This window comes from Diadema setosum, chromosome 22 (genome assembly GCF_964275005.1).
Source record: "Diadema setosum chromosome 22, eeDiaSeto1, whole genome shotgun sequence".
Taxonomy (NCBI): Eukaryota; Metazoa; Echinodermata; class Echinoidea; order Diadematoida; family Diadematidae; genus Diadema; species Diadema setosum.
Window position 1 is genome coordinate 17,247,229 of NC_092706.1, and position 56,772 is coordinate 17,304,000.

The window sequence follows — 56,772 nt, forward strand, 5'->3', positions numbered from 1 at the left end:
TTAACTTTTAATAAGTACATGCGCGCATTGTCGGCCTCCATTATGTTGTTCGCCAGGCTTGAGCCCCGGGGTCTAGGCCTTGAATATTCAATCATTTGGATTAAGTATGATAGGCCTAACTGGATAATTCGTATTTCTGTCTACAATACAATTATTTGATGCTAATCTTTTTCCCCTTGTCCCGTTCTTTGCACATTAAATGATTGCTGCGGTAAATAATGAAAGGGAAAGATGTGATTTAGAAATGAAGTAATCGATTCACACCTGCGATAGAGCGCATTATTTCTCCGAATACAGAACAAAGCACTTATACACGAATATTAGAGATGTTTTTCTATGGCTGATACATACGTCAAACCAAGGAGGTGCTGCATGAGCCGAGTACCTCTCAGGTAAAATGTTAATGATTGATTTTTAGGTCTGAAAATAATCCCTCTGAGATCATACTCCGCTGTAGTTAGAGTTTTATTTTTACAGAAAGATCCAGTTTGTCCAATATTGAACCCTAACTCCCTACCAAAAGTTTCTTGTTACGAGCCTGAAGCCATGCAGGAACAATGTTAACTGGTCTATTGGGGGGGGGGGGGGGGTGGGGGAACAAAACAAAAACGTGAACACTGCACCTTGCTCACTCCAGCTACCAGTAGTCACTAGTCATTTGAAATAAAAGATTTCAAACTTCACTTGGAAGAATTCCTTTTGTACCCCGCCCATTTATGTGATTTCATGTGTACACATGCCCAAACCAAAGAGGTTCAAAAGATGGAGTCACAATATTTTCTCAACCCATGCTTGATGCCGTCACTCAAAAATAGCAAGTCAGACTTAACGGCGTCTACACTGTTTCATCATGCCTTAAACAGCACGGATAACCGCGACGATCAGTGATGATATTTATGTGATGCGATTCGTTAAAGTGTGTATATAATAGGGGTTATAGTGAGCAGACCGACCTAGATCGCACGTCCGGCCGGAATGCAAAGGGTTGTTTATTGATGTTGTTGGACAGCAATCACGATTAAAAAAAGTTGGGGAATGGGGTCGAAAGTTGGTTACTGGGAATGTTAAAGGGACACTCCATACGATTATCTATAATTTCACATCATGTGATGCATACATCGATGTTTATCTTATTCCTCTTCCCAATCAACATAATTTTCTGAAACTCTGTACCCAGTATAATCAGTTTATAGACGTTCAAATGCTAAAGTCTGAAAATTATGCGGAAGTCATCTTTAATGTTTAAAACGTTTAAAACGTTAAATAATATTGGTAATGCCACTTTGCTTCCACGTGCAGTGGCAGGGTAATTCTTCTCTTACAGTCTGTTTATTATCCATGACAATATTTTTCATGACATTTTTTCTTGCATTGTTCAATTGAACAGCAGCTATTAGTCGAGAAAGCAGCTCAGGCTATATGTTGCTTGATAACTCTGAACGCTTATAACCTCGCAGTATCTGAGTCATTAACATTGCTTTCTTTGTTAACAGACTACATTGGTGAACGACAAATAACTTTACCAAGAGAAATCTAACTTTAATTTTGCTACCTGATTTTGCTCAGATAGATCTGTAGTAATAGTAAGAGTCAAAAATGCGAAACTTGTCTCAACCAAATTCCTCCATTCGGAAAGAGAACAGCAGCCAAGAAAAGCACCGTTTAGTTGTGCTTTACATCACTAACATCACGTACTTCGAGCTTTAGATCGAGTAAAAACTGAACATTAATTGGTATTGATGGCAGCATCATGCATAGATTGACTATGTGTATGTGTTGTGGTCAAATCTATATGAAAGCAAAAACGACATTCAGAAAGGCACTTTAATCATTATGTGTCCCTTACTTATCGCTAGTTTCGGGAATAACATTGCAAATATTACTAGTTGTATTCAAAAGATCTTGCAAAATTACTAAATCAGGCCGCTTCGCTACAGCTGCAACGCAGAAGACACGATGACGAATGCGAAAACTTTCAAGTGTGGATTTTAGCAGTCATCAAGCATGAATTGCCACATGCAGAGCTTGATGAAAATCTAAGATACGTTGTAGCACTCGGGCGTAAGGTTTGCCTACTACTGCACATAATAGTACAACAGAATTGCACATATACAACATAATACAGAGTCAAGTCACAAAAACACTAATAACGTACACTTCAACACCTTGTCTGAACTAATGCGATTTGGTAAACATAATATGTAATGATCTACTTTGTTTTCAATTCGGTGCACACTTGCTGCACAGTAAAAGAGTTTCACGTGATCTTGAATTAATAAGTCTATCCCCTCAAGCCATACAGTAAGACCATAATAAATGTAATGTAATAGTAATCAATAACTGTGCGCTTGTCAATCAACTTCTGTTTGAACGCAAACGGGTATTGTGGAATAATACACATTTTTTTTCGATAGTCGATTCTCTAGGTGGAATGGGGTGCAACCTGCTTGACATTGTAGTCTACCCTGTTAATGGCAGCTACAGAGGAAACGCAATAATCCAAACAAGCAATAACAGCTCAGTGGTAAGACCCGGGAGCATTGCTCAGGTGAGGTGCGACGGTTTCTCGGCGGGATCCATGAATGAGATATCATGCACGAACAACGGGTGGTCGCCAAGTACCGTGGTCTGTCTGGGTAAGTTGTTACGCATCAGTCTACCTTGCCCCAAAGTAATAACAGCTGTTTACTACTGTATTATGTGTTTTGTAGAAAGACTTGTTATAGTATGGCCTTCAGTTTAAGATGTGTATTAATATCTCCATCTCTTGTTGCTCTAGATGAATTCAAATTTCAACGTCCGTGTCTTCTTGTATTCTCCCTTCAGCCATATTCATTTTGTCACCCCACATTGCCGAGTATTATACTCACCTTTGTCAAGAGTGACATGCATGCATTAAGCACCTTGTCCAGGGTTAACTGTACAGGGCCGGCGCACTGTTTTCATAAGTGTGGGGGCCCACTTCCGGGTTTCATGAGGTAACAAGCAAAAAAAAAAAAAAAGGTCCTCAGCTCATCTCCCCCCGTCCACTTCCGGGTTTCTTCAGCTAACAAGCAAAAAAAAAAAAAAGGTCCTCAGCTCATTCTCTCCCCTCCCATTGCAGTGCCTCTTCCGTACTTCCGGGTTGAAAAAAGTGTGGGGGCCCAAAGTGATGACACCTTACGTATTCCTTTGTATGGTGCACAAAAAGTGTGGGCCCACGGCCCCCACGGCCCCCACGGCTGCGCCGCCCCTGCTGTAAGGCATGATCCGAACACACGGTTATCTGTTTATGAGTGATATCACGGGTAAAACAGCTTGCAGCATGCCAAAGAACGTACTTACCAATTCAGCATGGATCCTTACGTGTGGTATATAGAGAATATGAATGATATCTTCACATCTCAGTCTGACCGCAAGGTAATAAGTACACACCCGAGGAGGAACGCCATGGGAGAGTGAAGAATGTTATCATTATGACAACTTGTAGGCCTATCACAGCTATTGCTAGTATGAGTCATACTTGTAATCTGAAGAGTTATGTGAGTTTAGGATTGTTTGTCAAGATGAAATAAAAATTAAGAGGTGCAGAACGTAGGCAACTTCCTTTTTTTTAAAGGAATGGTATAGTATTGCTTGAAGTGAGAAATCAGCTTTTAACTTATTTTTTTTTTTGTGTGTGAAATACGTAGAAACAACTTTATGAAATGTTCCACTGCATACCATTCTAGAGGAATTCAGAGTTTATTTGACGAAAAATCGGTTTTGAAATGGCTGAGACATCCAGAAAAAGTAAAACAAAGCAATTCTAATAAAAGGTGTGTCCCACCTTTTATTGGGATCGCTTTGTTTTAGATATCTCAGCCATTTCAAAACCAATTTTCATCAAACATTGAATTCCTCTTAGAATCATATGCTTTTTCATATTTCATAAGAGGTTTCTCGCTATCTCAAAAAAAAAATCACCATTAAAAAACAACGTTGGAAACCTGAAACCCCATCCCTTTAACTTCTTTTCCATGATATACAATCATGTATGCCTATGTATTTTAAATTCTTTGGTGGAAAGTATAGTATGAATGCCAATTAAGATGACGTAATTTAGCCTTGAATATATTATATTATTCGTATTTTGCGTAGACACTGATTATTTCAGATGCCTTTCAAGGAAACATACTTATGCTCTATCCTCCAACTGCCAAAATAAAAAACAACAACATCAACTGCAGCTGAAAATGTCTTTTTGTGCCGTTTGCTTGAGAGCAAAACTCCAATACGCAATTAATTCATGTGCAACGCACGCCATTACAACAATTGCCTGAACTTGTCATTGTCGCTGAATTTATTTTCGCACAAACTAGCCTCTTCGGAATGTATGTTGCCCACCATCCCAATCAACGGCAGAATCGTTAGTCCCAAAGACGTGTACGACGTGTTTGAAAGCATCGAATTCACTTGTCACGAAAGGTTTACTCCAGTTGGCTCACCCATTGCTTACTGTCGCCCGAACGGAACATGGAGCCAAAATCAAATGCTTTGCCAAGGTATTGAACACAGTCTTACACCCACCAAATCTATTATCTCTCTCTATATAATATACAGTGTCCCCCCCCCCAAAAAAAAAATAAATAAATAATGAAATAAAAATAAATATATGATTATCGCAATGATAACTTCCATTGTGATTAAACTGTCTAAAATGCTACTTCATGGTCTTAGAATATAACATCTTAGCTATATTTTGCAGAAACCCCCATTCAATTTGGTTAAGTGGTTACAGAGAAATGTGGATAGTTGTAAAGCATGTCATGGGTCTAATTCTTCCAAGTTTAGCACTTGGATGCTCTTGGAACTGTATAATGTGTGAACAAAATGGACAGAACTTGGAGGGAAGGGATTCCTGACATGCTCTACAAAACTCCTCGTTTCTCTTTGACCACTAAAACAAATCGGATGGGGTTTTCTGTAAGATGTAGGTAATAAGTTATAGTTTCTTACCCTGAAATTGTATTTGGACTGATTCGCCATTTTTAAAGTTATCATTGCGGAGGGTCCCGTTGTATCATTTTTTATTCTTTTTTTTTGGGGGGGGGGGGCGGGGCATACGGTATATAGAACATGTTAACACAAACCATCTTACACTTCACTCTGAAAAAAAAAGAAAAAAAAAGAAGAAACTAGCACACACCTCATAACAATGCCCTGAAATTCTAACCAGTCCTTTCAGAAGGAAACCTCCAATGTTGCAATGGGCACCAACCAGTGTGATATTTTGTCGGTTGCACTAAGCTTTCTGTACATCTTCAGTCTAAAGAAACAATGTCACCAATCAATTGCACCTTTTCGTAACGTTGATAGTTTTTCCTTTACTGCATAGAGTATGCTGGCCTACAAACTGGATATAGATTTTCAGTTACGTACAATACATTTTAGTTTTGTTTCGTAATGCAATAAAGGCACTCCACAGCAACTAAAATCATGACATGGTTCTGAAGAAAGATCCAAAAGTGCCTAGCACATTAAGCATTGCAAATTTACCATGAACCAGAAATCGAAGAAACTGAATATGCACGGAATCCACACTGTTTTGTGTTTTTTTGTAGGTTCATTGTGCCATTTGATCTAGAGACACTCTCAAAATTTTCTGTATTGCGATTAAATCAGGGCGAAAGAAAATAACCAAGTGGACATTAGGAGGAAGAGATATGGGGATTAGTACTTGAGGTAATAAAATGAGAATTAGTAAGGTCTATACACATGCATGAACAAAATGAACCTAATATTTTTCCTTTTAATATATTGTAAGACCAGAGAAGAAGACGGGGACACTTCTAGAAAGAGATTCAAGATTTAAATGTCTGGAACAATGAATATCTTCCATTCACCATTCTTGATAATTATGTGAACAAAGTATAGCGTTTCAAATAGTTGCTACATTTTCAAGATAAATGTATGAAGGAAATGACTCCTGATTGAATTAATGGTGTACTATATAAGGAAAATAAAAAAGACTGTTTTTACCAACTGGACCCTTGTCATAAACGCCTATACCTTATGGCCCGAATTCACGAAGGTGGTACATAATGAAACCATGGTTTAAACCATGGACAAAAACCATGGAGCGCCAAGTGTCGCATGGCCTATTTCGTTACGAAATCAGTCATTTCGTCGATGAAATGATTATTTTGTAACGAAATGACAACATTTTGTCGACGAAATGACCAATTTCGTAACGAAATATTCCGTGCGACACTTGGCGCTCCATGGTTTTTGTCCATGGTTTAAACCATGGTTTCATTTGTACCACCTTCGTGAATTCGGGCCATAGTTTGCCTTTTTTCCCCTCTCTGAAAGGTCTTTGAAGAGCGAAGAAGTTGGAGAATTCATTTGAGTTTGTGACAAAATTAGATTCGTAATTGAATTGTTTTTTCTTTTCTTTTTCTCTTTGTATGTTGTGTGACAGTCCTAAATTTCCAAACGTGTCATGCTTAAGTCAGAAGAGTTCAGGATATTTCCATGTTTATGAATATTTGTATATTATATTTATATATATATACAAGGGCAGACTTGATCAAGAGGAACAAGCTGTAAACCCACTACATTCTCTCTTTTCTCGATTGAAATTTGAGATACCGGTATAATTATCGTTTCCGTGCATAGGAAAATTAATACTGCTTTCTTGACAGCCATTTTAATAAACAACATGAGCACTGGAGTGAGTTTCTCTTTTCACTTTTGATAGCTCATAATGTATACGTTATTCTGTCATGGTATCTAGGGAAGCATGTAGTCTCGGAAACCGATATAGTTGGAAAATCGCAAACAGAAGGAGAGATAATGGGATATTGAAGGCATGTCTCAAACATCCTAACATATTTTGTCATAATGTGTCATACTAATATGCTGTCGTGAGAATATATTCACCACAGCAACATTAACAAAGTGGTAGCATTGTTTCTCAGATACTACACCACGGAGATGCTCGGCTCCCGATGTCGCAAGCACAGTGATAGTAACGCCGTCCATGGCCGGTGATTATGACCACGGCGAAAGAGTAACCTATTCATGCAGAGGGAGTGGTCTGGGCATGTTGGGAGAACCAGAGTCTGTCTGCACGGATGGACAATGGGTGCCAGACCCCGCCGAGTGTTATGGTTTGTGAAGTTTTATTTGTTCAATCACGCTTAGTTTTACGGTGTACCAGGTTTATGGATACAGGGTGAAGAATGGATAGCTTCGTGTATGGCATAGGATATTAGGTGACTGGGAGCGTACTTGTTACTTATTGAACATTTATTTGAAAGAGGGTTACATTTTACCGCTACTTTATAACCTGAGGAAACTCGCAATTATTTCAGATGAAGAATACAAAAAAATGGTTCACATAAGAAAACAACAACAAACAAATAAGCCAACAAACAAACCGAGAAATGACTGGCGTTTCATGAACGAAAGACACAAAAATGTATCAGGACACGAAGCATTGGACTATTTCATCAGAAAATCCTTTTCGTCAATTTAGATTTAAGTAGTCCGTCTTGTAATGTTCACTTTTATTTGAAGAATTGTTTAATCCACTGCGAAATACATCTAGAGATATACCGACTTCTGTCAATTAACAACACATTAATTCTGAATGAGGTTTTAACAAGTCAATTCATATCTCCGTTAATCGTCTTTGTGTGGGATAATTATTGTTCTTGTATCATTTTTCACTAACACCCTGACCTATATTACCCTGAACTGTGATCAGCCTGATGATCAATCGACAAAAAACTTCAGTTACAAATAACTTTTCGAGTAGTTTCTTAAAAAGCATGCCAGAAATAGAGCCTATACCTCTCTATTCATCTACACGTGTACACAAGATGAATAACGGTGTGTTGTCTTATTCACCGTAGTGATTGCACTATGACTTCAAAGTAACAAAAAAAGAGAGGAAGAAACTAAATATCATTTTCTTCTTGATATTAAATTATGAAGCTAAACAACTATTTATTTATTTGTAATTGACATATCTGTTCATACACGGTTATGATATCTTTGAATTACAGCAGCGTCATTTCTTTTTTCCCCATTTCATGACAGCACTTGTTAACAGCGTAGTTCAAATTCCTCCCGGAAACTGCGTGAATCGGCGATTGACTGACGGACATATCCTTCAGACGCCTCAACAAACTTCCTTTCAACCCAACAGGGCAGTCTACTACAGTTGTGAGACTGGTTACACAATTCGTGGGCACAGGTATTCGTTGTGCAGGAATGGAAGGTGGTCTTCACCGGTGCCAGATTGCGTAGGTACGAACACTTTGATTGTTGCTAAACATAGAAACGCAAACTCCAACTATGTCATTCCGAATAGCTTTTCGCAATATAAAAAAAAAAACCAAGAAAGAAGTTATGCCCAAGTTTGTGGTCAAACCAAATTTACATGGCACGAAGTCGATTGAAGAAAGCATTGTGGAATAAAAATCATTGTGACTCCCGAGGGCTAGTGAAGGCGGCGAAATGCCCAGTCACACTCGAGCGTATCGAGCCAACGAATGTCCAATTAATTGGAAAATTTGAAGATATCTATAGTATCTAATAATAATTATTCATGTTTATAACAAATAACATGTTCGCACCATTGCTAATACTAGAATAGTTCGTAACGTGCTTGACGTATTTTATTTAATTTTGAATATGTCGGCAATACAATATTTGCTCCAGCTTTTCTCTGCGAATCACTACAATAGCTAGTTAATACAAAGAACGTCAAACACGTTACGAACTATTCTCGTACTAGCAACGGATGCGAACGTTTCTTCCCATTTTCGAATTCGTTGGGCGTTCGTTGGCTCAATACGCTCTAGTGAAGTTTAAACTTGGAATGTTTGAATTATACCTTGTTGATAATCGCGTTTCCACGCAAATAAGCAATCAGAAGAAAGGGTCGTATATAATATTTTCATTAGGTTGGACCTCTTTATATTTAATGTTCTGTGGTGGAGAATGTCCATAATGTAACAGTTACCAGACCATTTTGTTTGTTTGTTTGTTTTTGGTTTAAATCTTATCATTTCTACAAGGTACTAGAAAACACCAAGCGAGGATTAGCCTGCATATAGCAAATATGGTTTGGTAAGTTGACACAGCTTTCAAACAGGGGGATGTCATAAAGATCTGAAAAAGCTGAAAACAAAGGGCTTCAAAGGACAATTAAGCTAGGCTTACAACGTAGTATTATTCATACTACGTTGTAAAGTGGGAAAACTTATTACTATAATTGAAGAAATTAATAAATCACAGAAATGTGGGAAATTGTCTTCATAAAGCTGACAAGCAAAGCATGGTAAAAGTGCATGCGATCATCAAACCATTTCTGTGTCAGAAAGTAGGCCTATTGTATATGGTAACAGGACTATTATACTGACTATTATGCTGCCATTTCTGTGCTGAGCCTGTTAAGTGCAATGCGTTTCTCGGCAACCACGATTTGGACACAGATGGCATCAAACTTAAGTGCAGTTCTATGCACTTTTGACATCTGTTGATCACTCTTGTTTTGGGGATTTTTACGAAATGAATCTAATACAACCCCCTAAAAAAAAACAACCAAACAAACAAACAAACTGCATAATGCAATGAAACTCGTAAGCGTAAGTAAATCACGGAAAAAACATGTAATCATTCAACCATTTTGTATACTCAGTCATGTCAGTTGTAACAGAAAGTACGTACATGGTAACAACGTTAGATGATGCAGATAACTCTCATCAGTTGAGGAGATCGTACAATATGAGATTGCTAAAGGTTGGTAGAAGTCTGAATTTCCTTTTCTACATTATAGTATATATTGACGATGACGCTGACGTTTTTCCGTTGAGTGCAAAAATGTTGAATGGCCCCGCGATTCGGACGTAGATCACATCCGACTGACAGCACAATTTCATGATCTTTGGACAGCTGTTTGTTATTTTTTGTTTTATTTTGGGGAACGTATGGTATTTACAATGTTTTAGAGATTGAATACAGCATGAGTTGTTGGAATTACAGGTTTCGAATCGTGTGAAAACATGCAAATTGTCAGATAATTATGCCTGTGAGTAATATGAATGGAGCTAGGAGGCTCTAACCTTCATCTCATTTCATTTAGTCTTATCAAGGAGGTTCAAGAGAATGGAGTCACAACTGTCGTATTTCCTTTGAAGTCACGTTCGATGCCGCCACTCGAAAGTATTTGAAGCATGTGGCAAACTGGATCTGCTGCGCAGATAGGAAGACGATTGACTCATGTCTCATTGCATAATCATCGGCCACTTTCTAACGAAAATATGTCTTTGTGATGGTAAATACTTTTCGCCATCCCTACTTATAAAAGATAGGTGGTATATGATGGTAAAGACACGGGGATGCGCGAATAGAAATTGCGCAAAAAATGATGAAATGAAAATGAAAATTACTCGACTGGCCGTCTTAAACCTCCTTGGTCTTATTTGAGCCTTTCATATCGTTTTATTTGAACATTGAGCCTGGTATAATGAGAAAGACCAATATAATAATTCGCATAACTTGAAATTGATAAGATGAGTGAGTGATCAGGGTTAACGTGATGCAAGTTTAGACACATCAAGGGTATGCACTGGTATAATGTACAGTTACTTTTATAGGCTTGTACTTCGACAATACCATAATATATCAGGGGTGTTTGCGTTACCGCATTATACATCATTAAAGACTTTACCTTAATTACACATAATTACGAATGAAGGAAGACTAAGTCACATGAGTCATCGTACAATGATTATTCATCAATTCACAAGAAAAGCACCCACGTTCTGATTCTTGAATACCAACGAGAGGACTACAGATGTCACACAAAAGCCTTTCAAACTAGAGTTACCGCGGCAACGTCCGGGTAACATCAGGCATGTCAGGGTATTTTTTTTTTTTTTGAAATCCTGCCTGTTAAACGGTCCCCGCGCAATGTTGCTCGCATGTTAACTTTTGCCTAATTCTACCCTACCATTACCCTGACATTACCGCGACACTACCCTGACAACCCTTCTATCAATGCAACTGCGGTAACATTCTTTTGACACACTCAACCCGCACGCGCAACATTGCGGACAAAGAATGATAGACACGCCATGCGCCTATCGTGTATATGGATTGTAACCACTCAGTGGCGTAACTACGGGGGGCATGGGGGGGGGGGGGCACGTGCCCCCCCCATCCGCTGGTTAAAAAAAAAGAAAAAAGAAAGAAAGAAAAAAAAACCCTACCAAAATGGTAATTCAACGGTTAGTAAACTGCTTTTGAAATCGACATGAAAGGATGATCAAGAAAAAAGATATTTTTCTAAGATTTCTTTTAACCATGTAATTAAAGAGGTATTATAGTGAAACATTGTTCAAAAAGCCCGGAGAAGACAAAAGATTGTGATTCAGTGTGATTCCTGGTTGGCATTTTGAATACAAGCAGGATGTGCGCAGTGTACTCAGAACATCGGAATGGCAAAAAGAGTCGCTGCAATGTTGCGCAAGGTGATGTTTGATAGGTTGTACACATTTGCTATCAAAGATTGATCATTGATTTTGCAGTGTTGCTTTACATACTAGTCTATATTAAAATGCCTTGCATTGCCAATAATAAGACTTGACCTTGGCTATTTCCTTTTACGCGGTGTCTCAGCCGACCCCCCCCCCCTTCCCACTCCCCACCCCTCTCCCTACATTAGCACGCGCGCAGAATGAAAAACTGATGCATGGTTGCTTCAGCCAATGGGCGTCTCGTATTGAGTGCGCGAATGCTTGCTTAGTGCGCGAACCTTTGTTACAAGTGCGCGATAAACACGTTGCCCGGGGGGGGGGGGGGGGGGTGGGGAGAGCACGGGGAGAGCAGGGGGGGGGGGGGGGTCGGCTGAGACACCGCAATTTGAGCTCATGGCTGCGCCCAGTGCCATAAAATGTCTGCTGCCCTCAACGAACCCGAATCGGTCAATATGAAACACAAACACTCACAAACACAAACAAATTAGGGGATGCTCTATATAAAGGGCAGATTTTGGATATCCTTCTCCCGCTTGGTCACTTCGACGCCCCCTCGCTGGTCATACCTCCCCCAATCATGAACATAAACCGACACCCTACCACTGGCGGATCCAGGGGGCGCACCGGGCGCCCCCTCCCTCCAAAGCGAAAAAATATATATGTAGCTACAAACGACAGTTTTTGGACTGTAAAATGTCAAAATTTTCAAGCTCGCTCGCATTTAATCGTTATGCAATTCTCCTGATGCTGCTGTCAGTAATTGCCAGCAGTTGCGCCCGGCGCGTCCCCTCCACTTAATTTCCAAAGCGAAAAAATATTTGGGGACTGTATAAAATGTCAAAATTTTCAAGCTTGCTCGCTTCGCTCGCTCGCATTTAATCGTTATGCAATTCTCCTGATGTTGCTGTCAGTAATTGCCAGCAGTTGCGCCCGGTGCGCCCCCGTGATTCAGCGTGATTCCTGGTTGGCATTCTGAATATAAGCATGTATGTGCGCAGTGTACTCAGAACATCCCAACGGCAAAAAGAGTCGCTGCATTGTTGCGCAATGTGATGTAGAATGTACACCTTTGTACCTTACGCTTCATTATATCAAAGTTAGATCATTGATTTTGCAGTGTTGCTTTACATACTAGTCTATATTAAAATGTCTTGCATTGCCAATAATAAAACTTGACCTGGGCTATTTCCTAACTTTTCCATGTATATAAAACACACACACAAACAAACACAAGATTAGGGGATGCCCTAAAGTGCAGAGTTTGGACATCTTTCCCCCGCTTGGTCACTTTGACGTCCCCTCGCTGGTAATACCTCCCCCAATCATGAACATAAACCGACACCCTTGACTACCAGTGGCGGATCCAGGGGGGCGTCGCCCCCCCCCCTTAATTTCCAAAGCGGAAAAATATAGCTACAAACGGCAGTTTTGGGACTGTAAAATGTCAAAATTTTCAAGCTCGCTCGCTTCGCTCGCTCGCATTTAATCGCCATGCAATTCTCCAGATGTTGCTGTCGGTAATTGCCAGCAGTTGCGCCCGATGCGCCCCCTCCCCTTAATTTCCAAAGCGAAAAAATATAGCTACAAACGGCAGTTTTGGGAACATAAAATGTCAAAATTTTCAAGCTCGCTCGCTTCGCTCGCTCGCATTTAATCGCCATGCAATTCTCCAGATGTTGCTGTCGGTAATTGCCAGCAGTTGCGCCCGATGCGCCCCCTCCCCTTAATTTCCAAAGCGAAAAAATATAGCTACAAACGGCAGTTTTGGGAACATAAAATATCAAAATTTTCAAGCTCGCTCGCTTCGCTCGCTCGCATTCAACCGTTATATGCCATTCTCCTGATATTACTGCCAGTAATTGCCAGCAGTTGCACCCGGTGCGCCCCCCTGAATTTCCAAAGCGAGAAAAATATAGCTACAAACGGCAGTTTGGGGACTGTAAAATGTCAAAATTTTCAAGCTCGCTCGCTCCGCTCGCTCGCATTTAATTGTTACGTTATGCAATTCTGATGTTGCTGCTATGAGGTGCCCCCCCCCCCCAATGTCTTGACCCACAGTACGCCACTGGTAACCACTGATCTCTATGTTGTTGAGACCAGTGATTGTATGCGCAGAATGTAGAACAATAAGCCACTTCGCAATTAGCTCATGTACACACTGGTGCAAAACTGCCTGTTGGTACAAATGACCTTATTTTTGCTCATGTGCAAAGTGGAATTACGAACTGGTCTATAGGCGGCCCATTGGCCGGTAGGCGTGGTACACATGTAGTTCCATGAGTGGACACATCCCGTTCGTGGAAACGTACCCGGGTAAGGCTTTTGGTGTGTGCCTGTTAAAACGGCACCCCTTCTTAGATCTCCTGCGGTTTCATTGGAATTATGTTCTCCGGACATTTAAACGACGTTGTCGCGGTATATGGTGTTTGAAGAGGGCTTTACATTCCATATTCTCCAATGCAGAAATCCCATCTGGGTGCTCCACTCCCGACCTTCATCAACTCACTAGGGTCATCCCTGCTAAAGACGTGTATGAACACGAGGAACTGCTGGTCTTACAATGTCCATTTGGCAACGTGGCGACTACCGAATGCCAAGACGGACGCTGGTTATCCATACCAAATGTCTGTGAAGGTGTGTAGGGTTATTGTTTTCTCTAAACCAGAACCTCTTAATCCCTTCGAACCCATATGCCACAGGAGGAATAAGAATAAAACAAAGCATCTGGATATCGTATTTAACTAATCTATGATCTAAACCATGCAAATTTGTAAATATAGGTCTTGTCGCTGAATTTCATTAAATTTGCATTCGATTTAATGACGTGATCTTTCAAGTTCAAACGAATTTAAGTGATCATCGAGATCAGCATTCCAAAGGCTAGCTAGTTTATTTAATCTGACTCCATCAGCATTCACTTTCATAATTTTGTCAAACGAACGTGCACAAAGAGAGTCCAAGTTAAGATTGCATGAGAAATAAATTCAAATTCGCATCAGCACCGCCGTGATGAACGTTTAGGAATTGAAATTCGCTAAAAGGGACATTTAACATTTACAGCATTTGGGCAGTGTTTTTCGTTAATGCTTATGCTCTTTGTAGCAATTAACACATATGTTTGAACATACTAGAACTTTGAAATGGGACCTTTGACTTGCACTGAACTTTCTAATTCCTCGACAAACTGTCATCTGAAGCAACAACTTTCATACACATACATGCATGCATAACATTCACTTATGCACGACTTTGGCGGCTGCTCGAGGGTAGATTACTTAATATCATGAAGAGTATGGGCAGAACTGTAGTAGCTGAACCATTTGACAACGAGCAAGATTTTATATATCAATGTATATAAATGCCGACATATACTCCCTAAAAAATCTACGCCTGGATCGAGCAAAGTATGATAAAGATGAGGAAGGTTAAAAATCGACCAAGGGCTGGGGTCCAAAACGTACATAATGGATTACATCCATACTCTATGTAATGAATAAAGCAAAACTTGGAAAACGAGGAAGAAAGATTGGGCAGAAGAGAAATACGTAAAATATGACTGAAATTACTGTAGTAACTGATTAGATGCTTCAATATAAAGATGAAATTACGTAATCAAATAATTTTAACAGTGGAAATAGGAATTTGAAGTGCATAAATGCGGTATGGATCACATACAACAGAGCTTGTTTATGTTCATTGAATTTGAATGCTTAAAGTTCAAAGTTGTATTCCTATAAATGAAGTTGAAATTGGTACTTGGGACGAAATTGAACGTATATTCATCTGGCGCGAAATTGAATGCCACTTTGTGTCGTTAACTTGAATGAATTTCCATCTCAATTGAATGAAATAGAATGTATAGGAAATGACATGAACAGAATTTGAAAGATCAAAGAATTAAAATGAACCTTGAGAGCAGAGCGTTGATGAAATCGCATGATTTTGAATGCCTTCTCGTTAATTCGAATGTGATAAATCTGATGAAATCGGGGGGGGGGGGGAGGGGAAACCTATAATACATGATTAAAGCGATAAATTCGTTTCCCCATAACATGCGTGATGTAATGAGTCACATTACGTAAAAGGGATTCGGTACTTCGAACCAAATCCGAATGAATTATGACCATGATTTAATGAAAGTAGTTTTTGTCTCCTTGGTGACATATCCTTTACTTGGTATAACTCGATGTGCAACAGTTTAATTTGACCCATATTTTTTTGGTTGTGCTGACCCCTATTTTAATTTTTGATTGTTCTTTTCAAAAGGTGAGGTATTTGATTAGTTGATACTCTTGCCAGGTTTTGAATAGATAAACTTTCTACTTAAAGATATGCATCAAATTAAGAGTTTCTTCTAAATCGTCTTCGTATATAATTGTCATCTATGTCATTTCTTAATAATCTTGTTCTCGTCATTCTTATCAAGATCAAGAATTCCTGAAATAACTGTCTAACCGATTCACTGATCAATGACGGCATGTGATGGTCAATGATCTAAGTAATAAACATTTTTGTTGAAGATGGTTGTGGACATGGCATACCGGGCAGGTCTCTCCTTTACTAATTCTCATGTTTGAAAACCGCGAGTGAAATAACGAGTTCTGTTTACAATACATGATATTTTGTTTATTGAGAAAAAAAAAAGCATACAAAAATGGGGATTTGACGCAAATTTTGTCTTCTTTAAACTTAGAAATGTAAGTCTTTTCAGGAAGTGATGTTCCCATTGCTGTCAATTTCATAGCCCGATTGTCAGTGCATCAATCAAGAAGCAGTGTGACTTAACAAAATGATATCATTACCTTGTGCTGATACAAAATCTATCCTTTCTTAGATATAGCACCATGCCGACATCTTCCAATGCATTGAACTTACATTCAACGAGTATGTAACAACATGACATAAAAGCTGACAGTTTCCTTTGATTTCCCTCACAAGAGTCAATCACAAAAAAATAATAATAAGAAAACCATATTTCACCTTATATTCAACAATAGAAAATGGTGCGACGGCATCGACGACCTCGCCAAAGAATGACATCGACGATCGCCTTTCTTCATTCGCAAAGGTCAGCAGTGCCATGACGATGATTCTGTGAACGGTCAAAATAATTATGTTCGATACTTAATAATACATATAGCTGTCTTTCTTTGTATATACTTAAGTTTGTGATGTTTATATCGAACGTTCCTTACTAAAATATTGTAGAAACCTAGCATGTTCACATAATTCAAACGGCTCAATCTGCAGATACACTTTGTTTGCATGAAAGAGGGAGCGCCAACACTAAGACGGACACAAATCATTATGTTGCAACCCGGGCAATATGAGATTTATTTTTTGTGACGTTTTTCATATGACTGCAATACAATATATTCTATAGGGCCTATTCCAAAATCCATCCATACAGTGTGGGTGCATAATAATATTATGTTCACTACCCTATTCACCTAGAGAAGTACGGAAATCCACTTTTCCCAAACAGGGCAAAGGTTAATCTGTGTGCACATCACAGAAAACGAGAAAAGGTTTCTCCTTTCAAAACATCCTGGAATATTTTCCCGGAACGTTTCTGTCCTTCTCTAAACTAAAAGTCTTTCCGCTTAAAAACTTCTACATGGAGCTCTTCATTTCTAAACAGAGCTATTGTAAGTAATGTAACCGTATGGTAATTTAATACTGAAACAAGAAGTATACAATATAGCAGACATGATACCATTACGATGTACATGACAAATATTACCGAAGACGGAAATGCTGGTACCTTTGTATCACTGTTGATAACTTATACTAATGCGCACGTAAATCTGCATGGTCGCGAAGAAAAGGTATAATCCTCCTTGACAGTTTGCTAACAGGAGAGCGCCCTGGTTTTATTTTCGCTTATAAGAATGATAAATGTGATTTGATTGCAGTGTATGTTACGGCACATTTTGGTAAATTGCACATTATGGTAAATTACCAAAATGTGCAGTTACCAAAATATGCCGTATCTATGTTACGGCACATTTTGGTAACTGCACATTTTGGTAAATTTACCAAAATGTGCAGGACATTGACGGCATATTTTGGTAACTTTCTGCTCCTCCACAATCATCATAAAAACAAGGCAGTTGGTTTTTGTCCCCACCAAATGAGTTCGGCAGCCTAAAGGCCGTGTCACACCTTTCCGGGCAAGCTACGCGGGCTTGTTGCGAGTAAGGTTTTTCCAGCACGCAGGAAAATTATCTCGCCCGTAGTTGCCCGGAGCTGCGCACGCAAGTCCGATTTACACGCAGCCAAGTTTTGAGCAGCACCTCGCAGGCAACTCCCACGCAGGTACTTCACAGTCCCCGTATGCGGTCAGCACGGCCAAGATAATGACATTCTGTCATTTCTGTTGCTTCAGATGAATTTCTGAGTTGTCAGCCCCCACGCGTGGCACGCAGGTCACACAGAATAACCGCAAGAAGAACATAAGCAGCACGCATCCAGCAAGTAAGACACATGCATAACTCGCCCAAATCCTTGTCCGCACTCAGAAATTGTCCGGTATGCTGGAAAATCCTCACACGCAACAATCCCGCGTAGCTTGCCCGGAAAGACGTGACAAGGCCTTAACATGGTTAACGGGTAAAAAGGATTAGCGTGCTCACCTCCGGGCGACTACGGGTGAGATACGTGCTAGGTACTGTTACGTGCAGGTCATCTGCGGGGACCTCTGGGTAGTAAAAATTGTTCTTCACAATTCGCACGCAAGGCTTGCCCGGAAAGATGTGACACGTCCTGTAAGGCCGTGTCACACCTTTCCGGGCAAGCTACGCGGGCTTGTTGCGAGTAGGGATTTTTCAGCACGCAGGAAAATTTTCTGCGGGCGGACAGGAATGTTTACGAGTTTCGCACTTGTGTCTTATTTGCTAGACGCGTGCTACTTACCTTCTACTTTCGTGTATTCCGTTTGACCTGCGTGAGAACTTTGAAACCCATCCGTTTTCTGTTACGAGCGACTTACGGGTACTGGGAAGTACCTGCGTTGGAGTTGTCTGCAAGGTGCTGCCGGTAAGGGTCTCCTACTGGTGTTCTGCGTGTACCCCCGCAACTCACTCGGAACATATTTTGAACATGCTCAAGGCCTTGTACCGTACTAGTATCTGGGGAAGTTTGACTTGCGGGGAAGCAAATTTGCTACCCGAACCTCCCGGCAGTTGGTCCGCACCTGACAGTACCTAGCGCGTATCTCGCCTATATTTGCCCGGAGGTGCGCACGCAAGTCCGATTTACCCGCAGCTAAGTTTACAGCATGACCAAGTCTTTCTCCGGGTGAATCGTGGGAATTGCCCGCAGAGGTACACGCAGAACACCAGTAGGAGGCCCGCATGTATTTCGCAGTCCCCGTATGCGGCCAAATTAATGACATTCTGTGGTAGTTCTGCCATTCCTTCAGAGGAATTCCTTCACTGAGTTGTCAGCCCCACGCACCTGGCACGCAGGTCACACAGCATACCCGCACGAAAAGCAATCGCAATAGCTTACTCGAGCCTCCAGCTCGGGTGAGCTAAATAAGTGTCTTGCCTGTCTTTACTGCAGGACCATATCACCTTAACTCCTTAACCGTATTATAAATCTCAAGCCCATCCATGGGTTTTAGGTTCAGTTACCAAAATGTGCAGATTGTCCAAAATGTGCAGGCAAATCCACTTTTAACTGCACATTTTGGTAACAGATGATCCCGTCAGGTATAGGTGCACTATCGGCACATTTTGGTAAATTACCAAAATGTGCAGTTACCAAAATGTGCCGTGACATAGTGACGGCACATTTTGGTAACTTGCACATTTTGGTAATTTACCAAAATGTGCCGATTTACCAAAATGTGCCGTAACAGTGTAGACATTCAAAGTGAGCTCATTATCCAAAGAAAAGTATAAACGAAGTGATCTTCTTCAACCAGATATTGCGTCACATGGCAACTAATGCGATTTCACCTGCTTCAAAATTAGCTCCCAAGGATTGCATTATGGATATCAAACAAAATTCACATTAGCTCTTCTCCACATGTAAGTTCGAAGACCCCCCTCAAAAAACCCCAAAAGAACAAAAACAAACGAACAAACAAACAGCAAAATAAAAGAAAAAACCCGCAAAAACCCACCTTACAACAACAAAAGGTATACTTTATCTAAGATATTGATCTATACCGTTTGTAAAGCTCGTAAAGAGCTCTCTTGGGACGTCAATACTCTGCTTGCGTAGGCTTTGTTAATTACAAATGTATAAGGCAAGATATGTCAGATTTATTTCTTTAAGAGAAAGAGCACAACGGAGCTAGGAGAAGAGATAGGTGTGAAATGAATTCGAAGACCGTGAGAGAAGAAAAATCACTGAAAACAGGAAATAGAGAAGCCTTTACTTGTGCCCTTGGCTCATGTGACCTCAACTAAGCACACGCACACACACCAAAAAAGCAAAAGCAAAAACAAACAAACGAGCAAACAAAAGCCTTCAAAAACATTTATCTGTGTTGTGCACTTAAAGTTTGTTTTCATGTATCATTTACCAGATGATGGTCACTCGAATGAATGCTCAACAAACTTTGGATTCCGTGATTCAGCTCACCAGAACGAATGACCAAATAACAGTAAGCGGTGTCAACAGTAGCGTCATCGTTCTCGAAAAAGTGGCTGCTCTCAACTCAACGGACAGAGAGGTTTGATGCAAGAATGATACTAACCATCTCTAACAAAGCCATTGCGTGTGTGGTTGTGTACATGTGTTTGCATGTATTACTGTCTTGTATAATTTCTGTTCAGAAAAATGTTAAGAGATTTGGCAAATGAACAACGTTATCACAGAAGTTTGACACTTTCCCGCATGAAAATATATGTTTCCTATATCAATATATCAAAAACAGAAATGCCAGTCTTCCAATAAGCTTTTTTTTTTTAGTTGTGTAGGCGATGAAATAAGAATTCATACATTGTATGCATTAATCCATCTAACATCGCAACCACGTGCGACCTTAACAGCCGTCTACGTCACGTGACTCTCTTGCTTCGTAAACAAGAATGACCAAAATATGATTGATTGTGCATCAAATCTTATGAAGATTAATCATCACTAAGTTTGTGCAGTAAATACTTGTTTTGTCATTAGTAATTCTAAAGAAAGGTGTTCCCGCACGCTGATGATACGGGCTCTCAATAAAAAGAGCGTTATAGAGTGGGGTACTGTATTGTTTGTTTGTTTCTATGTTTGTGTGTGTACACCGTATGTGAGCCTAACTTGATGATGATGAACAGCAAAATTGGGGAACCATCCCGTTTTCAACAGAACCGAAGAGTGGCATAAAGCATGGCACTGTGTACTTGTATATGTTTTTATCAGGATGTGGAAATAAATGAAATGAAATGAAATGAAATTCTAACACCAACTGCATCAGCATACTAGAGTTCTTGACTAAGAGGTTCCTTTGTTTTGTTGTGATCTTGTTTATGTAGGTGACAAAGTCAATGATGGTGGTTGTAAGTAACTTGATGTCCGCTGAAGAGACAGTATTGGTGGAAGCAAATCGGATGACCAACGCTACCAATCGTGTGATTCGGGTGACGACTACACAGCTGGAATTAGTGAACGTATCAGCAAATGGATCCTTCCAGACAAATGATGAAAACCTAGGCACACACGTACGACAGTTTGTACATCTGTCACGTTTACAACGTCTGTTTGTTTGTTTATTTAATCAGCAGTGGTCAAAACGCTTGCAAGAGTCAATGTAATCACGCAAAAGGCGTTTCAAATAAACCTTCTGGTGCATAGATGAACAACATAACCTCTTGATCGACATAGTTGTTGCTGTTAAGGACAAAATATAATTGGGGTCTTATTGAAAATGACTCGCCCCAGGCAATACTGATGTCAAATCAAGCGACATAACGGGCAGATCAAACGTTGTTATTATTTAAACTTATGCTTTATATCTACACGAGGGAGCTCATAAAATTATTATATCTCCTTACGGGAGTTCATAGGAAAAGGAACAGCAGATAAAGGTTAAAGAAGAGAGAGAGAGAGAGAGAGAGAGAGAGAGAGAGAGAAATAAAAATGATAGATGCCGACATGTAATCATAAAGTAATTAAACAACTGTTCCATATATAGTTTATAGGAGCATATTGGCTCGAGTGGAAAAAAGGCGGATAATATAAAAGGTGTGGTTGGTAACAAACGTGACAGGCAGGAATTATGGATGTTGACGGGGAAAGAAGCCGAAATATAATAATAATAATAATAATAATAATAATAAGGTCTTATTTATCCAGGGTAGCTTCTTCAGTGTTGCCAGTGCTCTACCAGAGGGCCCTGCCATTATTATTACCCCAGCGTTGCCAGGTACCCATTTATACACCTGGGTCGAGAGGGACATTGTGGGTAGAAACATCTTGTCCAAGGACGTAAGCACTGGGCGGGAATCGAACTCGGGTCCTCCGACTGGGAGTCGAGAGTCTTATCCACTATGGTAACAGTTAGTGACAGTATATAGCTACAGGAGACAAGCTGATTCAGATTAATTGTCATCCTTGTTCTGTTCGTCAAAGCTCCTATTAAAAAGAGAAGGACGCACACCATTAAAAGTTTTGATGTTTGTCGTGTTAGGTAATTGACGCAAGTGTAGAAAGAGTGTCGGAGGGGATTCTCTTCGCCAGCATACGCGACACGACAGCACTCTTTCACGAGTACCATCCCCTGCCTAGTGACATCCGAGCAGCTCTTCGCCTGGCGGATTTCAAGGCAAACGGGTCGGCAGACTCGACTTCGAGAGTCCTCAGAGTTACCTTCGCAGTATTCAAGACGACTTCGCTGTTCGCCTCGATCACCCTTAATCAACTGAACAGCCAGAATAACTCTTACGACCGCAAACCTTTAACACCCGTTGTTACAGCCACTGTCAGCGGTATAGACTTTGAAACACTTACACAGAATGACACAGTGGAAACGACTTTTCAAATCGGAGAGGTATGAGATCAATTGCCTTCCATTTTTTTTTTAAATTTACAGTATGTGTGGCAGCAGCCCATTCTTACAGAGTTACACTCAACATACATAGTTTTGATGCAATGTATAGATACATGTGCAACGTTCACATTGTGGTTGTGCCATAAAAAATGCATGATTTCGTTATGTATACGTGACGGGAAGTTGCCTACTGCCACCTCCCCCCCTCCCCCGGGAGTTTATGAAGGTACCTGATATAAACTCAGGATAACTGCATGGTTATGCTCAGTGGAGCTCGGTGGAGTTTCACTTCAGCACCGCAAACATTATCATTAAAGTTATCTCACTGATGCTACGTGCAATGTGTACAAGCAATACAGTGAGAGAAACTATATCAAGGACCGTGAGCATCTGTAAGAAAATAAAAAGGACCGAGAGTGAATATACTGCAAGAGGTAGGGATGAGGACACAATGTGTAATGAATAACAGGACAAAGTCACAGAAAACAAAAAACGAAAGGAGGAAAAGAAATGAATAAGGCGTGGAAGATAAATAGGGAGTGGTGGAATATAAGATTAACAGGGGGACATAATTCATGTATTTATAACATGATTGTGAAAGGGCGGATTGAAGAGATATTTGTTAATAGTACAGTCTATTTCTGTGCAATGTTTCAACAAAGTCACTTCCACATTGTTATTATGTGTGTTGTGTTGAAGATGGTAGAGCAAAATCGTCTGAGTAATCCTGAGTGCGTGTTTTGGGATCTCAACGGGGACAACGGGCGGGGCGACTGGTCTTCGGAAGGATGCAGACTCAGCGACAACAGCGAGGCTTCTCGACCGGTCTGCCGCTGTCGAAGATTGGCTCACTTTGCCGTTCTCTTGGTACGGTTGAAACCACCATGCCACTACAATGGATTTTTTTTTTCAATCGACTTCAGTTCAGTTTTTCTTTTAAATGTCACAAGTAAAGTTTCGAATACATTTTCCCGGGGAAAACTTTTTGTGCTTTAATAGATTAAATGTTGAATATCACCCTAATGATATCTTTTCAGAACGAAATTGAAGAGAACACCAAATATCTCCATCCCCGTCAGGCCACAACATTGTAAGATATAGATATGTCAAATTGCGGGATTTTATCCTCCATTAAAAGTCCATCTCCTCTCATCATAAGAACAAGTGCTATTTTTGGTTACGGTATTTCAAAATTGAACGGGTAAAATATGAATTCATCATGATAATCACATTAGTTACATTCAGGCAGTGATCATTAACTTCGAGGATAAGCTACCTGCAAGGATAGGCGCTATGGGGCGCCAAGGGTCGTACGGTCGATTTTGTTACAGAATCGACCGTGCGACCCTTGGCGCCCTATAGAACTTATCCTCAATGTTAGCTTTTCCTCGAGGTTCAGGATCAACGTCTGAATGTAATTATTATTGACTGAATAGTGGTAATTCTTAGTCGAATCAGATTCGTATTCATCATGCATTTGGCATTCAAGAAATTTCCTATCACCTGCAAACATTAAATTATAGGAAGGTGGAGGGAGCAACGAAGTAGACAAAAACCTTATTGTACATCAGTGTCATGTTAAGGACAACGAGAATAATTGTGAATATCGGTGACACTCTAATTCTTAGTCGAATCAGATTCGTATTCATCATGCATTTGGCATTCAAGAAATTTCCTATCACCTGCAAACATTAAATCATAGGAAGGTGGAGGGAGCAACGAAGTAGACAAAAACCTTATTGTACATCAGTGTCATGTTAAGGACAACGAGAATAATTGTGATTATCGGTGACACTCATTTGATGTTCGCTTTGGATTTTCAAAGTAGTTTTTACGTGGTGTTACCTGTGTATTTAATTGATTTAGCGTATTGTCTTGTTACATTTGATTTTTTTTTTTTTCGGTTACCTCTATCTCCCTTCCTTTTTCTCACCGTTCTTCCAGGACGTAAGGAACGAATACAGTCTGCCCCTACAATTCTACACATTCACCTACATTCTAACTTACACTGGATGTGGTGCATCAATTTTTGGCCTCATTCTTACCATTGCGGCATATGCGTCTTCCCCGTAAGTTTATCAACATAAACGTGTGTGTGTTTCTGAGTGTGTGTATGTGTGTTTGGGTGGGGGTAGAGTGATGTGTATGTGTGTCTTGGTGCGTGTGCATCTATGTTTGGCACAGCGGAAGGGTGCCAAAAGGTTGACAATTGTAATTGTACACTTGTCTATCATGGGTTAGTTGCCTTCTATACATTGCATTACTATGCATGTTCAACAGTTTTACATATTGTAATGATTTTTTATTTTTATTTTTTTTTTTTGGGGGGGGTTCTGTCTTAATATTATTAGTTATTATTACTGTATCACCATATCTTTTAAATCAATTTTCTCATTTCGTTGAACATTATACTTTACATAATCATTAATTTGTGATTCCTGTATGTCTTCATCAAGTTTCAATGGATATAGTTTTTATCACAGTTTACATGCATGCTCAGTTATCGTCAGTCCCCCCCCCCCCCCGAAACAGAGACAAAGCGTATCCGTCTCCTGACTTTTTAAGTCGACCTTTTTGACGATCATACGTGGTTAGTATAGTGGAAGTTTGTACATGGTGTCCACTAATTCTTAAGTGATTCAACGACATGTTGACTCAAGTACCCGAAAAAAACGTAGATCTGGGGGGCGTTTCATCAACGAGTTCGTCGGAGGTTTTCACCGACAAATTTGCTATCAGGCAATCACACGCAAGGATTTCAGTAGCTTTTAACAGTTGTCAGTGTAAATCACTGACAAAAAGTTTCATGAAACGGTCCCCAGATAGCGAGTTTCTACCAAAGTGCTGAAATTGTGATTACATAGTTACGAGACTGTGAGTGAAAGTTAGTCACATGCCAATATTGAGAAATGTTCATGTACGATTTACAACCATTCAGTCTACCATATCATGGGTTATCTCTCCAGGAAACTCCGCAAAAAGCAGCCGAACCAGATCTTACTCTGCTTGTCCACAACAATGGTGGCTATGTACTGTGTCTTCGTGCTCGTGGCAAGTCTCGGCAACCTCCCATCAACACCATGCGCTGTGCTCGCCGCCATGCTTCACTTCTTTGTGCTTTCGTCCCTGGCTTGGATGGGCGTGGAAGGGATGAATGTTTACCTCCTCTTAGTTCGAGTCATTGACCTGTACATTCCAAAGTTTGTCTTTAAAGCAGCATTCTTCGCTTGGGGTAAGAATGACCCTGTCAATGTTTGACATAACTTCACATATCAAACGATCTGACAAGCTCTTTGCAAGTTTTGACACTTTCTGGAAGGCTATAATACATTGAACAAGATTTACGGTAGTTTAAGGTCACGGTAAGAAGCTTCATGCTTCGAAACTTACTTCTATATACGCAACGGTTTGCCATCCTTCAGACCTTATAGGACGACTTGCAATATTCACTTGCGTAGGACTTATTACGTTACATTATCACTTTTTGAGTTCTTCGTATATAAATACTCCATCTATAAACGAAGTGCAGGGATACTTTGTGTGACCAACATTTCATTCACATACTACAATGTGCTGTAAATCAGGAAGAGTGATGGTACTTGACAAAGGCATGTTAAAGGGATGGTATAGTAGGCCATATTGGTTGAGGTGAGGATTCTGCTTTTAACTTTTTGCGAAATACTTAGAAACCACTTTAAGAAATGCTAAAGAGCATATAATTCTAAGAAGAATTCAAAGCTTATTTGATGAAAATCGGTTTTGAAATGGCTGAGACATCCAAAAACATAGTAAAACACAGCCGTCCTAATAAAAGGTGGGTCCCACTTTTTAAGATCGCTCTGTTTTGGATATCTCCGCCATTTCAAAACCAATATTCACCAAATAAACTTTGAATTCCTCTTAGAATTATATGCTCTTTCATATTTAAAGGACAAGTTCACCTTCATAGACATGTGGGTTGAGTGAATACAGAAATATTAGTAGAACACATCAGTGAGAGTTTGAGCAATATCGGACATTCCGTTAAAAAGTTATGAATTTTTGAAGTTTCTGCTCAGTCACGGCTGGATGAAAAGACTACTATCGCTTGTGATGTCACATGAGTACAACGATATAAAGAAAGAATAAAGAAAATTTAACATATTTCCATTTTTCTCGCATAACAAAAGAACACTCGACTTCTCTCTTACAGAAGGCAGGGGGAATAATATTACCCTTAACATACGTCAGTATCAAGTCGAAGAACTGTGCACTTCATTCAAAAAGTGAAGTTTTGTGAAATTCTCTTTTTATTTTCCTTATACAGTTGTACGCATGTGACATCATACACTGTAGTAGTCTTCTCTTCCAGCAGTGACTGTGCAGATACTTAAAATATTCGTAACTTTTGAACTGATTGTCCAATTTTCCCCAAACTTTCACTGATATGTTCTACTAATATTGCTGCATTCTCTCAATCCTTATGTATACGAAGATGGACTTGTCCTTTAATAAGGGGTTGGAAACCTGAAGCCCCACCTCAACTGAAACTGTGCTATCCCTTTAATGGATGATCACTGAAAAGAGACTGACATAAATAAGGTGGCGAGACACAGGAAAGAGTGCCAGCGCACAGACCACGCATAATTCGGCAGCTTAGATATCCGGGAGAGTTCGCGATGAAATGGCCATTTTCGTCGCCAAAATTACTGATTTCGTAACGAAATCGACCGTGCGACCTTTGGTGTTCCATAAATTCAAGAGATTTTTGTCACCGCTCTACTCTCACGGTTCATTTTAATTCTTTGAGTATTCAATTTCATTTCACATCATTCCTTTTAGATTTTATTTCATTCAATTTAGAGAGAAATTCATTCAATTTAACGGCTCAAAGTTGGCATTCAATTTCGCGCCAGCTGGATAGACGTTCAAATTCGCACCAAATGCCAGTTTCAATTTCATTTATGGGCACACAACTTCGACCTTTGAACGTTCAAATTCAATTAGCATAACCAAGTCCTGTAATTCTATGCAATTCTTACGAATATTCTTACTTTGATGAATGTCAAATTCACCAACGTTCAGTGTTATCATTTCAATTTCAACGTCTCCTTTTAATGTTTTTTTTTTTTAAATTCGGCTAGTTTCACTTTATATCCCCATCAAAATGGATATCACATTATTTCACAGAATGGTTAAACTCCGACTTTGCTTACATAATGCAAAGATCAGATGAAAACATCGATATGTCAAGTGTGATTACAGTCGTATACAGATTTTGTTTTCAGTCACGTTTGAGGTTTGAAATGTGTGTGAGATACACTGCATTGGGATATTCTTCCTTTCACATAATTATTCATAATTTTGATGTTCAGTCTCTCAGTCTCTTCAGCCGTCGATCTGTTGACGCGCCAGGCACCTTGGCATGTACGCCTGAGAGTGGTTGTACCTGTGTTATTCAAACAGATGGAAAATTTACAAAGAACATGAACAGCAACGAAAAACACTGCCCAGATGCTGTAAATGTTTGCCTATTCGTTAATTTGAATTCCTTAATGTTCATCGCAGCTGTGCTGGTGCGAATTTGAATGCGTTTCACGTGCATTTTTAATTTGAACGCGCTGTTTACACGTTTATGTGACAAAATCAGGAATTCGAATGCTGATGAAATTAAATTGAATAAACTACTTAGCTTTTTGAATGTTGATCTCGGTGATCATTCACATTCGCTCGAAAATGAATGCTCGCATCATTAATTCGAATGCAAATCTGATGAAATTGGGCGGGAAAACCTATATATCAATCTTTGCGCAATTTCAATTCGCGCATCCTCGTGTCTTTACCATCACATTATGTATAACACATCTTTCATAAGTATAGGGATGGTAACTAGTAATTACCATCGTTCATTAAGTAAAGACATATCTTCCTTAAATCCTTACAGAGTGGATTGTCATTATGCAACCTGACATGAATCAATGTCTTCCTAATCTGTGAGGCAGATCCAATTCGGTACAGAATATTTTAGAGTGGCTGCTTCGAACATGGGTTCAGGGGAATAAAAAACACTGATACGCACTTTCCAAGATTGACGAATATAAGCCAGTTCACAGTTAGCTCATGGGCACATTGGTACAAATGACCTTTCTTTTTTCTCAATTGGTTAGGCACTTCACTCATTTTCAAAGCAGCATGATGCATAAGGATGCCCACAATTTATGGATTTCACGTTCAAACAAAGAATGAACTTATGCAGAGCAGCTAGCAGGTGACAAGAATGGTCTGTCAATTGACACTTCGGCAGGCATTCATTTTATTGTTTTGTGTTGAATGCATAAACAAACTTCTTCTACCAACATTGCTAAATACCAGGCTTTCTGCATGCTTGCTGTCAGGTGGATGTGCTATTAGTAAGCACCATTTATAAGGGTTACATGAATAATCATATCATCAGGGATGCTTATCTCAGTGAATTAAAAAACCAACATGCCTGATCGTACAAATGACCTTTTTCTGCCCATGCACAAAGTGGAACTGTAAACTGGCTTATTCGCATTCTACGGGCTGTATAGAGATCGATAATCTTGTCACTTTCCTTTGTTCAACCATGGACCTGCCAACGAAAGGACTTTCAACAAACCCAACAACTTTGAAGTACGAGATCCGCCGCTACCTTACTATGCGCATCTCATTGAGTACATACAAGTGTCGCGAAAATGATGATTGCATATTCATGCCTCGTCAGTGACAAAGGAACTGTTTCCCAAGTTTCGGTCTTATTTGGATTATGCGCCTTTTCAGGCGGAAAAAAGTTTTTGAATAAACGCCAACGATGAGAAGCAGCAAACGTCAGAACATGACTAATTTCGTGTATTTAGCTTAGAAATTACAGATTCGCTCGCTATCACTCACAAATGCGACCTTGCCTAATAGTGAGACATATATGTCCGCTCCCTTCCTGTCTCTTTTTACTCTGGAAAAATGTGCGGAAAAGATGAAAATGAGATCACAAATCATAATCAATTCGCTAAATAGCTAGCTTTCACTCTAGAAGTATCTACGTTGTTGGTAATGAAGATATCTGAGCCGTGATATACTGATACATACCACAACTGCACATGCATTTTCCTTGATTGAAGACAGCTATTTTCTTCTGCACATTACTTTGTTTTTATCATTTTCAAATCTGCGTTGTGTTTTGCAGCTCTGGCTTTGCGGCGGCGGAGATCATGAGATCAAAGCAGGGAAGAATGTTTAAAATGTTTTTGTGACACTTTTGACACAGAAGCATGCATTAATTAGCAAACTTATGAATGTCCACGCGTAGGTCCATGGTTCAACGCAAAAGCCTTGTAACCTAGGACTGTATGAAATCGAAGTACCGATAAATCTAAAAGCAACATAATTTCTCATAAGATATTTTACAATTGCCTCGTTTGGTTTAGTTTGCGCTTTTGTATTTTCTATTTTCATAAAATGAAAATGACCTAAAATTGACTGCCACTTTCCATAGATCTGACACCAGCGCATGTGATTATCTGCCCTCTATGACCTCTGCTGGATAATGGTTCTGTTTTTGTTTTTGTTCGCTCTCTCTCTCTTTTTCTCTGTATGTTAAAATAGGATTGCCCGGTGTCATAGTCCTCGTCGTTGGTATCATCTTTAGAGAAAATTACGTCCGAACGGACATGTGAGTTTCCATTTTAAATGTTGTTTTATGGTGATTTATACATCGTACATCATTTAGTAGCGATTTGCATGTACATACCTGCATAGTATCGGAGGCATTTGATATTCAAAATGTGTATGTTATGATCTATATTTTAGTTTTTATAATTCAAACTACACAATTGAGTTAATATCATGATGGTTTTCACCTCATAGCAGTATTATGAAAATTATGCAATCATAACCGAAAGCTTTCAGAGTATAATTATTTGCAGAGACCGTAAGAGGTATCACAGTTAAAGTTAATATTATTTCCAGTGCAACGAATTTATTTTCTTTCTGTTTTAAATTGTTTTGTGATTTCACATCGTTAATACGACGGTGTTTTCTTTATAAACGGTTTAGGCCTACTCAGTGATTGCTCACAACTCCATTACTCTTACCCTGCAGATGTTTCATGTCACGATGGCCTCAAGTCGCAGGACTCCTGGTACCAGTTGCTTTTATCATGGTTGTCAACATAGTAATCTTCATACGAGTCATGCATCAACTCAACATGGAAAACCCAGCTAGGGCGAAGAGTAATCTTCGGCAGACCAATCGACACCGCGAGCGCATAAGACGTCTGCGTAATGCCTGTATTATCATTCTTCTTCTCGGTCTATCATGGATATTTGGTTTCATATCCAACATCCCACGTTTGAGTCCCGCCTTCCAGGTCATTTTTGTCCTTTTAAATGCCTTTCAAGGATTTTACATATTCATTGCTTACTGCTTGGGCCAGGCAGTAGCCCGTAAACAGCTGACATTCTCTTGCAGGTGCCTTCCGTTTACTGCGCCCAGCGCCACGTGGATTCAATCACTGGGCATGTCTTCGTCGTCGCCACCACAAAAAGCTGACGCAAACGACAATGCCCCTACGAAAGTCTCAGACAGCAAGACGTCGGCAAACTGAAAATGGAAGGCAGCTCCCGGGAGAGCACGATGGTTGATACGGAACCCAATAGGCCGGTTTTGTAATGTATGCAGATTAATGCGTACTTTCTTCACAAATGTTGCTCCTGACAACCAACCACAAAGCTTGCCGGAGACTTGCCTTGCATAGCAACAAAAATAAATTCCTTTTTTTTTTTGGAACTAAATGGGATGGTGTAGGTGAATGTAATACTATAGGCTGTAGGAAAAGAAACATCCATAAATTGTAATGAATCACAGAAACAGTCTATTGCCACAGTGAGCGCTATTACAATAAGAAAATACATTCCATTTCCATGTTGTTAATATCTGAGGTAACATCGTGTATTGAAATACATATGTATGTATATATAGATATATATTTAATGTGCCAAACTGGACCTGCCCAACAGAAAAGATGATAACTAATTCATGGGTTATTGCATAATGACCAGTCAGTCTCTAAGGATGATATGTCTCTGTAGCCATGTTTTATAACAGAGCCTTTCAAACAAGAGTTACCGCGGCAGCGCCCTGAATGGTTACGTCAGGGTAATCCTTTTTTCCCTACCCTGCCTGTTTAAAATGGTCCCCGCAAAGTGTTGCTCGGACGTTGTCGTGGCGACTTTTGCCAAATTCTACCCTAGCGTTACCCCGACATTACCGTGACACCACCCTGACAACATTTCTGTCAGAACTCAACTCAATACGGAAGCTTAAAAGTGCCAACCAGATGACGAGATAAGAAGACGAGAAGACAAGTTAAATATCGAGAAGCCGAGTTTCTGGGACTCGGCAAGTCGACTTATTTAGGTCAAGAAGACATGATAATAAGTAGTTAGGAACTCGGCAAGTCGACTTATTCGGGACAAGAAGTCAAAATGACAAGTTCTTGAAACTCGGCAAATCGACTTGTTTAGAACAAGAAAACAAGATGCCGAGTTGTTGAAACTCGGCAAGTCAACTTATTTTGGAAAAGAAGACAAGATGTTGAGTTTTAGGAACTTGGAAAGTTGACTTGTTTGGGACAAGAAGACATGATGATGAGTTTTTGAAACTCGGCAAGTCGACTTGTTTGGGACAAGAAGTCAAGATGACAAGTTGTTAAAACTCGGCAAGTCGCTTTGTTTAGACCAAGAAAACAAGATGCCGAGTTGTTGAAACTCGGCAAGTCAACTTATTTTGGACAAGAAGACAAGATGTGGAGTTGCTTGAACTTGGCAAGTGGACTTGTTTTGGGATAAGAAGACATGATAATAAGTTGTTGAAACTGAGATAGTCAATTTGTTTGGGACGAGAAGTCAAGATGACAAGTTTGTTGTTGAAACTCGGCAAGCCGACTTGTTCAGAACAAGATGAAGAGTTGTTAGAACTCGATCAGAGAGTCGACTTGTTTGGCTGGAAAATTGACTTGTTTGGGACAAGAAGACAAAGATTTCGATTTCTTTGAACCCGGCAAGTGGTCTTGGTTGGAACAAGAAGTCAAGATGATGAGTTGTTGGAACGTGGCAACTCGACTTGTTAAGTTCCAACAACTCATCATTTTGTCTTCTTGTCCCATACAAGTCGACTTGTCGAGTTCCAACTTGTTATCATGTCTTCTTGTCCCAAACAAGTCAACTTACCGAGTTTCAACAACTCGTTATTATGTCTTTTTGTCCCAACCAAATCGACTTGCCGAGTTTCATCAACTTGTCATCTTGACTTCTTGTTCCAAGCAAGTCGACATTCCGAGTTTCAACAACTCGTTATCATGTCTTCTTGTCCCAAACAAGTCGACTTTCCGAGTTTCAACAACTCGTTATCATGTCTTTTTGTCCCAAGCAAGTCGACTTGCTGAGTTTCAACAACCTGTCATCTTGACTTTTTGTCCCAAGCAAGTCGATATTCCGAGTTTCAACAACACGTTATCATGTCTTCTTGTCCCAAAGAAGTCGACTTTCCGAGCTCCAAGAACTCGTCATCTTGTATTTCTGTCTAAAACAAGTCGACTTGCCGAGTTTCGGCAGCTCATCATGTCGTCTTCTCGTCCAAAACAAATCGACTCAACAACTCGGCTTCATGTCTTCTTGACCTAAACAAGTCGACGTGCCGAGTTCCAATAATTCGGCTTCTCGGTATTTAGCCTGTCTTCTCGTCTTCTTATCTCGTCATCTGGTTGGCACCTTTAAGCTTCCGTAACTCAACCCGCACGCGCAACATTGCAAACACAGAATGATTGACACGCCAAGCGCCGATCACGTGCATGGATTGTAACCAATGATCACTATGTAGTTAATCAATGATTGTATGTGCACAATCTAGAACAATAGGCGGCACTGGCCGGTAGGCTGGTAGTCACACCAGTGAACAAAACCCCTTTTAGTCCATGGGCCAAGAGCCGAAAAATGGGTTGTTGGTACCACCCGAGGTGGCAAAACCTTTTTGGTGTCATTTTGTTTGTCGGACATAGATACGCTTATCAAGCTATGACAGCATTTCCAAATGAGTAGCTTAGTCATAATAAATGAATTTTTAACCAATTTGGTCTCGTTTTATATCCCTATACTTCTGAATCGAAACTAACCGCTATACAAATACGAGCACTGCCTTCTGTATGTCCACAGGTGTTCTGTTGTAAACGCGATGCGCTTAGTCTTCATTCAAAGCAGCGAAGGGAATATCCAAAGGGTTATGATGTCCACAGCTGTCACGCGGTGCGCTTAGTCTTTATCTAGAACAATGTACCGTTATCATATCTAAAGTTCCTAATAAAAGGGATTATCTATACTGTTTTTATACCACCCTCTCAACAAATACATCAGTTTTAAACAAAAATCACTCTGTTCATTTACAACATTATTAATTATAATGTATTGTAGTGTACCGGTACATTGTTTTTGCATAATCTTTCATTGTTGGATGGAAATAAAGCGACATTGGCGTGGTATTAGCGTTTTCAACCAAGCGTTTTCACCGGAAAATGATAAATAATTGAAAAAGACGCTAAAATTCACGAGAAATTGCTTTGGTGTTGTTGTTGTTGTTTTTAGATAAAGGGATATACACTGTATCATAAGCTGTGGATATTCCCTTCGCCGTCTTGAATATTAGACTAAGCGCTGTGGACATCATAACCCTTGGATATTCCCTTCGCTGCCTTGAATAAAGACTAAGCGCACCGCGTTTACAACAGAACACATGTGAACATACAGAAGACAGTGCTCTTCTTTGTATAGCGGTTGGTCTCGATTCAGAAGTACAGGGATATAACAACGAAACCAAATTGGTTTAAAATTCATTTACTATGACTAAGCTACTCGTTTGGAAATGCTATCATACCTTGATAAGCACATCTATGCCCGACAAACAAAATGACACCAAAAAGGTATTGCCACCTCAGATGGTACCAATATCTGGCCTGGCCCATGGACTATTTCGTGGAAACCTCCCCGGGTAGGCCCATGGTTTTCGATGTGTATCTGTTAAAACGGTACCCCCCCCCCCCTCTCTCTCTCTCTCTCTCTCTCCTGGGGTATTATTGGAATTTTAGAGGAATTTTGTTCTCCGGAGGTTGTTGCAGCAAGGTCTGTTAAACAGGTCTAGTTTTCGCCGTCATTTCGTATAAAAGGGGATGCGCAAATAAATATTGCGCAAAAATTTAAGAAACAAAAATAAAAATTACTCGACTTTACATGTCTTTAAACTAATCTGACAGATGAAACAATGAAGTAGGCTATTTTACTTGAAGATTATACCACATCAGTTTCATTCGTCGAAAGTGATCGAAAAAAAAAATCCGATCAGCTTTTTCAATTAGGGTAAAATTTCCAACAGTTTCACATCATACAGCTCAGATTTACACTTTTGCAATTATTTCTGGACAGTATTTACTTTTGTTTTCATGCTTCAAAATTAGAAGAAATGTATATTAGTTGATAAATCAACAAGCAATATGCAGATAACATTAGTTACGTCATGGACCTAGGTCCATGGTTACGTTGAGACAGTGATCCTTAACTTCGAGGATAAGCTCTATGGGGTGCAAAGTGCCGCACGGTCGATTTCGTTACGAAGTCGATTAAATGACTGATTTCGTACCGTGTGAAACTTGGCGCCCCATAGAGCTTATCATCGTAAACCAGGAAAGGAAATACAGCCCCAAAATGGGAAAATGAATATTCATGTAAATAGAACCTGTACTAAGCAAAGTGTTATCTATTTTGTCCGGAAAATGTTTACGTTCGGGAGATTTCTAACCTTTCAGGGGCAATATGGATTCTGTGTTTACATCTAAGCAAAATCTACATAAACTCATAAAGCAGTACTTTGTCCTCTCCTTTTATGTCATCCTCTGTACCAGCTAAATTATGTGATTCTTAGATTGTAAATTCGAGTAGCATACTGTGTGCCTTCTATGTAAATAACTGTACTGATGTGAATTGTTCAATGTCCCAACGCATCTCATGTACTGAACTGACATTCCAACTTCTCACATCTTGATTGTAACATGTGTGCAGACTTTCATCTGTGTGTAAGTATATAGCTTAAAATGTGAAATTTGTAGACACCATGCTTTTACTCTTTGAACTTATGACATCTACCACTAGTAGAAGTTTGTTGTTACTGATTTTATGTATTTCTGTGTAGCTGTTCATAGCACACCATATTGATGTAAAGAAGAACTGTGAAATAAAGAAATGCTTTGTTACTGCAATCAAATCATCTGATCCATTTTTTCTGCTGCCTGAAGTGGACAATCTCTTAAAACTCTACTATCTACTACAAATGTTTGCATTTCATGCTTGTACTTGTATTTCTTAAGATATCATAGCTACTTATTAATATTTTCAAGCCATCTAGCTGAAGTGAAATACGGTACAAACATGCCAATCATATCCCTCTGCTGAAAATATTCAGACATGCGTGGAGATCTAAGTGATTGGTTATCTGCCAGTTGGGTCACCATGCTTGATATGGCCATTACAGACCCTCTACAGAGAAAAATGAGTATTACAGACCTATTGCCTATCTGTCATCTTATATATGTACAGTTCATGTGGGCACCTATTCTTCTCCAGTATGCAATACTCAACTAAGGCTACGGTCACAACTCAGAGCGGCGACCGACCGATTTGTAGCCTGCTCGGTCGCTGCTGAAATTTTGGCACCGCTCAGCACTTTTTGGAGATGTTGAGCAGGCTGTAAAACCCTAGCGATGACCGAGCAGTGTCCTGTCGATTTCCCGTCGGTCACCGACCGATTTTCAGTAAAATTTTGGCGAAATATGGGGATCTGCAACGCGCAGAGTCCGAGCAGTCACCGAGCGATGCCCCATCGGCAACTGGACGATCTCCCACCGGCCACCGGTCGATTTTTACGAAATCGCTCAGCGACCGACAGGTGATCGATAGGTCATCTACCGGTGACCCGTAGGCGTACCGGCGGCCACCCGCCGGTCTCTGTCGGAAATTTCTCACGAGCTACCTGTGTTTATATGTACCCATGTGATTTGTGATGTGTTAATTAATAATTAAGATAAAACTCGAGGCAAAAAATCTGAGTTAAATTATCAACTAACAAACCTCAGCTACGTGATACCACAAATAACTAGAAATTAGGAAATAAAACAAAGGGAGGAACACCCAAGATGGAACGAAGTTTAGAATAGATTAGAATTTTCCAAAATATCTTGTTTGCTTCTATATTCTACCGTATTTTTCTATCCCTATTTAATTTCATATCTTAATTTTCCCCATCTCTTGTCATTAATTTCTCCTTAAATCAATAGGCCTTTAATTTTTTTTTTTCAGTTCAGTTCAAATTTATTTCATATTTCCATTTTCTCGATGAGATTACAAAATCATTGACAATAAAACAAGAATACAAAATCTATACAATCATATCTTTTGATTGAAGAAGAAGAAGAAGAAAAAAAAACATACTTTACACAAATGTACATGTGGTCATATCATATGAAGATGTCACAAGTAAGTATCAGAAATATGATGGGGCCTACATAAAAGCTTTAACGCTTGTAAAACTGTAGGTTCCTGAATTCACAGGCATATACATGTAATTATACGGAGAACGGATATGTTTGCCTTGACCAGGTAAAACTTTACCAGTACAAAAATCGATAAGGAATAAATTAATGAACCACATAGATATCGCACAAACCAGACTGTATACGGATCTCGCAGTGTTTGAAAAAAAAAATGCTTTATATCAAAAGATGTATCGGTACCATTAAATAACTTAAATAACTTGGTGCTGCGGACAAGGACAAAAGACTGGGAGTATAAAAAAAAAAGTTGCTAAAAACTTGGTAGTGTGTATCCACTAAGTCATAACTGTTTTAATTTGCGTTTGAAGGTGAATAAAGATAAGGAAGAAGTAATATCTTAAGGGAGGTCATTCCAATATCTTGGTCCAGTAAATATAATTGTTTTCTTTGCAAAAATAGTGCGAGAACGGGGAAGGTGATAGGCATCACTCTGGCGAGTGGGATAACAGTGGATAGAGCGATTCCTTTTGAACAAGTGGATAAAAACAGATGGTAATTCATTAGTTGTTAGTTTATACATGTTAGTTAATGAATGATAAGGTAACCAAACCATATTTTACTACGTGAACATATCGACACTAACTTTTTAGCTTTCATCTCTTTTGCCCCAAAGTGGTTGCCTCTGACTTCCATGTCCCTCATGTTGGTTGCCGAGATATTGAGATGCTGAGATGTTGGTGGGGTTTCCTTGCCTCTTATCCCTCCCCCTGCTTCTTCCACATTGGGCTAGATTATCTTCTCCATCTAGTCCCTGGTTTCCTTCAGTGCTTCTGTCATGTTTATCTGAACATCTTTAGTCCCTAAATCGCTCGACGGTGACCGCTCGATCTATTCTCTTGGTTTTCTTCTGTGCTGTTGTCATTTTTGTCTCTATTATTTTTGTTCCCTAAATCGCTCGGCAGCGACCGCTCGATTAGATCAGTGCCTGGGTGGTTCCCGCTCGGACACTGAGCTATTTTGGGCAGCGAGTGAAAACTGGTCGGTCGCCGCTGAAATTTTAACTCCGCGTTAAAACTTCAGCGGCGACCGACCAATGCCCTAAAAATCAGCGGCGCCTGGTTGGTCACCGGTCGGTCACCGGTCGCTGTCCGACCGGTTTTGGCTGAAAACTCGCCGACCGGTTGCCGAGCAGGCTGATTTTGGGGGTTGTGACCGTAGCCTAAGTATACTGGCCATAGCCTTACAGTCTGAAAAATGACCTTTTTCACAGCAAACCAAAGCATGGTATTGACCAAAGGTACAAAAGTAAAAAAATAAATAGAGAACAAAATGCTGGTTTGTGCATTTATTTATTCAAAATAGTACATAGTATCTAATGGCTTTTTTGCACTAATATAGTGCATGGAAGACATGCATGTAATGTCTGCTACTGTATTTAATACTAAATCCCATTGGTCCCTTACATAACTGTAATGGCCACAGAGAATGTTTTCCAAATTGGTACACATTAAAGCTTCAAAATCATTCATGATTACATGTAAGCCTAAGTGAAGACATATTCACCTGATCATGCAGCCACACAGACATTATTATCCATCACTATACACTGTATAGCTAAATGGATACCATTCACCTCAGATCAATACATTCTCGGTGGTATATGTAGTGTGGCCATACTTTTACCCTTGTTAAGTGTGCTAAGGATCAGGCTAATAGTAAGTGTTTTATTTTTTCAATGATGAGCCTATAGAGCAAAGCAGGCTGGAGAAAATATGTTTAAAACTGACATTACTGGCACATCCTCCGAAAAGAAAATTGTGCATCGTTAAATATCTCCAAACAAACTTTGAAAGGACACACCAATTGAGAATGCAGGAAATGCTCTTATCGTAAGCCACAAGAAGCCTTTGAATAAAGTGACCACACAAACCATATTTAGATGGATAAGATCAACCCTCCACTCCGAAGGTGTTGACAGTTTTTATTATTCAAACCTCACTGTACATGGGCAGCATCCTCTTCGGCAGCACTCAGGATGCAACTGCCTGGAGATCAAATTCTTAATGTTGTTGACTGGTCAAGTGAGCATACATTCATAGACAGTTCTTTAATAAGCCTCTTTACAAGACTGGAGCATTCGTGAGGACAGTCCTGGATACCGTGAAACTGGATGAGAGGAATGAAAGGTAAGCCCTTTTAATTAAACTTTTATTGGGGATCTCCAATGTGTACCTTATTCTGTCTGCTATGAAATCACAGCTCTTCACACTTCAAATTTTGAAATAAAATAGAAAGATTAAACAGATACAACCTGTACTTATTCTTCAAAGTTTGATTGGTATTTCCTTAAAAATAGTGGCAAGGTATTACAAGCCCTCCACTTCCATTCCCATAATTGGGCAATTCAAATTTCATTCACTTTGTTTTCAGCTGAAGTTTTCTATATAGGCTGCAGTGCACTCCAATTATAATCAACACGGTTAGGACAAAATTCTCATTACAATGAAGCAAAATTTCAGGTCCCAAAATCATCTACATCTTTCTACACTTTACTATTCAGCTTTAACAAAATTTCAATATAACAAAAGAAACTGGCGATCCCAGGCAACGGGAGTCGCTTGTACATCGTACAATTGTATATACCAGCTCCAAAATATTAATATGCATGCGTAGAATTTTTTTTTTTCCACGCAATTCTCTCCGTTATTTGTCATAAAGAGTTGTTTTTGAGTTTGTGAATGCTAGTTACTTGGACATAATGAAACACACATCTCAAGCTATCAATACAGTTGTAAGTTTAGTTGAAAGAACAATGGTACATGTATGCCATATGTCAAGAAGATTACCAGACTTGGAAAATGTGTATTGACATCAACCTAGCAAAGAAAGGTTCCCAGAAAACTTTAGGAGTAATACTGGTAAATGAAAAAATAAAGAAACTTCATTTGCCTGCTCCTGAAATATGTGACATATCACCATGATTACCAGATAAAGTTGCAGGCACCAAAACAAGTAACTGGGGGAGGTGATTGAGTTGGAAAATGAGGAATATAACTTCTGCTTTAAAAAAAACTAGAAATGTCGCTTTGGCGACTGGTATGCCTCCGCCATAGTGCATGATTTTCCCAATAGGCCTAGATAGTACATGTGGACAATGTGTGATTACATTTTCACAAAATTGGCAAAATATTGAAATGACAAGTTTGTCACAAATGTGTTGAATGTTCACCTTCCTTGACCTAGGTTTAATTGGATGAATAGGAGAGCATGTATCTAGGGATTTAAAGACTTTAACTCGACTTTGACCCATTCATACATTTAGGCATTGAGTAATTTTCAAGGTACAGGTGTGGAGAAAAAGTGCAATTTCTGAATTGAATAGTAAATTGTTACCATTTTCATCTGGCCCTTGACCCTAAAATTCATAAGATAATCACTTTCAGGTAGAACATGCATAATATGTACTATGTTTCAAGATAACTTGAGCCACTTCCGAGATATGGAGGAAAAGGTTAGTTCAGCACTTTCACTTGATCTTTGACCTTTTGACCTTTGAGGCAAAATAAGAAGAAAAAAAAAACTTTCCAGAGAATTTCTATTAGGTTACACATGTATGCATACACCAAGTGTAAACAAAAAAATAACCCTGCTGGCATTGCATGATAGGAGGGAAATAGTAAAATTTTGAAGTGTTGCACTTGGCCTTTGACCCCTGACCTTTGACCCCATGAACCCTACATTCTCTAGATAATCACTTCCAGTCAGTATATGTATATACTATGTTCCATGAAGATACCTTGAACAATTTTCCAAGGTATGGAGAAAAAAAAGAAGTTTTAATATTTCTACTTGACCTTTTGACCTTTGACCTGACCCAAACTTTCACCAGAGAATCTTAATTGGGTTGTACATGTATACACTAAGTTTCAAGAAAATATTTTCAGGCATTCAATAGATATGGTGGAAATAGTGAAATTTTATGTATTTGACCCTGACCTTTTGACCATTGACCTTTGACCTCATGACCTAAACTTTCACCAGAGAATCTTAATTGGGTAATACATGTATACACTAAGTTTCAAGAAAATATCTTCAGGCATTCAATAGATATGGTGGAAATAGTGAAATTTTATGTATTTGACCTTGACCTTTGACCTTGAGCATGTGCACCCAAAAGTTGATAGGCACAACTTCACCCCCTAATACACATACATGCCAAGTTTCATTAGGATACCTCAACAGGTTTTGATAGTTACCTTGTCCACAAAATTCATTACGGACGGACAACCCGAAAACATAATGCCTCCGGCACCACTCGTGGCGGAGGCATAAAAAAAATTGGTATTAACTTCCATAAAAATTCATAATGTTTACAAATTCACATCTTGTAGTTTCTTCTGAGCATGGTGCAGCAGTGTTTTATATTGACTACTTGCATTTAATAACAGCCAAGTTCTTGTACTTTTGCATGCATCTGAACTTCAAAGCTGATTTTGCCACAACTTATCTAGTGGATGACATTCTCATCACTTCTTTAGCAGGTTTGGGAAAATAAAGCAGAAGATCCATGTCAACAGGAAGCTCTGAGTCTGGTGACAATAAGATTACCTTAAGATAACAATCCAATGTTTGGCAACTGTATCAGGTTTTCATGGTGATGGTTCGCTATGAACTTAACTCACACAAACTGTGAGAACACAGAAATGGCAAGCCTTTAACATCATTCTACATGACAGACAAAAATTATACAGCTGTATAACATAACACATGATAACAAATGGCCAGCAAGAAAACATGACATAGTATATATTTAATGTATCTTGACATTTGATATAAGAACATCTAATTTATGTTTTAATCCGAGGGCCCTACCTACAAAACTGTAAAGCTACAGTGCAGAGAATAGACATTGGGATGGACAGAGGCACTTCCACATTCCTCTGATGGAGGGAGAGAAGACAAAATGAGCATCTGTATGATTCTTACACAAAAGACACTCAAGGGGTAATGGATGACAATTCTGTCAGTCATTCAACATTACAATTTACAGCTGGTAGGCATGATGTACAGTAGTGTTTTTCTGATGATTCATTAATTTACCAGGAATATACTTTGACGCAGTGTTTTCCAGCATTTTTAAGTTCACCACATACAACTGTATACCACTGAGCTAGAAATAGGGGTGGAATCACACCAACTGCAGCTGAAGAAGCGTCTCTTTTTTGCACTTTGTTTTAGCTCACTAATTCCATGGAAAATTCACTGATAGATGGCTTTGGACATAAGAGGAGCATGTACCAAATTTCAGATTTCAATGCAACTAGATTATAAAATTCCACTCTCTCTCTCTCTCTCAAATCCCAGAGTCTATTCAAAATACAGTGAAACCCTGTTCTAACGAGTTCGGTTATAACGAGGAACTGCTTATAACGAAGTGATCGCATCGGTCCCATTTTCCTTTGCGTGTAAACCTATGGCAGAACGATACGGTTACAAGTTCGGTTATAACGAGGACAATTTCAGTATATCATGATAAAGAAAAACAAAGCAATTTGATCAGATATAACGAGGTTCCATTTCTTGCCTTGCGCTTTCAAACACGCGACAAACGAAACATTGAAAACCGAATTCACGGTATCCATGTCTCTTTCCCGTTTTTGAAAGTACCCTTCCTTCTACGTTTTCTTCTAAACCATGCGACAAGACACAGAAATATCTTCCGATGTTCCTACTAAGTTATTTAATAAAATCATTCGATTTTCTTTATCGAAAGATAAGCGTGCGTGATAGTAGGTCAGACCACAACACAACGAAAAAAATAACGCATTCAAAAACTTTTCATGTAGCCACACTCGTGGCCAAAAATGGAAAATTGGAATGCGTGTGCAACTCATCACTATATCCTTTCCTTTTTTAGTTCCAACTTCCAGATGTTTTGCTGGCTAGTAAATATGAGTGTGTAATGATTAAAGCCGAAATAATTAATGAAATCATCGCAATCCCGCCGGGCGACAGTAGCGTAGAATAGTTGAATAATACATGTTAATCTACATAATCGAGTCGGTGTTCAGACAAAGAAACAAACGCATTTAACAGTTTGAATAGATCTCGGTTTGTTCATTATCATTTAAAAAATGATAATGTAAATATGTGGGTGTATGATTAAAGCCGAAATAATTAATGAAATCATCGTGACCCCGCCGGGTGATGATGCAGCGTAAAAATAGTTGAATAATGCATGTTAAGCTACTTAACTGAGTTGGTGTTCAGAAAAAGAAACAAGCGCATTTAACAGAATAGATCTGGGTTTGTTCATTATCGTTTTTAACACTGGATTTCACAGTGAAGATTTTTCTTTCTTTCAAAATGGTCTATGAGGTACAGATTTACGTAAAAAGGATCACAACCTTCCAAATTGAACCCCGTCACATTTTTTTTTTCCAAGAACAGATGTACAAAACGTGAAGAGATTTTCGGAAGAAAATAAAGAACACATTTTTAATCCCTTCGGACGCAACGATCATACATTGTATAGGATTACAACCAAAATGATTCATGAAATCATCGCATTCCCGCTGGGCACCAACAGCGTAAAATACCTTGCAAGTTACGGTATGTATGCTATTTGCGCTGGTGTTTAGAAAAACTTAACAAACGCATTTTATACAATCTGATTTTGCTCATTGTCATTTTACACTGTATTTCACAACCAAAAATATATAATTCTTTCAGATTGGTTCAATACAAGAGGAAGAGTTAAATGTAGAAAGAATCACGAATATGATCCTATCGAGTAGGCCTTCTTTTTAAGAACATAATGTCTAACTATTGCGAAGAGATTTTTGGAAGAAAAATAAAGAATTAAAGGGATGGTACAGTATTGGTGGAGATGAGAATTGGGCTTTTAAATTTTTTGCGAGATACCAAGAAAACACTTTTGAAGTAGTACAGAGCATACCATTTTAAGAGGAATTCAAAGTTTATTTGATGAAAATCGGGTTTGGAATGACTGAAACATCCAAAAACAAAGTAAAACAAAGTGATCGTAACAAAGTGTGGGTTCCACACTTATCAGAATCGCTCTGTTTTGGATACATTTGTATCTCAGCCGTTTCAAAACCAATTTACATCAAATAAACGCTGAATTCCTCATGGAATTACATGCTCTTTCATATTCTATAAGAGGTTTCTCATTATCTCACCCATAAATGTTAGAAACCTGAAATTAGGTCTCAACCAAAACTGTACGATCCCTTTAACGCATTTTAACCCCTTCTTTTTCCCCGTCATTTTTTTTTGTTGTTGTATCAATTCACAAATAATTTACCTTTATTCTCTCAATTATAATCATCCATAATTGTGTAATAACAACGCAAAGGATGTTCTTAAGTTTGATTGATGGGTATGTGACGTCGTGCTTATGTTTTTCTTTGTTTTCAATGCGTACGGTTATAACGAGGTACCGGTTATAAAGAGGTAATACCGCCGGTCCCACAGACCTCGTTGTAACAGGATTTCACTGTATATATGACAACATACTGATGGCTCCTCTATTGTTTTTGCATGACATATGACAGACAAATTCTTGGCTGTGTCTAGAAAGAGTAAAATTGCAATGGTGCATTGCTCAGTGCAATGACTCAATCAAATAACATTCAACTGCAATATGCCTTACAACAGTCACATATTGGTAGACTCACAATATGCAGGAACTATGCCTCACAACTTTCCACTTTGCTCCCACTTGACCTCACATCCAATGGCTAGATGATCTGATGGGAAGACTTGATTGGGTAGAGCTACGTGACTAATGATGTCATCATGTGAGGGCATGGGGATTTCCCTTATCACGCTGAGATGATGGCTGTCAATAAGAATGTAGTCTAGTGATGCAACAAATCCAGCCACAAAGTTGGTGTACCTCTGGCTCGTGCAGGCATTGGTAAAATCCAGGTCATGGGTGAGGGTCATACCTCCGCAGAACTCTGCTATGCCTCCTACAGGACAATATATAAAAAAAAAAACTTACGCACATGCACAACCAAACTAAACCCCACCTCATGCTCTAGTAACTCCATCACCAGCCTCACAACCTCACTGAGCTGCCCTCATTGCCCACACACAACACCTCACCCTAGCAGGCCTAACTCCAACCACCACTACAGTAAGTAACAATCAGCACCTTTTTTTCATATTCACCATTTATTTAGAACAACTCTTAATGTTCCGAAAATTCAGTGTTGTCACTATGTTCAGTTGTCCATTAGCCCACCACCGTTTTTATTTTTTCTCCAATACCACCAGAATGTTTCGGTTCCCCACAACTGGCCGCCAATTGACTGCCGGTATGTAACCGGGACTAATGTGAAGTGTGCATTTCACACCGTACGTATTTATAGATTCTATTCTTCCCTTCCTGTAACCTTGAATGCTGTCAAACACATTATTATACACTTATTTCCGGTTAAAAACGCTACTTATGACTGTGCTCTGTTCTTCCTTTTTTGTATGTGCCTATGTTCCGTTTATTTATACATACACTCCTTGATTTAATTACTATGATGACTTTATTAATTGCCGTTATTGATTATATGGTTGCCTGCTTTGACATACGCGAGGAGATTCACACGTGTGTTTGTGCGTACATATCTGTATCTATATGTACATGTGTGTGCGCAGATGTTTAGTCATACGTATTAGTAAATGCTTATAATATTATGTATGCTTGTTTGTGATTGTATGTATGCAAGTTATATTATGTAAGATTGATGCATATATACACTCCCATCCGTGTATTTACTCTGTGCCGTCTCTGCCTCTATCACAGTCGTTATTATTTTCACTATTGCTTTGATCATCATTATTCTTATGATATCCATGTTTTGTATTTTGTCCGATTTGTCCTCAGTCTTGACAAAGGGCAGAAAGCCCGAAAGCTTGAAGTAAAATCACTTGTGAGGATTCAAAGCAACGAGAACCGCCTCCTTACTCTCGTAAAAAAAAAAAAAAATATATATATATATATATATACATTGTATGATCAGCTAGATCTACTTACACTTTACAGTAAGCAAACATGACTTAAAAATGAACTAAAAGTGAATACTGGAAAAAAAAAAAAAAAAAAAAAAAAAATCATGACATGAATATCATGAGATGTCAAGGTTAGGTTTGAAAGTAATACCAGCTGTCTGACCTCTCTGTGTCATGCTGAGATATGTCCAAAAAAAGAAAAGAAAAAGAAGAGAGAGAGAGAGCAAAAATTCATACAGTAGGAAATACTGAGTAAGCTAAAACACTTACCACCATACCACTGGACATGATTGGGAGAGATATACTTCTTGGATATAAGCTCAAACACACCAGGATCAGATGTTTGACAGTTAAGGTCTCCACACAGCACTAGTGCTAACTTGCATCCTGGTAACTGTGGATGGGAAATCAAGAAAAGACACATTTCCAAAGCATAAAAAAAATATGTGTTTCATACACACACAAGTTTTGTTTTGTTTTTCTTCTTACAAAAGTCAACACAACTTTAAGACATTTGTCTGATTCAAACGTTTTTAACCCATTTATTTCATGATGACACAGTCTTCCATAGCAAACAGGGGGAACACTGCAGGATAGATGCAGATGTTCAGAGGAAGAAAAGGATTTTTAAAAATCAACAAAATAAGCAGTTATACCACCATTTTGTTCACATTCTAAAATTAGAAGCATGACTACTTAAGGGAGTTAAATGTGATGAAACCCAGTGAGTGACCTACGGTGAAATAAATAAGCTCAACTCAACTCAACTCACAGGCATCAGGGGTATGTGTGCACTTCACAAGAAAATGTAATTAACCACAAACTTCTGAGCAGAGTCTGGTAATTGATAGCAAGTTCTGATTGTTTGAATATTACTTAATCATTTCACATACCATAATACCAGCACCTTATCAAAGCTCATCATGATTTTTCTGAATAACCTCACTTGCAGCCTTAACAAGTTAAAAAGCAGCAACATATCTTGGTTAAATGAAAATTACAGTATACACTACCATAATTGCAGAGTATCACTAGATGATGGCCTTGCATGTAAAATGACATTACTGGTAGTTGATTTTAAGTGTCAAGATTAATATTTATAAAGTAAAAACATACAAAAGGGATATACTATACTGCCTGTCCCAGTCAGGATGTGCAATAGCTCTGAAGCTGTTACGTTAGACTCTAAGTCAATCCCCCCCCCCCCCCCAAGTATTAAAGTAACATTTTCCTTGGACTTGCCTATCAGCAGTCATGGTTAGGCATACAAATACACATGAATTATAAGAGAGTAGCTGAAGGATTGAATGAGTGAAACACACCTTTGTTGCATACTGCTGTTGTATCCTCTGAAGATGCCTAAGAATGACTATTGCCTGTATCAGACGAATGTGGCCTGCTCTCGGGTGGAAGTATAGATGTGTATTGGCAACACATAACAGCTGAGTTGGATTATGAATGTCTTCCAGAATAGCTACCTATATTTCACAAAAACAGACAAACAAAATATAAAACAGACATAAGGCGCTGGGGAAAAATATTTTAATAATGCAAATATTTTAGTGAAATGTATATGGTCTTCTGATGGGAAAAGACAATTTCCCTGATATATATGATGCATACATACATCAGACTGGTCCACAACGTGAATGAGCACAGCATTTAGCATGAAAAAAAAAACAAAAAACAAAAAACAAACAAACACAATAAATCTTGATGCTGTGCACAAATGAGTGTCCGTGAAGTGCATGTCACAGGCATGACATAAATATTCTCTAGCTACCGAAGTTGATGCCAGCTCAAGGGCCCTGGAAGCTCTAGGGGTCTCTATGTTCTCTGGTGCTATCTGTGTCTTAGTCTTATTTGTAATTACTCGATCACTCCGAAAGAGCTGTTATCAAAGGAGTAACCAAACAAGGAAAAGTAGAAATTACGCGGTGCGTAATATATGTCCCCGCCGGAAGTAGCATTTTGTAACAAAATGTGCAATATACGTAAAAAATCAAGGTCAAAGGTCAAAGAAGTCAAAGGTCAAAATTCTGTGTAGAAGTTTTGAAGCCCTCACCTAGTGCCATCACATAAAGCAAATGGAATCGAAATTGGGTTAGAAATGGCGAAGGAGTAGCATTTTGTAGCCAATGTACAATATAGGTCAAAAATCAAGGTCAAAGGTCAAAGAAGACAAAGGTCAAAATTCTGTGTAGAAGTTTTGAAGCCCTCACCTAGTGTTATCACATAAAGCAAACGGAATCGAAATCGGGTTAGAAATGGCGAAGGAGTAGCATTTTGTAGCAAAATGCACATTATAGGTCAAAAATCAAGGTCAAAGGTCAAAGAAGTCAAAGGTCAAAATTCTGTGTAGAAGTTTTGAAGCCCTCAACTAGTGCCATCATATAAAGCAAACGGAATCAAAATCGGGTTAGAAATGGCAAAGGAGTAGCATTTTGTAGCAAAATGTACAATATAGGTCAAAAATCAAGGTCAAAGGTCAAAGAAGTCAAAGGTCAAAATTCTGTGTAGAAGTTTTGAAGCCCTCACCTAGTGCCATCACATAAAGCAAACGGAATCGAAATCGGGTTAGAAATGGCGAAGGAGTAGCATTTTGTAGCAAAATGTACAATATAGGTCAAAGGTCAAGGTCAAAGGTCACAACTGAAATTCTGTGTAGAAGTTTTAAAGCTCCCATGTAGTGCTATCATATAAAGCAAACAGAATCAAAATTGGCTCATAAATGACAGAGAAGTAGCAAATTGAACATTTTGATCACACACGGACGCACACACGGACGCACGGACGGACGCACGGACGGACGGACACACACACGTACGGAGCCCGTTTCATAGTCCCCTGCTCGAACTCGTTCGGCGGGGACAAAAATACACAGATATTTATATAGCGGCATTTCTTGGTACAATTTCAGACATATTGAGCCAACTTCCAAGATTCTTCTCGTCTGCATGGCATCAGTTTGTGGCAGGGTGCCTGGAATATTGCACATGTCACACAAGAATTAACCCCAAAATTTCAGCATGTTGCTGCGAGACACCTACACTAAACACTCTGTACGTCACTAAACTACAATAAGTTGACAGACCATCAAAGTTGTATACAATTTTATCAATATGAATGGCATTTGCCATGTGCACAAGGATGAACATATTTAGGATTATCAACCTCTTCACTGGTTGGCATGAAAAAACTGTTAGATGTAGTGTCCACTTTGTTGTCCCCGCCGAACGAGTTCGAGCAGGGGACTATGAAACGGGCTCCGTACGTGTGTGTGTCCGTCCGTGCATCCGTGTGTGCGTCCGTGTGTGATCAAAATGTTCAATTTGCTACTTCTCTGTCATTTATGAGCCAATTTTGATTCTGTTTGCTTTATATGATAGCACTACATGGGAGCTTTAAAACTTCTACACAGAATTTCAGTTGTGACCTTTGACCTTGACCTTTGACCTATATTGTACATTTTGCTACAAAATGCTACTCCTTCGCCATTTCTAACCCGATTTCGATTCCGTTTGCTTTATGTGATGGCACTAGGTGAGGGCTTCAAAACTTCTACACAGAATTTTGACCTTTGACTTCTTTGACCTTGATTTTTGACCTATATTGTACATTTTTGCTACAAAATGCTACTCCTTCGCCATTTCTAGCCCAATTTCGATTCCATTTGCTTTATGTGATGGCACTAGGTGAGGGCTTCAAAACTTCTACACAGAATTTTGACCTTTGACTTCTTTGACCTTTGACCTTGATTTTTGACCTATATTGTGCATTTTGCTACAAAATGCTACTCCTTCGCCATTTCTAACCCGATTTCGATTCCGTTTGCTTTATGTGATAGCACTAGGTGAGGGCTTCAAAACTTCTACACAGAATTTTGACCTTTGTCTTCTTTGACCTTTGACCTTGATTTTTGACCTATATTGTACATTGGCTACAAAATGCTACTCCTTCGCCATTTCTAGCCCAATTTCGATTCCATTTGCTTTATGTGATGGCACTAGGTGAGGGCTTCAAAACTTCTACACAGAATTTTGACCTTTGACCTTGATTTTTTACCTATATTGCACATTTTGTTACAAAATGCTACTTCCGGCGGGGACATATATTACGCACCGCTTAATTTCTACTTTTCCTTGTTGTATTTACCTTTGACAATGAAATGAAAGTTTTTCACTTCTTTTTTTTTTATCAGAACACTTCTTTTAAACTATGTCAGGTTGGTGATAGTACAAAGGATATCAACATCCTTCTGAAAATTTTCTAACATTTTTGGAAAAAAAAAAAAAGAGAGGATGCTTTCGTACCCACTACTTTGCAGAGATATACAATCTAAGGCATGTGTATAGACATGTCAAACTTGAACTTATGATGCTATATACTGTATTCATCATGACACATGAAAAAATAAAAGGTTAAAGAAAATTGTCAGATATATGTCATACAATTACAAATTGCAAATATTTTACTTTGTGGATTTAAAGGAGTGCAATGTAGTTTGAACATGGTGTGGTACAAGAAACATTAACAATAAAAGTTGTCAAAGTTATGGTGATGTGTCTCAGCACAGCAGTCAGATTATTATGGAGGACTCACCTGGACCACGCTAGTCCGAGTAAGGATCTGATTCAGCATAGCTGGAGATTTGGAGACTCCTTCCAGTAAGTCCGAGTTTGCTAATTCAGTCTCAAATGCTTTGGCCAAGGATGCATCAAATTGCTCAATCAGTCTAAGAACAAGAAATGACAATACTGTAAAAGCTGTTTCTTTCGCGTACAGATACTTTTGCGGTTTCCATTGGTGCCGACTTTTTCGCGTGTGTTTAAATTCGCGGTCAGCAAAATCTGTGTGTGTGTTGACCATCAATACCTGCAATGTTCAAAACATTTCCTTGCGTGGTTAATTTCGCGCGACTTTTCAAAACATTTTTGCGTGATGTTAAATTCGCGGTTCAACCTCAAAACGCGAAAAGTGTGAAAATAAAACCACCGCGAAAGAAACCACTTTTACAGTACACAATTAAGTATTACTTCAGCATTACTTAAGATAAAATTCCTGATTTATTGTGTTATGTTTTGTTGGAAGAAAATGATAATGAAAATAAATGAACTGAACTGAAGTATTCTTCTTGATTGCTAACCATACCCATGCCATACACAAACTTTTGTTGAAAACTACGAACAATTGTCTGTAAGAGTAATCTGTGTACCAGTATACAAAGTCACTCACAGTTCGATAGAAAAGATGCCTAGATGACGACTCATCATCATGTAAGCTTATTTCATACACTGGAAATAAGATCTTTGAATGGGGTTCAATGTGCTCAAAAATAAAGTACTGCATTGTGATTAGGCAAATTAAATACCCTTGAAATCACATACAGGTGTATGATAGTCTGATATTTCGCACAAATACTTTTAGCAGATCATTTCAGATTATGTATCCACATTTTTAAAGAGTGCAAATATACCCATTACATAAAAAGCTTTGCTATTTTGCCAATAATCAAGTTGTTTGTATAATTAATGCATACTCCACATTTTATCATTGATTCATTCATGTTGCACTGACTTAATACATTACTGACTAATCACGGCCACATTTCACATAAAGTTACGATCATTTTTACTTTTCATGAAATGGGGGGCAGCTGTCTGTGATTTTCTGGACAAAAAGAAAAGGGCAAAAAAAAAAAGGGGAAAAAAAAAAAGAACAAACACCTGCACTGCATAGTAGTTTTCATGGTAACACAAAGCTTGCATGATGAAATATTTAGTGACCTCAGTTAGGCAAAACATGTCTGTCAATCTATTTTCATTGAACAGCTACTGGCTCCTGTGATGCAGAGCTCTGCTTTGTAACAGTGCATCAGTACATAATCACACTGAAAGAGTTCAGGCACAAGAGACCCTACTTGCTCTTACAAGGTGGGTTATTAATTTAAAAAACCTCTTGTGCCATTGCACGTGTCCCATTAACCAATGCTGGCCACTGGTGCTGGTCTCGCGGTCCAGGACCAGTAAAAACCACTGTCGGACCAGTCACATTTTCAGGAATCGACCAGTAAAAAAAACAATGGGAAAACTGGGTACCTACTGGTCTGACAGACAGGTCGGACCAGTAGAAAAAATGGGTTAGTGTTTAGCCCTGCATTACCTATTGCAAAAGCTCATAAAACACCCTTATCCAAGGCACACAATTCTGCATCTGTCTTCAATGTGCCGAAGCCCGTCTTCAACAGGTTAAGCCCTTCACTCATCTAGGAGACCTCCTTAAACATGTACACACAAAGCTCCTTGAACTGTACCGTACAGTACACGTGTACTACCACTTGATCAACAGCGTACCTGAACTTGTCTGTTCTGTAGAAAAGGGCTTCTCCCTCTGGCATTTGCTTGCCTTTGCAAAGCAACAAACCCTCAAAACCTTGATCGCTGAAAGCTGGCTTGAGACAGTGTTGAAACAATTTCTTTCCACACTCCTGGAGGCACAGAATGTCAGCATTATAACCTGCCCATAGAGAAAACATTTGAGAATCATGCATTTTTTAGTTGCTGAACATGAAACAATCTATCTGCAAACTTTGCTACAGCTATAAAATGTATCAAAGGGAATTGCCAGGCCAAGGAAGATTTTTTGTTGTTGTTGGTATATTTGATTTGGCTGTACTGACACTTGTCGATGACATATGTACAATGTGTATATACCATGTTGTAGCATAGTATGACTTCTGTGAAGAGAAAAACCAAGAAATAAAAAATGCCATTTACTAGTATATAAATTACATGTACATGCACAACTTTCATCTGTTTGTGCATTTTAATGAGCTGTACATGTTTGGTCAATGCTTAATGCTTCTAAATTTAATATCAGATGCAAGGTATAGGAAATTAAGCATCCACTGCATGGTGGGCTTACATGAGATACATAATCACACATGCAAGCAAGGTGGTTTGCAACCAGACCAGTGTCATGTTCCCCCAATGTCAGATGCATCGAGTATCAAATGTATATTACAGCATGGGAACCTCGCAAAAATTTCCAGAAATGTTGTCCTTTAGCGTAAATGGTAGGAAGAGTTTTGGTTAAAATAGGTGAGATATGTTTATGATGATAAATTTGTCACATGGCAAAAGAAAGTCCTTTTCTATGTTATGGCTCAGTTCCCTTTGATTTGAGCTCTTTCTGAAAGGGCAATCACAATACATTACCAATTAACATCTAATTGGTAAAAGGTGATTAAAGTTCAATGCAAGGGTAAATTTGGACAGGAAAGAGTACAGCCTTGATACATCTCCTAGAGAGAGATTGATGTAATACATATTAGGTGGAAAGTAGTGTTCAGTTCAAACTGTATAAAGCTTGCATTTGCGGCAAGTTGTGGGGGATGGAGCACCAAAATGAAAAGAATACAGGCGAGGGACTGCCAGGTCTCCTTGTGGATGATGGACATGCTTGTAAAAATGTAGAGGTGTTCTGCTGGAGGGCAGTCATGGGGTCAAGGAACTTTACTTTGGTAAAGGACAGGGAGATTGTTGCCACACTGCCTCAATATGGGATTATCACATCTGAGGAAGCTAGTTTGGACCAAGGTGCACAATATGCAAAAACATTATGAAGCATGTCAAAACAGCAGACGGCATTTTGCAGTTAACCTGGGTAGGTTTTATAGATCATACATCAAAACTCAACTATCAATTTGTTGCAGTATCTGCGAGCTACTGTATGTGTGTACATTTTTGTCTTTTGCATCAATCAGGGATAGTTTCATCTATCAGGGACATCAGTATTATCCACATTATTATCCATATTATGTATGCACAATGTCATCCACTGCTACCAAAATTAATGAGTATAAGATTTATCCATATACAGTAAATGATAAAAACTTACTCAAGTGTGCAGACTATATTTACCTGATATTTCCTTGAGCAGTAGCTGTTCTCTGTAGTCAATGTCCAGTGCAGCTGCAGGACAGTAGGGATAGAGGAAGTCCCTAGAGTAGTCTGAATCAGCATACACATCAGCAAGGATATTATATGACATGATTCTGAAGCTACAATAGCAAAGTAAAACAAAAAGAATAAAATCACAAATAAGAGTACTGTACAATGTGGACATCTGCACACACAATTGACAACTCTAATTATAGTGTTGTGTACAGTATGTGTATGTACAAGTGGAATGCTTCATCAGCTGGCTTTCCAAAGGCTTGGTAGCCTTGAAATATCTTCTCTTATCTCATAAATTTCACTATGACCTATAGTCGTTCATTCAAAATGCAGAGCAATGAACACTGTTAAAATGAAAAATTTCTTGTATGCACGCATATCAGCAAAGAGCAAAACTTTCCAACAGAGGTAGATTTGTCATTGGTGGTGTTAGGCATTGTGTTCCCATAGTCACATGTACCAGGTGTTGATCAATGCGCTTCCGCTTCCTAAGCACTACATGCCAAATATGTACAAACAAGAAAGAAAATTTTAGAGGTGGCTGCACATTGATTTCTTGGGACTTCCAAAAAGAAAAGGATCTGTGTTGGGAAAAAGTACATGTGTATGAAAGTATACAGTGTCTGACAGGACAGTTACTGGACATGGCATCAACTACAATTTGTATGTAGGGTGAAAAGTACTTACATGTTGTATGCAAATGCTTTCCCCCACACAGTAGAGCACAAACACTAAAAAACTTCGTCATCTTGAAATTTATCTGTAGATTTTCCATCTCATGAAATTCTAAAAATCTTATAACTAGCTCGACCAGATGCCATGTGAAGCATGTGAACAGCGACAAGGCTGTGTATATTTAATTACTAACTAGAAATCAAACCCACACAAAATAGCACTGGAAAGTTTTCTTTGATTTGCAGAAATTAGTGAAAAAATTTTCATGGATAAAGGCCTGAATTAATGCCGTCTGCTTACAAATACTGTAATAAGCGTTCGCTGATTTCAAATATAATTCTCATGAAATCTAAATATAACATTGTAAAAGTCACCTGGTGACACAGTATGGACCCCTCGCTAATGCCTTACCATTCCTGTGATGTTCTCTCATTTGTGAATGCATGCCTCTTTTCGAATGGATACGTGGCTGGTCCATTTTGAACATCTCTCATCATCACGACATGCTTCTCCTCACCTTCTTTGATGCCATTCCTTGGCAAGCACACAAGCTTTAACTTTGAACCTACATCCTGTACTGATGGGGTGTAGGTTTTCTCTTGTCCAACTTCAATCCATTCATCGTTTGAACCACTATGGACAACTGACATCTTGTCTAACTGCTTGCTATCGGTATCATTCACGCCATGCTCACCGTCACTTTTCTTCACACATCGGAACCATCTGTATTTACAGGCATCTAGGCCTACTGCAGTGAATTCTGTCACTACTCTTGGAAACACTGGGCATCCTACGAGTGAAACAGTTGGCAAAGACAGCTGTAAAATCTTTGGGTAATTCCTACATACAGAGAAGCTTGTATCGTTTATGCATAAAACTGCCCCGTCGATCCAAGCTGCTCTGTTGCACTTTTCCAGGTCGACTTGCACATCGTCCATACACAAACTAACAACAGGCTCGCTGTCGACCACATTACTTGCTTCAGAGGAGGCTAAATCAAGTTTCATCTTCTTCCTCTTCTTCATCTCCTTTTCAAAATGCTTCTTCATTGTGCATTGGATTCGTGAGAGGGCCTTACCTACAACTTCTGTTTGCGGTCGAAGCAAGCTGCTCTGTTTATCACGATACTTGAATGAAATACTCATGTCTCCTTCACCGTCGATGCATCTTACAAACGCTCGCCCCATTCCTATTTCCTTTTGTGACGCAAATACGGCGGGAGGGGGACGACTTTTAATAAAAGTTCGCAGTACTCGACCAAGTGATTTCATAAAATTCATAAAGATATCAACTTGACAACGTCGTTTACACAAGGTTAAGCCTTTAGGGCCTACATGTATCAATGCCTTGCGACCGTGTGTCCGCGTGTAGTGAGTATAACCTGCTAACTGCTGCTGCGCGCTGGCTACATCTCATCCTGGAAAGTATTGCGTAATTTGTAGGCAACTCTCCGCCAGCGTGTTGTAAACTCGGTGCTAGCCAAATCGGCCTGTGCACAAACAACTCGGCCTTTAGGTTTCTTGTCTACTCAGTACTACTAGTATATACTTCCTATTTGAATGAAACGATCCGTACATTACAATGTAGGGCCTACCTTCGATACTAGTACATCGTAGTTATGATTTCGCCGACGAGACTTGTTTGTTTGTTTGTTTGTTTGCAAAATAGTTATAAAAATAAATATAAACTATAAAATAACTTATAAGTTTAAACAGTTATAAAGTTATAAACAGATTTGGATAAAATTGTCAGGGAAAGCTGATAATGACACAAGGAACAAAGCATTCGATGCTGTGATCCAGATCACCGTCTGGATCCAAGTTTCTTTTTTTTTGGGGGGGGGGGGAGCTGGAAATCACAATAGGAAATGAGCTGCTTGGCGGATATCCCTCTCCAATAAGGAGCTGTAGTGTTTGAATTTTCCGTTAGTTTGCATTGAGTTTTCATTGAGTTTGCATTAGTTTGCGTCAGTCTGCATTAGTTTGCATCAGTTTGCATTAGTTTGCGTCAATTACC

General features: G+C 39.1%; 2 protein-coding genes across 2 annotated transcripts; one reads left to right on the top strand and one right to left on the bottom strand.

The window, feature by feature from the left end:
- Nucleotides 1–2,431: 2,431 nt before the first annotated feature.
- On the top strand, nucleotides 2,432–31,213 carry LOC140245168 (adhesion G-protein coupled receptor G2-like). Its single transcript, XM_072324767.1, has 13 exons — nucleotides 2,432–2,636; nucleotides 4,341–4,523; nucleotides 6,942–7,133; nucleotides 8,068–8,273; nucleotides 13,977–14,147; nucleotides 20,053–20,199; nucleotides 20,990–21,175; nucleotides 22,144–22,503; nucleotides 23,203–23,370; nucleotides 24,448–24,572; nucleotides 25,470–25,735; nucleotides 30,106–30,172; nucleotides 30,601–31,213. Exons 1-13 carry the CDS (start codon nucleotides 2,432–2,434, stop codon nucleotides 31,103–31,105), a joined length of 2,781 nt encoding a protein of 926 aa, XP_072180868.1. The 3' UTR covers nucleotides 31,106–31,213.
- A 13,413-nt stretch (nucleotides 31,214–44,626) lies between these two features.
- On the bottom strand, nucleotides 44,627–56,036 carry LOC140245367 (2',5'-phosphodiesterase 12-like). Its single transcript, XM_072324943.1, has 7 exons — nucleotides 55,168–56,036; nucleotides 54,046–54,185; nucleotides 52,477–52,639; nucleotides 50,726–50,858; nucleotides 47,446–47,601; nucleotides 46,394–46,517; nucleotides 44,627–45,087 (listed from the first exon to the last, which is right to left on the bottom strand). The coding sequence occupies exons 1-7, from the start codon at nucleotides 56,034–56,036 to the stop codon at nucleotides 44,810–44,812; spliced, it is 1,863 nt and encodes a 620-aa protein (XP_072181044.1). The 3' UTR covers nucleotides 44,627–44,809.
- Between the last annotated feature and the right edge of the window lie 736 nt (nucleotides 56,037–56,772).

What these genes read in the sequence shown, in the direction of transcription:
- LOC140245168 (XM_072324767.1), top strand. Translation starts at nt 2,432, where the DNA reads ATGGGGTGCAACCTGCTTGACATTGTAGTCTACCCTGTTAATGGCAGC. An exon ending in AAATCAAATGCTTTGCCAAG is followed by an intron (nt 4,524 to 6,941) that starts GTATTGAACACA and finishes ATTGTTTCTCAG; the next exon opens with ATACTACACCACGGAGATGC. An exon ending in AATTACGTCCGAACGGACAT is followed by an intron (nt 30,173 to 30,600) that starts GTGAGTTTCCAT and finishes CTTACCCTGCAG; the next exon opens with ATGTTTCATGTCACGATGGC.
- LOC140245367 (XM_072324943.1), bottom strand. Translation starts at nt 56,036, where the DNA reads ATGAATTTTATGAAATCACTTGGTCGAGTACTGCGAACTTTTATTAAA. An exon ending in CTCGGACTAGCGTGGTCCAG is followed by an intron (nt 47,602 to 50,725) that starts GTGAGTCCTCCA and finishes TGTGAAATATAG; the next exon opens with GTAGCTATTCTGGAAGACAT. An exon ending in AACAGCAGTATGCAACAAAG is followed by an intron (nt 46,518 to 47,445) that starts GTGTGTTTCACT and finishes TCCCATCCACAG; the next exon opens with TTACCAGGATGCAAGTTAGC.